This window comes from Bufo gargarizans, chromosome 7 (genome assembly GCF_014858855.1).
Source record: "Bufo gargarizans isolate SCDJY-AF-19 chromosome 7, ASM1485885v1, whole genome shotgun sequence".
Lineage (NCBI taxonomy): Eukaryota > Metazoa > Chordata > Amphibia > Anura > Bufonidae > Bufo > Bufo gargarizans.
Window position 1 is genome coordinate 22537995 of NC_058086.1, and position 60948 is coordinate 22598942.

Here is a 60948-nt window from a genome sequence, read left to right on the forward strand (position 1 = left end):
CCTTGTCCGAACTTTGGGTCAGACTGCCACTGCTTTCTACAGGTTCATATTCTGACCCGCTGGATTCGTCAGATGGGGGTTCCCATTCCTCATCCGACTGGGTCAGAAGCCTGTAGGCCTCTTCAGAAGAATACCCCTTGTTTGACATTTGGACTACTAAATTTAGGGGTATTCCCTGAGACTACCCAAGAAAAAAAGCAAGCCTGTCTTACAAATGGGAGGCTAGCGAAGTACCGGAGGCCGCTGCGGTTGATAAAAAATATCAAAACTGATTTTTTTATCGCCGCAGCGCTTGTAAAGTGATTGTGCAGTGATCAAAAAAATAAATATTTTTGTCACTGCGGTGGGGCGGGCGTGGGCGAACGCACGTGTGGGCGACCGATCAGGCCTGAACGAGCAAACACTGCGATTTGGGTGGAGGGCGAGCTAAGGTGACACTAATACTATTATAGATGTGACTGTGATCAGCTCTGATCACTTACAGATACTATAAAAGTACCAATGCTAATAAGCGATACGCTAATCAGCAAATCAGTGACTGCGGTGCGGTGGGCTGGGCGCTAAACGATCGCTAGCTACCTAACCAAGGGGCCTAAACTATCCTAAAACCTAACAGTCGATACCAGTGAAAAAAAAAATACTTTTTTTCCTTTCACTAGGTGATTGACAGGGGTGATCAAGGGGTTAATTGGGGTGATGGGGGTGGGGGGTGATCTGGGGCTAAGTGTAGTGTTTTGTGTGTACTCACTGTGATGTCTGAGGAGCAGAGAAGCCATTTAACACCTTATATTTATAAATTTATAAGGTGTTATATAGCTTGTGATTCGTTTTTTGAAAATCATCAGCCTGCCAGCAACGATCATTGGCTGGCAGGCTGATCATGTAATACCCCTCTAACTTTTGCCGGACCGCGATGCGCATGCGCGGGCCGGCTTTGAGCGTCATCTCGCGTCTCGCGAGATGACGCGCCAATGCGTGACTCTGCCTGAGACTGCCGGCTCCGGACCGCGATCCTGCGTTAGGCGGTCCGGAGGCGGTTAAAGAAGGACTTTTGTGCCCTCAACTGTGGGACCCAGGAGGAAGACTTCCAGCCTCTAGTGATGGACTAACATCTGCCGGGACGGTTCGCCGACGCTATCAAATGTTCGTGAACCGCAAGTTCGCGGCGGGTCCCATTCATTTTAATGGCGGGCGAAACTGAAAAACTTTAAGGCTCATATTTGCAGCCAAGAAATAATTGCTAGAAGTGCACAAATAGTCCCACAACATGGACAGTGACATATCAGTTGTATTATTCGATGCAAAATATCGGCAATATCATTTTCGTGTACGCGCATGTGCAAATGCACTATACAGTACCCAAATGCACTATGAAGAAAGTATATTGGTTTCTAACACCCCGCTTCAATCCATTTTTTTGGGGGGCGACTGGTATATTACACCAGTAGAAATGATTTGTTCCAATAACGCTTATCCCTCTATATACCTGCAGTATCGCAGCAGAACCGCACACAACTGCCGCACAATACAAATGCACTATAATATGCTTTCTAACATATAAAGTATATTATAACATTGTACAAGCAAGACAATCCATTAGAATATACATAAAGATAAAACGTAACCTTTAATAATGTTACTATGAGGATCCATTCACACGTCCGTAAGTGTTTTGCAGATCCTCAAAACACGGACACCGGTGAATGTGTATTCCGCAATTTGCGGACCGCACATCGCTGGAACTATAATAGAAAATGCCTAATCTTGTCTGCAATTGCGACAGAATAGGACATGTTCTATTTTTTTTAGGAAACGGAAGCACGGATGCGGAAGTGCGGATCCGAAATGTGGATGCGGACAGCACATTCCGGCCCGATTGGAAATGAATGGGTCTGCACCCGTTCTGCAAAATTGCGGAACGGATGCAGACCCATTTTGCGGACGTGTGAATGGAAACGATATCCCTCAAAATGAAAATAAATTTAATTATTAAAGTTAAGCAAAAAGCATAGATGTGGTCGGCAATAACAAGTGCTCGGCGGCACCAAATCAGAAACCATATTTCCTATCACAATCCGGGGGGTTCCAGTGCACATCCATGAACCCCGGAGGGAAAGCAAAAAACATCTATCCCTGGGATAAATGATGATGTGGTATTGAAGGACAGGGTGGGCAAAGAACTGTCCCTGATATTGCCCTACAGGGGGGTGCTATTCTGGCCCTGATAGCCTAACCACAGACCACCGCCCTAATAAGAGCGACCCTGTCCGGAACCTTACCCTATATAAAAATGTCCCTAGTAAGCCCCTAGCCCCTAGGCCCCCTGACTTCCAGGTGATGACTATATAGATCTATGTGTTTTTGACTCATTATAAAAGTATATTATAAGTATATCGCACCCCTCTGTGTATCACACCTATCGATAGCACACCTATACCAGTCCTTAAAAGGACTTTTGTGCCCCTATTAGCTAGCGTTTGGTGTCCCTAACAGCCTGTCCCTGCCCCACACAGCAACCTCTCCCTACACTGGCAAAACACTGAATGTAAAATGGCGGCCAGATCAGGTCTATTTATAAGGTAGGGGATATGTCCATGTGCTGAAACGTCTCAATTGGCTGTGCTGTACCACCTGATTGATGTATCATGGGTCTAAGTTCTTCACAATGTAAAAGAATATGGCGGGCGCGAATATCTCCATATGTTCGCATGTTCGATGAATCCCGGACACGCAAAGTTTGCCGAGAAACGACGGCAGGGCGAACTGCAAGGCCATCTCTACCAGCCTCATCTTAAAAAGAACTGCTCTCGTCTGGTCCTGCAATCTCATCATGTGGTTTTGCACCAGAATTTCGTTGCATGCAGATTTTATAATCCTGTCCCTCTTCTGGAGAGAAGTGCACTGCGCATGTGCCGAAATGTATTGTGTGCACTTTATTACAACCAGTGCCGACATATTACTGAAGAGGATGATAGGGATTGTGTCAGGAGGAAAACCCTCTTTACATGGAGCCGCAGCAGTCAGATGTGAAGACAACATGTCATCGGTGCAGCGGAGTAAACTGAGAAAGGTGAAGACCAGGGAACCATCAGAGTGGATATAGTAGAGCTGCAAACCTTATGTGCGCTGCAGAGCCTTTGTGTTCCTCTATAATTCCTATTATCACTGCCACTCAGCATAATAATGAATAAGATGAAATGTGCCCATATAAATTACTGCAAATTAAACCAGTCACCTATACACCTGACAGTATCTTGTATAGAAACCCTCATTATTCCATAATGGAAACTGTACACCCCCAACAATCACACAAACCATGGCCGGCTACTAAAACTAGGACCAATCCAAAATTGTCCAAATTAAGCCTTTCTAACATTTCCCACCTTAGAATAAATCGTCATTGTGATGAATCCCTATGCAATCTCCACAGAAGACTCCTTCACCCAATTCCTCTTGTCCACAATGTCTTCTCCTCCCTGTACACCCAGAATTACCCCAACAAGGCTTTATTATTCCTGACATTAGCAGCAAGTGCAATTTATGGTTTATTTCTCCACCTGGTTCCTGTGAATTTCCACACAAGTGCAGAGTTTCTGAAGAACTACGGGCACCACTGCCACCCCAGATATAAAGGTCCCATCCCCTGCCACCATCTCCTAATAATATAGCACTAGAAAGTACCGCCATGAATGTCTCCATTCCTCTAGACACTGGACCACCACCCCTGATGCCCATATCACAGTGTAGATGGCAGAGCAGGTCCATGCACCACTGGCAGGCAGGTGCCACCTGAGGCTTCCATGACCTCTGACCTCATGCCACCTGCACACGACCAACTGCCGTTCATTTTCAACTGTCATCGGCAGCGACTGGACTGAACCCGACAGAACAAGAGAGAATGGCGTCCACTGGACACAGAGAAGACGACGAAGAGAGAGAAGATAAGAAGAGGAAGAGGGAGAAGAACAGCAAGAACTCCAAGGAGATGAAGAGGAAGAAGAGAGAAAAGAAGAGAGAAGATGAGAAGAGAAAGAGAGACGAGGACAACGAGAGCGGATCCAAGGAGATGAAGAAGAGGAGAGGAGAGAAGGCCAGAGTATTGGAGGATGAGGAGCCAAGAGCCGGCAGCAGCCAGGACCCTGGAGCACCCAGCCCCTACCCCAAATTAGACATCACTCGCTTCACCATCCATCAGGTGCTGGGTAGCGGCGGCTTTGGTGTAGTAAGTTTTATTACTTCTTATTTCCTGCTATAGAGACAGAGATCCTAATTCTACATGATTTCCATCTCCTGTGCAGCTAGATGCAGTCTATTGTCTTCTGTTATCAGCCATTTCAGACTCCTAAGAGGCCAACTGTACATTTCTACACCGGGATGAGTTACAGGCCTTCCAGAAAGTTCTCTGCTCCTATGTTCAGTCCTTTCTATCTCTAGTGCTGAGACCTCCAGTAACATTACCGCCCCTATCTACACTGTCCTTAGTTATTCCTATGTGATATGGTAAAAGAAAAATCCCCAGAACCTTCCCAAGAACAGACACCACAATATGTCCGCTCACTCATTTCTTCCACAGATGAAAGGCATAGGGATCATTCACTGTGTGACCGACTATTAGGGAATTGCAGGGTCTCCTAGTACAATACAAGGGCCGTGGTCTGGAAGGGGTCGCCCTTGTCAGGGTGGGAGCTCCATGGTTCAGATACTTAGGGCAGGATATCCAGTGCAGAGAGTAAAGCCTGTATTACACTGACCGATATTTCTGCCGATAATCGCTAATGAGCGTTTACATGAACGCTCGTTACCAATCATCTTGCAGTGTAATACTGACGCTGATTGCCTGATGAACGAGTAAAAGCTTTTCATCGGGACATTCTGTTCTTTAAAGGGCTTCTGTCAGCCCACTAAACCATTTTTTTGTTTAATAATAATCCCTATACTGCGAGCTCTGCATACAAAAGCTAAATAATCATTTTGGTTCAGTAGAATTTGATAATAAGCTATTTTTATAATATGTAAATTAACTTGCTTCCAGCAAGTAGGGCGGCTACTTGCTGGTAGCAGCCGCATCCTCTGATCCTAATGACGACCCCTCCGCATTGTGATTGACAGGGCCAGGGAATGGAATCGTTCTCTGCTGGCCCTGTTTGAATTCCAAATCTCGCGCCTGCGCCGTACCTGTCTTAAATCGGCGCAGGCACACTGAGAGGCGGCCGCTCTCTCGGCCGCTCCATCCTCAATGCGCCTGCGCCGGGTGTAGATGTGACGTGCGCCTGCGCCAATTAAAGACAGGTACGGCGCAGGCGCGAGATTTGGAATTCAAACAGGGCCAGCAGAGAACGATTACGTTCCCTGGCCCTGTCAATCACAATGCGGAGGGGTCGTCATTAGGATCAGAGGATGCGGCTGCTACCAGCAAGTAGCCGCCCTACTTGCTGGTAGCAAGGTAATTTACATATTATAAAAATAGCTTATTATCAAATTCTACTGAACCAAAATGATTATTTAGCTTTTGTATGCAGAGCTCGCAGTATAGGGATTATTATTAAACAAAAAAAACGGTTTAGTGGGCTGACAGAAGCCCTTTAAGCATGCTTAAAAATCAGCGCTTGCCGACAGCAGATCATGTTGTCCAATAGCGATCTACCGCTATGTGTTGTCGCTATACAGTATGAGGATGAGCAATGGCACAGCGACTACTCCTCCCCATGCTGCAGAAATCGCTGCATGTAATAGCAGTGGTCTCCTCCACTAGCTACCAAGCGATTGCTGGAACACTGCTTGCTGATGAGCCTGTCTACTACAGTCTTAACAGGGTAAGGATACCCCCAATGTTTGGTGCTGTGAGGGTCTTCCATAAGACCCTTTCATTCTGTGTGTTCCACAACTGAACAGGCGTTCTTACTGAAGGGCCTGCTATATGGAAATCCATGATCTTATAGTTTGGTTCCTATCACATCATAGTCCTTTTAATCACTGGTAATGGGGATTAATGCTCAATGTTCTGTTTTCACCTCTTATGTGGTTATTGTGAAGATATTTCTTAAACAAATTGGATTAAATGTGAAAATGTAGATAATAATGGTCCCCCTTGTACCTCTCTTGATGTGGTGTAACAGTAGGGTCCCATGACTGGTGACCCATATCTGTATGGACCTTATCAGGATTATATTTTGTGATCCTTACTTTTGTGCAGCTGTAGGGTCTGGATGTTACCTGACTGACGACCACTTCCCTCATCCCTCTTTCTCAGGCTACTTTCACACTAGCGTTTTAGCTTTCTGTTTCTGAGATCCGTTCAGGGCTCTCAGAAGCGGTCCAAAAACGGATCAGTTTTGCCCTAATGTATTCTGAATGGAAAAGGATCCGCTCAGAATGCATCAGATTGCCTCCGTTCAGTCACCATTCTGCTCTGGAGGCGGACACCAAAACGCAGCTTGAAGCGTTTTTCTATTCGCCATGTGGTGCGGAGCAAGACGGATCCGTCCTGACACACAATGTAAGTCAATGGGAACGGATCCGCTTTCTCTGACACAATAGAAAATGGATTTGTCCTTCATTGACTTTCAATGGTGTTCATGACGGATCTGTCATGGCTATAGAAGACATAATACAACCGGATCCGTTCATGACGGATGCATGCGGTTGTATTATTGTAACGGAAACGTTTTTGCAGATCCATGATGGATCTGCAAAAAACACTAATGTGAAAGTAGCTTTAGCTAAATAGCCAGAAACCCCTGGAGATAAATCCCCCATGTAATAAATGTAGAATTCCCCTGTGACCACCTCCATTTGTCCTCTTCAGGTGGTCCTGGCATCAGTCCCCCGCCGAAACACCTACACGGCCATTAAGATTATCAACAAAAGAGGGGACAATGCAGCAATTTTAATGAGAGAGCGGCGGATACTCATGGTGGCCCGAGACTGCCCGTTCCTGTGCCACCTCTATGCCGCATATCAGACACAGGAGCGAGCTTATTTGGTCACCGAGTATCTGTCCGGCGGCAGCCTGGAGGATTTAATCGATCTGTGCGGCTACTTGAACATCAACAACGTAAGGTGAGTAAAGGACCGATCAGGAGACAGAAAGGAAAATACTGAAAAGAAAGTGACTGAAGGGTGGAAAATAAAAGGAGACATGACAGGTCAGACTGAGACGAAGGCAGAGAATGGAGGGAAAACAGGCTGTCATAAACAGCGCCTCCGCTCTGCTGGTGGTGACAGATAATATGGTAGTAACATAATGTTAGGGAATTGCTAGAGAAGGATTTCATGTCATTGACACTACACCCTGTCCTCTCCATCAGATTCTACACAGCAGAGATTGTGTGCGGCCTCCAGTTCCTCCATGGACACAACATCGTCCACCGGTAAGAAGTCCTTCCCCACATCTCCCTATAATGGTGGAAGTAATGCACCCAGCTTTCCTAGAGTCCTGATGTCCCATGTATTCTGTGTCACTGCCTCACTGGACAGATTCACCATTCTCTGTTCTTTATCTGTCACCTTATTTCAGAGACATAAAGCCAGATAACATCATGCTGGACAAGGATGGACACATCCGCATCATTGACCTGGGTTTGGCCCAAGATGGCGTCACCTCATCCAGTAAGACCAGTGGAGTGACGGGCACAGATGTGTATATGGCCCCTGAGGTGATTGCCGGATTGGAGTATGACGCAGCAGTTGACTGGTGGAGCCTGGGTATTGTAGTGTCCAGGATGTCATCAGGATGCTCCCCATTTTACTATGGCTCCATCAGTGACGAGGTGTACAAATCCATCACCACAGCCAAGGCAGACATCCCTTTTTGGCTGGACACCGATGTACAACATCTTTTGAAAAAACTGCTGCGTAAAAACCCAGAGAGGCGGCTGGGTGTGTATAACAACATCAGAGACCATCCATTCTTTAACACCATTGTCTGGGAGGACCTGGAGGAGAGGAGAGCACAGCCGCCATGTGTACCATTCAGGGCAGCTCTGGAGAACAAACATCTGCAGTGGCCGGAGGATACCACACCCCTTCACCCCGTGGCCGGATTCTCCTACATGTCACCAAGCTTGGCCCGGTAAGATCCCCCTCCTCTACTGATGATGTTTTCAGTCTCACCTCTGTGGTCATCATCATTGTTCCTCTGGACCTGGTATCAAGCAGAACATAAGGTCCTATAATAATTCTGCTCCATGTCACCTACACTAATGACATAGTGGAGACGTTACTTATTAATCTGTTACTCCCTGTACTGGCATATATATATAACAGAGGTGACGTTGTAGTAATCCAGCTGGTGGAAGACCAGGTCCAGACCAGTATTAGTGCTTCCATGTAATGATGGTGATTCCTCTGCTGTCCTCTTCTAGTCCATCCTGTATGACATTTACTCTAATTGCTTCTGACAATCACTGTGTCTCTACTTCTTCTTAGGATGGTGAAAAGGTCCAAACTGTGAGGGGATCCACGACCATCTGGTGAGCTCCTCCTGCACATATCTGTACATACCTATATACACTGGGCACCTACCATTATAGCCATGCATTTCACATACCTTGGAGAGGTTATAAAGAACAGTTCTTCAAAAATAATATTAGTCTCCGAGTCATCCTCTCCTGAGTTATAGCTGTTTTTAGAAAATCTGCTGGAGATTTGCAAAAGTCCTAGTATGGACTCATACTAAGGGCTCATTCAGACGGCGATAGTGTTTTGCAGGCCCCATATTGCAGATCTGCAAAACACTGAAACCGGCTTTGGGCGTTCCGCAGTTTGCGATCCGCACATGGCCGGCACTATCATAGAAATTTCTATTCTTGTCCGTGATTGCAGACAAGAATAGAATTTGTTCTATCTTTTTCTGCGGGGCGCGGAACGGAACTACGGATGCTGAGAGCACGCGGTATGCTGTCCGTATCTTTTGTGGCCCTATTGAAATAAATGGGTCCGCACCTGTTCATCAAAATTGCGGAACGGATGTGGACCCATTCACACAGTCGTTTCAATGATCCCTAAAGATGTATTTTGGGAGATCTGCAGAATTTTACATTTTAATATATCAGGTAGAAATCTGATCAGGATAAGTCATCATGTTACTGTAGGTCACTTGTCTACATCCACAATAGGTAAAACTAACAGCGCTCTGTTATGTCTTGCAGGATCGGCCCGCGCCTCCTGCCCAGAGCTTTGTGCCTCCTGCCCCACGTCTCTGCTGCTGTAGAAGACCTCGGCTTGCCTACAACATCCTCTCTCTACCATCTTTATGCTGCTCATTTTCCATCATGTTGTTGCCCTGGACCTTGACTCGGCATCCTCCAATATCTCGCCGGCATCAGACATCACCACCTCCTCCTGAAGACCCTCTACACCCCAGGAGCGGCCTGTGCTTCATCCCATCTGGCATCCAGTGAGTTCAGGAGAAATAGCCGCATATTGTACCCTGGGGCAGATAGCAGAGATCTTACCAGAGCGGCTGTTATCCCTGAACTCACCGACTTCTAATAACATCTATGTACAGTCCTGGTAAGTAATGCCTCATTCCCATGTCAGTGTTTTGGTCAGTGATTTCCATCAGTGATTGTGAGCCAAAACCAGGTGTGAAGCCTCCACAGACATAAGGTGTAATGGAAAGATCTGCACCTGTTCTGTGTTTAGAGTCACACCTGGTTTTGGCTCAAAATCACTAATGGAAATCACAGATCGAACACTGACATGTGAAAATGAGGCTTAACATGCATCACACACATCACACTACACACATATAGATAGATGTAAGTATATAGACATAGATACACATATAGACACACTGACATACAGACACATAGGACTAATAGATATAGATATCGGCTCCGATCCTGGGACTTGTTCTGATCGCCATATTTGGGGTCGGGAAGGAATTTTTCCCCCTTGAGGACAATTGGCTCATTCCTCAAGGAGGTTTTTGCCTTCCTCCGGATCATCTCAGCCTTAAATAGGTTTAGTATTATAGATCTTCACTACACATAATTAGCTTAATTTAAAAATAAAAAAAAAATCAAATAAAATAGGTATATTAGATTAGAAAAATATAAATTAAAAACAAAAAATTATTTATACTAAGCAGGTTAGGTAGTGACTTTTGATCCTGGGACTTGTTCTGATCGCCATATTTGGGGTCGGGAAGGAATTTTCCCCCCTTAAAAAGAGGATAATTGGCTCATTCCTCAAGGGGGTTTTCGCCTTCCTCTGGATCAATAGTCTACACATAGGTTTAGCTTAATACACTTTACATTTCACACGTAAATTTATAGTAAAAATATATATTAAATAGACATAAAAAAAAATAAAAAAAATAAGATAGATTTAGCTTTAGTTTCATACAATGTAGGACATACAAATATTAGATCATTAAAAATATAAAAAATATAAAAAAAATGATTTCTTTATACTAGGCAGGTTAGGTACTGATTTTTGATCCTGGGACTTGCTCTGATCGCCATATTTGGGGTCGGGAAGGAATTTTTCCCTCTTAAAAAGAGGATAATTGGCTCATTCCTCAAGGGGGTTTTCGCCTTCCTCTGGATCAACAGTCTACACATAGGTTTAGTTTCATACATTTTCCATTTTACACATAAATATATAGTTAATAGAATTAAAAAAACATTTATAAAAAAAAAAATTATATTAATATCATATCTATAGGAATCAGATAGGATAGATAATGGCTTTGATCCTGGGATTCATTCTGATCGCCATATTTGGGGTCGGGAAGGAATTTTTCCCCCTTGAGGACAATTTGCTCTTTCCTCTTATGGGGTTTTCGCCTTCCTCAGGATCAACTCAGCCCTAAAATCCCCCCAATAAAAATTCCCCCCCCCCCTCCTATAAGTAGAAATAAATTGTTATTTTCGCCCCCTCCCTTACATCTTGTGTCCGTGTCTTTATTTCCATTGTGTTCTGATAAATGTGGTAATCTGTCAGCAGAATACAGGCTGCTGTTTGCCGCAGGATATAGTCTGCATTTTCTGAAGCACAGGCTCCCAGAACGTATCCTGTGTCTGCGGATGTGCTGACGAGTAATCCTCTGGAAATCTGACCGTTCCATCTCTTTCCAGACACTAAAGGGAGAAATTACTATTAGGAATGATATGGCGGCAGTATAGGGTCACCTGAGGATTTCTAAATTCTTAACGTGTTTTCCTGGATATTGATGGTCTATCCTTCTGGTAGGTTATTAATATCAGACTGGTTTGGGGTCTGACACTCCGCACCCCCACCAATCAGCTGTTGGGGAGTAGCTGAGAGAACGGGAGCAGCACTGCAGTAACCAGGTCCATACACTACACAGTGGACGGAGATGTGTAGTTCCTCCGCCGAAGCTACTCCCCAACAGCTGGTAAGCAGGGGTGTGGGGTATCGGACCCCCGCCAATCTGATATTGATGATATATCCTAAAGGGCTCTTTACATGGGCCGAGAGTCTTAAATATAACCGCGTTATATGAGCGGTAGGATTGTTCCTTCCCGATAATCTGCTGCTCTGTCGTTCCATGTAAAGGGGTCTTAAGGATTGTCTATAAATATCAAAATCGTGGAGAATCCCTTTAAGTTTCAAATTGGGTCAGAGGGGTAAAAGTGGATGAAAAACATGAATAAAGCGGTTCTCTCCTCCATTGATCCCCCTGGCGCAGTCCAGGTCCCTGCTGCTCTCTACTTCCAGCTCCCATCTTTATATGCAAGAAATGCCTGCACTCAATCAATCACCGGCTGAGGCGGGACATGGATTTCGGAACATTTCCTGCATGTCGAGACAGGAGCTGGAAGTAGAAAGCAGGGCGGACCCAAGCAGCATTAAGATGGCAGCTGCGGGGGCTCGGTGGAGGTATATATTGTTGTTTTTATGTTTTTAAGCCACTCTGACCCCACTGCCAACTATTTTAGTTTAGCTGGAAAACCCCTTTAATGGTGCCAGCTTCACAATAGAGCCCATAATGCAAGAAAAGAAGAGCCGATAATGCCACCTTCAAACCAGAGGATCAGCCTCTTCTCAGTTCTCCAGTGCAAGCGGCCAGCGTTAGACATGTAAGCAGGCGGTCAGCGACATTAGAGATCGGCCCAGGAGGAAAGGTCTGAGCAACAGGACAGCAATGAGCAGAAGACGTCACACTAAATGCTGCTGGACCTGCTCACCTGTCACCTGCCACCCGCCCACCATCCACCAGTCATGGCATTGTAGCTACAAAGCCTCATTTGTAAGTGAAGGCTTCATATAATAGGACATGATATGGACATCTGGTTCTGGTATCTGTAATGTCACATCATTTTATATACACAGTCCCAGTTAGTTTTCTCTTCCCCCTCTCTTATGATCTCAGTAAATATATAATATGGGCCTGGGAACCTGTATAAGGCCCCTTTCACACGAGCGTAGCGTGAACACATAGCACCCGCACCGAATCCTGACACATTCATTTCAATAGGTCTGTGTACATGAGCGTTTTATTTTCACACATCAGTTCTGCGTTGCGTGGAAAATGCAGCATGTTCTATATTCTGTGTTTTTCACGCAGCCCTGGCCCCATAGAAGTGAATGAGGCTTGCGGATGCAATGCGTTTTTCACTGATGGAGATGTTGTTTGCAAACCTTCAGATTTTTATCACGCTCATGAAAAATGCATCTAAACGCATTGCACCCGTAAGGAAAAAACTGAACAACTGAACGCAATCACAGCCAAAACTGACTGAACTTGCTTGCAAAATGGTGCCAATCCGTCACGCTCGTGTGAAAGAGGCCTAAATCATATTATTCCTCTTCATTTCCACCTTGGCCGGACACTGGAGAAGAAGTATAAGAGCCTTCTGTATGTGCCACCAAATATATGCAGAAAGATACAAGATGGGGGTTGATGGAGGTCAAGGCCTGGCTCATTAGTCTGTATGGGGCACAGACGCTGCTTATAGCGGCCCTGTCTGTTATAATACCGCCCCCTGCAGGCACAACTCTCACCTCGCCCCATGCACACCGCTCTCCTGCTTCCAGATCCTTCACATGAGAGGGCAGCAGCCTGAGAATCCTCTGGAGAGAGGCGTCCACTCATCAGATCTAGTAGTGATGTAGCAGTGCTGAGTCTGTCAGATGTAGCGCTATCCACTACACCCCATGCACTCAGAAGCACTACAGATATCGGCTGGTGACGGCTCATGGGGCTTTATATCTACGCAGCTATTCTGTTGAAGGTGCCCATCTCACACATTGGTAATATATGGCTAGGATATGCCCCCAATGTCTTATAGGTGCTGATCCCACCTCTGGGATGTGAGCCCTGGACATGCCAACCATACCATGCTATACTGGGTATAATACAGTAAACAACAATACATCATGCAGCATACGGGTAGGCTACCCGACACTGCTAGATTTGAATGTGTAGTTCCCTTTAAGCCAGTCAGGCCGGTTACCGGCAATCCTTATCACAGCCAGCAGAGGGAGCCCCCAGTTCAGTATAAATAGGCTAGGGCCTAGCTCAGGAGGAGAGAAGTTTCCAGACTCAGTGCAGAGAGGGTTCCCCTCCTGAGTCCGTATGCATAGAAGTCAGAAGGGCATAGCTAATCAGCCTGAAGACACAGAATACCACAGAGGCCGATCAGATAAAGCAAGAGGTACTCAAGATAACAGAGGTGGTACTAGATAAGGACAGCTTCAAGGGTACGCCAGATAAAGGGCATTAGACCTTGGAGAGAAAGTCACATGTTTCAGGACCAGTCAGGAATAGTGTGCAAGCCGCCTGTACTGCATCTCCTGTAATCAACACTCTGTATAATACATTGCTAAGACCGGCCATTCTGTACTCCCAAGAACCAGCTGTATTCCAATAGTCACCAACTGTCTTTCATGGAACTGCGCTTCCACCTGCGTCCATGTATTATACTCACTGATATTCAGTAAAGTTCCAGTTTTTGTTGGCTATCCTATGCTTGCTTCATTCTTCTACAATACCATACACGGCGTGTCACCGTTTAATTGACACTGGCGTCACGAACTTTTAAATACCTGCCTGTTCCAGCATTTGCCCCAATTGAAGACGACAGTGGATCCCAGGTTAGTGAGTCAATCTGCACTACAAAGCCCAGCATACACTACTGACCCCCTGGGACACTGCATCGCTCTTTTTGGCGTCACGAACAGGATCCGCATACTTCTGAAGTGCAGAGAAGTGTGAACTGTGTGCTTTAACTATTCCACCACCGTATTGCAAAGACTGTAACCTTTATTCCTAAATCTGTGGATTACAATTGTGCCTGGGAGGAATCAGAGACGCTGTACTGTGTTGCGCTACCCCCAGAGAGAAAATCGTATTTGTGGACTGTGATTTATTGGACTTTGCAACACCCTGCTTGCTGTCAGGGAATCGTGATCAAGATGGCCACCGGCCGCCTGGAGTAAAGTTTCCCGCGCTGCTGAGGACCTCCGTGGGCGGATCTCTTCAAAGACACAGAGAATCCCGCCCCTCTTCATCATCGCACCGCCGCGGCCCTGCTTTTCCTGCGTCAGCAACGTCACCGCGTACACAGGACGTCCGGAGTCTCACGAGATTTGGCCTGCGCGAACCCGGCGATACCGGTAAGAACTTGTATCCGGAGGGAAGGGGATTGTTCCGGCCCCTTTAGTCACCAGCGGCCACCTCGTAATAAGTTAACATGTCAGATCCGGGAGTTGCCGAGCGGCCGGACCCGGGAGAGCTTGCGGCTCCTAATCATCCTATAGCCCCCAGCATGATGCCCTTTACCATGCCTTACTATTTTGGGGCCCCATGGTTTCCCCGCTATAACGGAGAGGTCCATACCCTAAGAGACTTTAAAGAAAAGTTGCTGGCCTTATTCAAACTATACCCCATAAATGCCGATCAGCAAATGGAAATCTTGCTAGCGCAACTGGAGGGGGCTGCCCGCAGAGAGGTATTATCCTGGCCTGCTGCGGAACGGAGTACTCTGGAGCAGATATTCACCCGCCTCAGGGCCACTTTTGAAACGAGGACTGCCTCAGAGATAAAGATGCACTTCTTTGGCAAGAAACAGAAGTCCGGTGAGTCCCTCCGTGACTATGCCCTATCACTTCAGGAGGCTTTGGGGGCTGTAATTCAGATAGATCCCAAGGAAGCTGATAACCAGGATCAGACCCTGAGGGAACAATTTATTACCGGAGTGTCTAGTGAGCAAATAAGGACCCAATTAAAGATGCTGTCCGCCCAACACCCTAACAGTACCTTTCTGGACTTTAAAGAACTGGCTATAAAAATTCTGGGGTCAGCAGTATCTACAGAGTTGAGCACCCCACCTGAGTTATCAGCCTGCAGGTCAAAACCGTTTATCATTAACCGAGCTGAGGCCGGTCAAGCTGTTCAAGCTACAGCTACCGATACTATCGCCATGCTGACAGAGCAAGTAAATCACCTCACTAAAAGCCTAGAGAGAGTGTGCAGAAAAATGGAGGAATGGGAAAAACCTATGATGTCAGAAGAGGAGTTCCTGTCACCCTCTAAGTCGTTCCCACCTCCATACCAAGAGACTCACCCCAGGGATCCTGGGAGGCGCAATAAGAATCGCAAGCGGCCCGTGTGTACATACTGCAAAAAGATGGGACACACAGAATCCACTTGCTGGCAGTTAAACGGGCAACCCCTGAGGCTGAGGACCACCCCTCGGGAGGTAGAACACTAGGTCCAAAAGATCCAAATTGGATGCCACGGTATGTAGGATCCCATCCTAAAATCAATGTAGAGATTAACGGGGTCCCCTTTGAAGCCCTATTAGATACTGGGTCTCAGGTCACTACTATTCAGCTGCCCGCCTTTGAAAGATTCTGGGACACCAACCAATTGACCCAGCCGCCTGAATCCTGGGTAGAGATTATCGCCAGCAATGGCAAACCGGTAAAGATCCATGGATACTGGGAACCCACCCTGCAGGTGGGAGAAGTAACCTTGCCTCAACAGGGGGTGATAGTAGTACAGGCCGGCGACAGAGGAGGACATCCTGTCATTCTAGGCACCAATGTCTTCAAAAACTGTTATGCAGAAATCCTTGCCGTATTACACCAGACTCTGCCCACCGCTTCCTCTGCATCCAAGAGGGTGATTCAAAAGACTATCACTGTGTTAAGTGCCCAGCAGAGGTTTGCTAACGGGAAAGGAGAAATTTGTACTGCCAAGATTCGTGATAATAAGCCTGTGACTTTGCCTCCTAATTCCCAAACTCTCTTATGGTGTCGTGCTGTCCTGGGAGTCCAAGGCCAAGATTATCCAGCCCTGGTGGAACCAATCCAGATGGAGAACTACCCTTATGTGAGAGCTGCCAAGTGCCTGGTGAACGTCTCCCAAGGTAAAGTACCTGTCCGTCTGATTAACCTGAGTGATCATCCTGTTGCGCTTACTAAGCATTACCCTGTTGCCCAGCTTTCTCAGGTGTTCTTCCAAGACATCATCCGTCTTCCAGTGACAGAAAAGCCGCCAGCTGCAGTCAGCGGATGTCCGCCGGTGCCCCAGTCACAAGTACCCTGGTGGGAAGAGCTACATGTCGGGGACGAGACTACCCCCCAACATCAACAAGAAGGGATACTAAGGCTTGTCAAAGAGCACCACCAGGCCTTCAGTAAACATGCTGCTGATTATGGAGAGGTTAGTGCCATACAACACACCATACCTACTGGCTCTCATCCTCCTATCAAGGAGAGATACCGACCCTTACCGCCTACTTCATATCAGACTGTAAAAGAAATGATCCAAGAGATGAAAGACTCTAATGTAATCCGGGACAGTCGTAGCCCGTGGGCGGCACCCCTGGTCCTTGTAAAGAAGAAGGATGGTGGTATCCGTTTCTGCGTGGACTATAGAAGAATTAACCAAATAACCCACAAAGACGCATACCCACTGCCCCGCATTGAAGAGTCACTAACTGCTCTGGGCTCCGCTGCCTATTTCTCCACATTGGACTTGACCAGTGGCTACTGGCAAGTACCCATGGCCCCGGCAGATAGGGAAAAGACTGCTTTCACCACTCCCATGGGCCTGTTTGAATTTAATTGTATGCCGTTCGGGTTATGTAATGCCCCAGGAACTTTCCAGAGACTAATGGAGCGGTGTTTGGGTCACAAAAACTTCGAAACAGTGCTGCTGTATCTAGATGACGTCATTGTGTACTCAAAAACATATGAAGACCACCTGAAACACTTAGCAGAGGTCTTTGAAATCCTTGTCAAATATGGCCTGAAGGTAAAGCCATCTAAATGCCACTTGCTCAAACCTGCGGTAAAATACCTGGGGCATGTGGTAAGCGGAGAGGGCGTACAACCTGACCCTGATAAGTTAGCGGCTGTCCGTAACTGGCCGGTACCCACTACCGTCAAAGAGGTGAGGGGTTTCCTGGGTTTTGCCGGCTACTATAGACGTTTCATCCCCCATTTTGCTCAAATAGCCGATCCTATCCAGGAACTCTTGAGGGGGCAGCCCAAGAAAAGTCCTAGAACTCCAGTGCTCATTGAGTGGAATGAAGAGAGAGAGATAGCGTTCCAGTTGTTAAAAAAGAAACTGACCGAGCCTCCCGTGTTAGGTTATCCCGACTACAGCAAGCCCTTCCATCTGTATACAGATGCTAGCAAGCGAGGCCTGGGGGCTGTGTTAGCCCAGATTCAAGAGGGAAAAGAAAGAGTGATAGCTTATGCAAGCCGCTCCCTGAAAGGAGCTGAGAAAAATGACCAGAATTATAGTTCCTTCAAACTAGAATTCCTGGCACTAGTGTGGGCAGTGACGGAAAAATTCAAAGATTATCTAGCCGCTACCCCATTCATTGCATTCACTGATAATAACCCTCTGGCACACCTAAATACAGCTAAATTGGGGGCTTTGGAGCAAAGATGGGCCTCTCGTCTCGCCAACTATGATTTCTCTGTAAAATATCGCGCTGGACGTACTAATGACAATGCTGATGCTTTATCCAGACTTCCCACAGAGACAGCTCCTGATGATGTGCGAGATGCTTGGGAAGATGTAGAAATGCCGGCCTTCTACCATAAATTTGCTCAACAGGATCAGGCTCGGGCTACCAGTAACAGAGCTGCAGTTCCTTCACCCTCCAGTAGGCCGGAACTCAAAGAAGAAAGGTGGGTGAAACTACAGTCTGAAAGTAGAGTGCTGGGTGAATTGTTGGACTTCATTACGAGTGGCAGAACCCCTGAGAGGATTCGGCGTAAGAGTACAGATCCTGAGCTCATCAAACTGTGGAGACAGCGCCATCAACTCTTCATACAAAAGGGCCTGTTGCTACGGAGAAGCCTAGACCCAGTGTCCAACGAAAGAGTGCATCAAATTCTCATACCCCGACGAGATGCAGGTATGGTGTTGGAGATGTACCACAATCAATCCGGTCACTTTGGGGTCCAAAAGACTGAGGCAAATATCCGCCAGCGGTTTTACTGGGTGGGCATGAGAGAAGACATGGAGAAGTGGTGTCGGGAGTGCGTAGCCTGTGCCTTGAAACGAGGTGAACACCATGATCAGAGGGCACCACTGAGACCCATTGTAAGTACTCGTCCTCTTGAACTTGTCGCCATCGACCATGTGAAACTGGAGCCTAGTCGCTCAGGGTATGTGTACGCTATGACTATTATTGACCATTTCACTAAGTTTGTTGTAGCGGTGCCTGTGAGAGACCAGACGGCCAAGACTACAGCCGAACTGTTCTGGAAACACTTCCTCCTGCCCTACGGTTGTCCAGAAAAGATCCTCACCGATCAAGGTCCTGCTTTTGAGTCCCACCTGTTCCATGAACTGTGCCGCCTGCACAACTGTAAGAAGATCCGGACGACGGCCTACCATCCGCAAGGTAATGGATTATGTGAAAAAATGAATCAGACCTTGATAGAGATGCTGAGGACCGTGCCTCCTGAAACCAGGGGAGATTGGCCTAATCTGTTGCCACAGCTCATGTTCACATACAATCATACCATACACTGTTCCACCGGGTATACCCCCTTTTATTTGATGTTTGGGCGCCAAGGATTATTGCCTGCTGACCACTCCTTGGAGGTACTCGTACCTGATTGCATCAACCCATTCCCTAATACCGACTGGGTTGCTGAACACCAAAGGCGATTGAATACGGCCCAAGCTATTGTTCAGGAACGTATGGACTATGCTAGAGACCGGCAGCAGAGAGACTATGACCAAGCAGCCCATGCAGAACCCTTGACAATAGGGGCTGTGGTATGGTTAAAAAATAACCGCCGTACCAGTAAACTGGACAGTAAATGGGAGCAAAGTCCCTATGTTGTCACTGCAATCCCAAATGTTGGAACTCACACTTATGAGATCACCCGGGAAGGCAGGGGATCCCAAATTGTACACCGAAACCGGTTAAAGCTCTGCCTGACACCAGAACCCAGTGCCGAGAGTTCTATATCTGAATCCCCTGTGTCAGAGTCATCAATACAGCCCGAGGATCCTATGCAGGCTGTCCGTAATCTAAGGTATGACGCTGATCCCATGCATTGGCTTCTGACACCATGGTTGAACTTGTTGGTGCCCGCTCCGGCACCTACAGTACCTTTACTTCCAGAAGAGCCGGTTCAAGATGCCCCGGATCCAGTTCCCCCTCTAGTGGATCCTGTTGTTCCTGTGGTTTCTGTTGTCCCTGTTGTTCCTGACCAAGGTCTCACGGATGGAGATCCTCCTGTTGCTACTCCCTCTTCTACCTCGGTGCTAAGGGAAGAGGAAACCCCTGTGTTGAGAAGGTCCACCCGGATGACCAGGGGACGTCCGCCAGTCCATTTAAGAGACTTTGACTATGCTGGTGGTGTCTCCTCCCGAACAGTTGTTACTAGAAATAGCCTGCTTGACGTGTGTGCGCAAGAATGGACTCCTCCACGTGAGCCCTTGCCTGTTCTACACCCACGGGGAAACCCTGTGTAGTTCCTTATTATACTTCAGTCAAGAAAAATAGACTAACCTGGTTCACCTTAAGTCCGCTGTGCCAGGTCAGCGGCCGTGCCTAAGAAGAAAGAAGACGCCCCTTTTTCTTGCGTCATTTATTGCAAATGTTATATTTTTGTGTGAAATAGTTGTTTATTATATTTATAATGTAATGGTTAAATTATGCATCAGCTTATGTTGGTTCAGGCATGTGTGTGAGCACGAGGCCTTACTCACGTTAAAGTCTGGGGGTGTGCAGCATACGGGTAGCCTACCCGACACTGCTAGATTTGAATGTGTAGTTCCCTTTAAGCCAGTCAGGCCGGTTACCGGCAATCCTTATCACAGCCAGCAGAGGGAGCCCCCAGTTCAGTATAAATAGGCTAGGGCCTAGCTCAGGAGGAGAGAAGTTTCCAGACTCAGTGCAGAGAGGGTTCCCCTCCTGAGTCCGTATGCATAGAAGTCAGAAGGGCATAGCTAATCAGCCTGAAGACACAGAATACCACAGAGGCCGATCAGATAAAGCAAGAGGTACTCAAGATAACAGAGGAGGTACTAGATAAGGACAGCTTCAAGGGTACGCCAGATAAAGGGCATTAGACCTTGGAGAGAAAGTCACATGTTTCAGGACCAGTCAGGAATAGTGTGCAAGCCGCCTGTACTGCATCTCCTGTAATCAACACTCTGTATAATACATTGCTAAGACCGGCCATTCTGTACTCCCAAGAACCAGCTGTATTCCAATAGTCACCAACTGTCTTTCATGGAACTGCGCTTCCACCTGCGTCCATGTATTATACTCACTGATATTCAGTAAAAGTTCCAGTTTTTGTTGGCTATCCTATGCTTGCTTCATTCTTCTACAATACCATACACGGCGTGTAACCGTTTAATTGACACTGGCGTCACGAACTTTTAAATACCTGCCTGTTCCAGCATTTGCCCCAATTGAAGACGACAGTGGATCCCAGGTTAGTGATAATACTAGTACCACACAGATAGTGCCCTTCAACAATTATTGCGCCCAGCAAATATTGCCCCTGACACTAATAGTGCAAACATAATGTCCTCCTAAAATAACTGTGCTAAGCAGATACTGTGCCAGGGTGCGCCCCACTAGTAATAGTTCTCCCAATTCTCTGCTAGATCATACTAGGTAGTAATAGTGCTCCTACAGTGCCCCCAACATGTCCCCACTGTTCCCCAGAAGTAATAATGCTCTCATAGTGCCCATACTAGTAATCATGTTCCCCATAGTCCCCCAGTAGTAATAAAGCTCACCATAGTGCCTCTCAGTAGTAATAATTCTCCTTATAACGTGACAGTAGAAAAATGCCCCCTAATGTGTGCCACTATAAGAAAATGCCCCCCTATAATGTGTGCCAGTGCAAAAAATGCCCCCTTTAATGTCCCAGTTAAGCTAATGCCCCCATAGTGCCCCCAGAATGTGTGCCAGTATAAAATACCCCAAAATAATGCCCCCAAGTCAATGCCCCTATAGTGCTCCTCTCCCCCCTTTCCCATAATGTGCCAATATAAAATACCCCTATATAGTACCCCCAGTAAATGCCCCCATAGTGCTCATCTCCCCCTTCCTCATAGTGCCCCCCATAATGTACCAGTATAAAATACCCCTATTTAGTGCCCCCAGTAAATGTTCCCATAGTGCTTGTCTCCCCCTTCCTCATAATGCCCCCCATAATGTACCAGTATAAAATGCCTCTATATAGTGCCCCTGAGGGCCGCCGGTCTCCCCAAGACAAGCACCACCTAAGGACCTGCATGGCGACTGGTTCCTTTTGAAAAATTAAAAGCAAGCCGACCCCTCTCGCCCATGTGGGACGCCACACAACGGGCAGGTAGAGCCCGGCCGGCAAGCATTTCATCATCCTGTCAGGACAGGTAATGTAACAAACGTCTTTCAACTTGCACAAGGCACCTGTTCTGATCAGTGGCGGATCCAGGGGGGGGGGGCAACAGGGCAATTGCCCCCCCCGAGCTGGCAGCGGCGGCGGGGCACAGGGAGATGAACGCTTCCATTGTGGAAGTGCTCATCTCCATAGTCATCTGTATCGCCATCCTCAGGACAGCGATACAGATGGCTGTGCTGAGGCAGGGGAGGGAGAGGCGTGTCCCTTTCCCTTCCTCTGATAGGCTGCAGGCACTAGGCTGGCAGCCTTTCAGAGGCCGGCGCAGGCGGCGTGATGACGTAATCGTGCCGCCTGAGCCGTACAGCGAGGGACACTGGCCGGAAGAGGCCTGCATCGCATCGCTGACATGGAGGTAAGTATGTGTTTTTTTTTGTGTCTAAAAAAAATAATATATACAATACTTTTACTGGCATGGGGGGCTGTTATTGCTGGCACATGGGGGCTGTTATTACTGGCACGGCGGGGGCTGTTATTATTGGCACGGGGGGGGCTGTTATTGCTGGCACATGGGGGCCTGTTATTTTGCTCTCTGCTCTGTGGTAACTGCAGGTTTCTTCCCAGGAGGCAAACTCTTTTCTTGGGGCAAATCTTCTGAGCTAACTGAGGCTCAAGTACTTCAGGAAGGCTAGACTCCTTCCACTAGCCTCCTGGTGGCAACTAGAAGCCTGGGCTGTCTAGCTGCATGTTAGAAGGAGGCCCTCAGCTTGGCTCTGGCTGGTGCCCACTCACTTCTGTCTCTCCACAGACTCCTGACTACAGACTTCCCTCCTCCCTGTCTGGGCCTGAATATATATACTAAGGGCTCTCTATCTCCCTCTAGTGTCTAGGATGATGAACTACACCCCTAATAGGCCTGCTGCACATATCACAGGGAAAATACGCATAAATACATATTAAAATGCATTAACATGTTCTGTGAAATACACTGCCACTGTCCCTCAGGAGTAGGAGTACCACGTGGCCCAATTGACCCTTGTGTAGTGCCCACCTTTACCTAGTGGGACACTACATATGACTGTCCCGGATTATATTAGAGTCCTTCATTTCCTGTATAATCTCTTTTACGGACTGATAGATAGTAGGTGGTATGGGTCTGTATCTCTCCTTGATAGGAGGATGAGAGCCAGTGGGTATGGTGTGTTTGATTACACTGACCTCTCCGTAGTCCGTGGAGTGCTTGCTAAAGGCCTTGTGGTGCTCTTTCACCAGATTCAGGACTCCCTCTATTTGCTCCTTCGGGGTGGATTCGTTCCCCACATGAACTTCCTCCCACCAGGATACTGAAGAGGCGCTTGCAGGGGCGCTGCTGCTCTGTGCGGTCTGGAATGTCTCCGTGGCAGGCAGGCGGATAACATCCTGGAAGGATACCTGGAAAAGCTGAGCAACGGGGCAGTGCTTAAAAAGAGTAATGGGATGATCACCAAAATTAATCAAACTGACAGGCACTTTACCTTGGGATACGGTCACTAGACTCTTGGCTGTTCGCACGAAGGGATGATTCTCAATTTGGATAGGTTCCACTAGGGCTTGATAGTCCTGGCCTTGGATCCCTAGCACAGCACGGCACCACAGGATGATCTGTGAATTCGGAGGCAGAATTACCGGTCGGATATCCCGGATCCGGACAGTACAGATTTCTCCTTTTCCATTTGCGAACCATTGCTGAGCACACAGCACGCTGATAGTCTTTTGAATGCACTATTTTAGAAGCAGGTGAAGCGGAGGGTATGGATTGATTCAATGCCTCAAGCACCTCGGAGTAACAATTTTTAAAGACATTAGTCCCTAGGATCACGGGGTGTCCCCCTTTATCTCTGGCTTGTACCACAATTACACCTTGCTGTGGTAAGGTGGCTTCTCCCACCTGAAGGGTAGGTTCCCAGTACCCATGAACTTTCACCGGCTTGCCGTTGCTGGCAATGATATCTAGCCAGGATTCTGGTGGCTGGGTGAAAAGACTTGAATCCCAGAATTTGGGCTAGGAGGATCTCCATTTGTTGTTCAGCAGAGATAGGGTAGAGCCGGAACAGGGCCAGGATCTGGTCCCTAAAGTCCTTCAGTTTATGGGCTTCACCGGAATATCGGGAACCAGGGGGCCCCAAAATAATATGGCATGGTCAGTGGCATCAGGCTTGATGCTGCCGCAGTGGCAGGTGCCCTATTATCAGCTGCGTGCACTTCAGAAGGCACATTTAGGGCCGTCTGCCCCGCTTCTTCAGGTGCTGTCATAGCGTTGCTAAGGGGGCTATGGAGTGAGTATGGCCCTTTAAGAAACGACGGAGCAGACCGGATCTAAGGTGGACGTATTTCCCCCCCGGGTCAAGTCTCTTATTACTAGTGGGGAACCTTCCCCAGTCTCCTTGCAAGGATCGGAACCTGCCCGGTGCGGATATATGAAGAGGCCGGTGAATACGAAAGTTTGTACTCACTCCGGCGATGCTCAATCCAAATCTCGCAAGGTACGTGGTTACGTCGTGCGGGAGTCCCACGCGCAGCGTCAGAATATAGGCGCGGCCTCTTGGAGCTCCGAGATTCAAGGTAGGCGGTATCTTCTTTACAGACAGGGCGGCGTCTTTCCTTCTTGCAGGCTGGGCGGTACCTTCTCTTTGTCTTTTTCGCGCCAAACAGACACAAGGAGGCGCACAAATAATCCAGTCCACTTAGGCAGCCATCTTTGAGTATAACGCTGTCTATTCACTGACAGCAAGCGGTGACCCCTGACACTAATAGTGTAAACCTAATGTCCTCCTAAAATAACTGTGCTAAGCAGATACTCTGCCAGGGTGCGCCCCACATTAAGGCCTCTTTCACACGGGCGTCATGTTTTGGCTCAGGATGCGTCCCGGGTGCATTGCGGCAAACCCATGCGAGTAGGTATACAATTGTGGGTGCAATGCGTTAAACATGGTTATAAGGGAAAATCTTAATACAGAATGCTTAGTAAAATAAGGCTGAAGGGGTTAAAAAAATAATAATAATTTAACTCACCTTAATCCACTTGTTCACGCAGCCGGCATCTCTTCTGTCTTCTTTACTCAGGACCTGGGTAAAGGACCTGTGGTGACGTCACTGCGCTCATCACATGGTTCATCACATGATCCATCACCATGGTGATGGATCATGTGACAGACCATGTGATTAGCTCAGTGACATCACCACAGGTCCTTTTTCTCCTGCACAGCAATGAAGAAGACAGAATAGAAGCCGGGCTGCGCAAACAAGTGGATTAAGGTGAGTTAGTTAAAATTTTATTTTATTTTTTTAACCCCTCCAGCCCTATTTTACTATGCATTCTGTATTAAGAATGCAATTATTTTCCCTTATAACCATGTTATAAGGGAAAATAATAAAGATCGGGTTTTCATCCCGAGCATCTCCTAGCAACCATGCGTGAAAATTGCACCAGCATCCGCACTTGCTTGCGGATGCTTGTGATTTTCATGCAACCCCATTCACTTCTATGGGGCCTGCGTTGCGTGAAAAAACGCACAAAATAGATAGTGATGCGTGAAAATCACTGCTCATGTGCACAGCCCCATAGAAATTAATGGGTCCGGATTCAGTGCGGGTGCAATGCGTTCACCTCACGCATTGCACCGCGCGGAAATCTCACCCATGTGAAAGAGGCCTAATAGTTCTCCCCAAGTCTCATGAATAGTAATAATTCTCTGCTAGATCACACTCGGTAGTAATAATGCTCCTACAGTGCCCCCAACATTCCCCACTGTTCCCCAGAAGTAATAATGCTCTCATACTAGTAATCATGTTCCCCATAGTCCCCCAGTAGTAATAAAGCCCACCACAATGCCCCTCAGTAGTAATAATTCTCCTAATAATGTGACAGTAGAAAAATGCCCCCTAATGTTTGCCACTATAAAAAAAATGCCCCCTTATAATATGTGCCATTGCAAAAAATACCCTCTTTAATGCCCCAGTTAAGCTAATGTCCCCATAGTGCCCCCAGAATGTGTGCCAGTATAAAATACCCCAATATATTGCCCCCAAGTCAATGCCCCTATAGTGCTCCTCTCCCCCCTTTCCCATAATGTGCCAGTATAAAATACCCCTATATAGTACCCCCAGTAAATGCCCTCATAGTGCTCGTCTCCCCCCTTCCTAATAGTGCCCCCCATAATGTGTCCCAGTATAAAATACCCCTATATAGTGCCCCAGTAGATGCCCTCAGTGTCCCCCATAATTTACCAGTATAAAAAAAAACTTCTTAGTGCCCCCTGTAGATGCCCCCATAGTACTCCTCTCCCTCCTTCCCAATAGTACCCCCATAATGTGTTCCAGTATACAATGCCCCTATATAGAGCTCCCCATATAAAATACCCCTTCTTAGTGCCCCCTGTAGATGCCCCCATAGTACTCCTCTCCCTCCTTCCCCATAGTACCCCCCCATAATGTGTTTCAGTATAAAATGCCCCTATATAGAGCCCCCCATATAAAATTCCCCTTCTTAGTGCCCTCAGTAGATGCCCCCATAGTGTTCCTCTTCCCCCTTCCCCATAGTGCCTGCCGCCTATCAGAGGAACGGGGAAGGGAGAGGCGTCCAATTCATCGGGAGAGGCCGCACCATTCATCTGTATCACTGTCCTAAGGACATCTATATCGATGAATATAGAGATGAGCGCTTCTACAATGGAGGCACTCATCCCCACTACTGATGCCCTGCCGCCCCCCACTTGCCACCTGCACTAATAAGCTCCCTGGAGTTAGGTGCACCTTATTTATTAGGAGGCGTACACCTCTTTATAAATTGTACATGGAGGCTAGCTTCTGTCTATTACAGTCAGATTAGCCAATCTCTCCTATTTCCAGCATAAAGGGATCCACATTCTATCATGATATATATATACAGTGGCGTAGCGTGGGTTGCCAGCACCTGGGGCGAGCCATGTATTGCGCCCCCCCCCCCCCTCCCAACCTGTGGACACGCCCCATTTACAGATATCATAGTAGTCCTATGTAACACCACAGATAACAAGTACAGATGATGTAGCAGATGGGTATAAGGCCCCAGAATTCAGAACATGCACAGTGTGACCTGAAGTCTGGCGCCAGGAACAAATATGTGTTTGGACATTACATACATCACTACAAAATATACAGGAGTGTGAACCGAGAACAAGGCAGGTGATTTGACTCCGCCACCAGAAAAGAGTGCGTACGCAGAAGTCAAGATTAAGAAAATTGCATTTACTATAAATTAATAGAAGCAGGTTAACAGTGAAGTTACAGAGGTAAAGACAAGCAAAATATTCAAAACAGTATAAACAATACAAGTTAAACACCGCAACATTTTTTACCTTTGCTGTGTCCGTATTCGCAGTGCGGAGACTAAGAAATAATAGTTCCAGAAACTGTCCCTAACTGACCCTAACTTTCTAGCGGGTGCGCACCCCCCTTATCACAGTGGTCCAAGTGGACCGCTTACAGTTTGTGGAAGTGCACGGTGGGGCCCGATGTCGTCCTTTTCCTTTAACCAGCGCAGGATCCGCAACAAAGAAGTCCTCTTCAGCAGACCGGAAAACCAGTTGACTATAATCCAGAATTTTACAGTTACTGTCCGGTACCTCGACAGCACTGTGAGTCTCTTTACTGTTTGGGGAAATCCACTCAGCCCAATGTCGGCTCCACAGGTTAGTTGCTGCACACAGTCCTTTTTAACTTTGCTTCACTGAAAGCATGGTTCCTTTGTACTCCATCCGTCTCTAGACCGAAGTTCACACAGCTTGGCTGTACAGGGAAGTCCTTTAGTATCTCCACACGTCTTACACAGCACAGAACTTGTTTTCTATCTTGCCAATATGGCGGCAGCTGCAGTTCAAGTCTCTCTTCCTCCTTCTTTCTGCTCACACTGAGGCAGGCTGACATCATAAGGGGCGTATCACTTCAACACTTATATGTATAGTGGCAATGTACCGTTGTATGGCATGCCAAATAAACTCATCTTGCGCATACCGAACAGGGGGAGTGCCAGCATTTTGTTTAGTGGTGCATCTGAGAACCACTGGTATACTCTGGGGTGCTGTAGCGATAGGCTGAGAAGGACCAGCAGGCTCCACACCAGAGGGGGCACAGTAGTCACAGGTGGAACATCCTCAGGAGTGGGGATTGGACCACAATCATCTTCATCATCGTAAGCCCATTCCACACCACCAGTTTCTGACTGTGGGAGCTTGTTGACATAATCAGTTCCATCACAATTTGCTTCTTCAGATTGACACAGGCGCAACATATTTCTGTGAAGTCCTTCTGGACTTCGTACACTGGTCCATTTGCATACTTGCGGGCAACTACACGATAAGGCACAGCCTCCCACCTGCTTTCCAATTTCCCTTGAGGCTTCTTAACACGTACCAGCACCAGGTCACCTGGCTGCAATGGTGCTCTTTGCACCGGGGTCTTATCAGAATGTAACTGTAACTCTCCGACACTTCGCCCAGACCGTCCAAAGAGGAGAGTATAAAGAGAATACCCGGTTGTAGAATGGACCTGATTGTTATAGGCCCACACCATCTCATACAAGAACTGAGGCCATTGTAACTTCTTGTCCTCCTCCAAAGTCTGCACCATCTGTAGCAGGGTTCTATTGAATCGTTTGCAGGCTCCGTTTCCTTGGGGATGGTATAGAGTTTGGAGTGTGCGGCTTCTTTATCCCGTAGATACGTTGTACCTTTTTCATTACATGTCCCTCAAAGCAAGCCCCTTGGTCAGAGTGGATGCGTTGTGGACACCCGTACACTCGGATGAAATCTTGGCATAGGGCTCGAGCTGCCGACTCAGCGGTCTGGTCCTTGGTGGAGGTCACCACCGCAAATTTAGTGAAGTGGTCCACCATTACGAGGCAGTACTGGTGCCCACTGTTGGATGGGCCCACCATTAGGTAGTCTATCATGACGATCTCCAAAGGTTCCTGGGTCACTATGGTTTGCAGGGGAGCTCTTTGTTCTATCGCCTTATGGATCTCACAAGTTCGACATCTATGACATACGGTACTTCTTCGACCATTTGACGGAGGCCTGAGCAGTAAATCAGTCGCAGTAGCCAACAAAAGGTCTTCTCATGACCAAAGTGTCCATTCTTATTATGAGCCTCAAGAGCCAATGATTGAGCCAGTTTACTAGGCACTACGATTTGGTAACGAATGTCGATTTCAGAAGGTAGCTATACCTTTCAGCATAGCACTCCATTTTTCATCTCTAACTTTTCCCACTGACTCAGGACTGATAGCATTTCACGTGTCAGTCATTCTCTTTCCTCTTTACAGGGCTTCTTGCCTTTCTCAACATACTTGATCATTTTCGCCAGCCCCTCATGGGCCTGCTGTATTTGCACCCATTCCTGTCTCAAGGGGCCAAAGAAAGGAGCCGTTTCGGTCCCTTCCACTGCACACTGCATAGCAATGACCAAGGTTTGTGAAAATCTGCTGAAGTCAGGCACCTCCACATGCTCTAACTCTTGATCCACGTCTCCGCTGGGGGCCTGGGTAATTACCCTAGAAAGTCCATCTGCATTTTGGTTCTCTGTCTTGGACCGATACTTAAAGGGATTCTGTCACCTCCCCTAAGGCAAAAAACGATTTAAAACCAGCCATGCAGCACAGCTTACCTGGATTAGGCTGTGCTGTTCAATCTTGAAATCCGTCCAGCAGTTAGTTCAAAAAACGACTTTGATCAATCAGGAAATGCGTCCTGAAGGTGCCCAGAGGGGCATTTTTTTCTTCTGAGAGAGCCCAGTCCCGCCCCTTTTTCAGTGCCCAGCCCGCCTTCGTTTTACTTCCTAACCGCCGCCCCCAGCCTGCCACAGCCTCCCCTTCCTCTCCTCCCCCTCCCTCTTGCCGAACGAAGTCTCGCACAGGCGCAGTACCCACTGAGGGCTGCGCCTGTGCGATCATCAGGAGACTGAGGGCGGCAGCTTCATCTTCGTCACTGGGCATGCGCCGAGCCCAGTGACGTCCGATGCTCGCTCTTCCCTGCTGACTGAGGGAAGAGCGAGCATCGGACGTCACTGGGCTCGGCGCATGCCCAGTGACGAAGATGAAGCTGCCGCCCTCAGTCTCCTGATGATCGCACAGGCGCAGCCCTCAGTGGGTACTGCGCCTGTGCGAGACTTCGTTCGGCAAGAGGGAGGGGGAGGAGAGGAAGGGGAGGCTGTGGCAGGCTGGGGGCGGCGGTTAGGAAGTAAAAGGAAGGCGGGCTGGGCACTGAAAAAGGGGCGGGACTGGGCTCTCTCAGAAGAAAAAAACGCCCCTCTGGGCACCTTCAGGACGCATTTCCTGATTGATCAAAGTCGTTTTTTGAACTAACTGCTGGACGGATTTCAAGATTGAACAGCACAGCCTAATCCAGGTAAGCTGTGCTGCATGGCTGGTTTTAAATCGTTTTTTGCCTTAGGGGAGGTGACAGAATCCCTTTAATACTGTAATTAAACTTAGACATTCGGGCTATCCACCTCTGCTCCGAAGCCCCGAGCTTGGCATTTTTCAGGTGAGCTAATGGGTTGTTGTCAGTCAGTACTAAGACTTCAGCTCCGGTCAAATACTCAGAGAATTTCTCAGTCATGGCCCATACCAATGCCAACAGATGTAACTTAAATGAACTATAATTGTCAGGGTTTCTCTCAGAATCTCGCAAGGATCGGCTGGCATACGCTATGACACGCTCTTGGCCATCCTGGAACTGAGAGAGCACCGCTCCAGGCTTGCATCCGTATATAGCTGGAAGGGCAAGTGGTAATCAGCATACGCCAAGATTGGGGCCGTTGTAAGAGCATCTGGAAGGCGTGTTCCTGTTCAGGGCCCCATTTCATGGACCGGTTCTTCGGACCCCCGGAGGTGCCTCGTAGGAGAGCATTAAGTGGTGCTGCTACTCTATCAAAGTCCTTAATAAACCGTCAATAGTAGCCGGCTACTCCCAGGAACGCTCTCACCTCTCGCAGGGTAGTCGTGTCGGCCAATCTTGAACAGCCGCTATCCTGTCCCTCGACTGCCTTACCCCTTCTCCTGATACACAATGACCCAAGTAATCAATTTCAGATTGGAACAACCAACATTTACTGGGTTTCAGTTTGAGCCCATGTTCCTGCAATCGTTGAAATACTTGTCCCAACTGGTGGAGATGGTCCTCAAAGGTTGCAGAGTACACTGTAATGTCGTCCAAGTACAGGGAGTGCAGAATTATTAGGCAAATGAGTATTTTGACCACATCATCCTCTTTATGCATGTTGTCTTACTCCAAGCTGTATAGGCTCGAAAGCTGATGTGCATCTCTGTAATGAGAAGGGGTGTGGTCTAATGACATCAACACCCTATATCAGGTGTGCATAATTATTAGGCAACTTCCTTTCCTTTGGCAAAATGGGTCAAAAGAAGGACTTGACAGGCTCAGAAAAGTCAAAAATAGTGAGATATCTTGCAGAGGGATGCAGCACTCTTAAAATTGCAAAGCTTTTGAAGCGTGATCATCGAACAATCAAGCGTTTCATTCAAAATAGTCAACAGGGTCGCAAGAAGCATGTGGAAAAACCAAGGCGCAAAATAACTGCCCATGAACTGAGAAAAGTCAAGCGTGTGCAATACTCAGAGACATGGCCAAGGTAAGAAAGGCTGAAAGACGACCACCACTGAACAAGACACACAAGCTGAAACGTCAAGACTGGGCCACCTGATCTGAACCCCATTGAGAACCTGTGGTCCATCATCAAATGTGAGATTTACAAGGAGGGAAAACAGTACACCTCTCTGAACAGTGTCTGGGAGGCTGTGGTTGCTGCTGCACGCAATGTTGATGGTAAACAGATCAAAACACTGACAGAATCCATGGATGGCAGGCTTTTGAGTGTCCTTGCAAAGAAAGGTGGCTATATTGGTCACTGATTTGTTTTTGTTTTGTTTTTGAATGTCAGAAATGTATATTTGTGAATGTTGAGATGTTATATTGGTTTCACTGGTAAAAATAAATAATTGAAATGGGTATATATTTGTTTTTTGTTAAGTTGCCTAATAATTATGCACAGTAATAGTCACCTGCACACACAGATATCCCCCTAAAATAGCTAAAACTAAAAACAAACTAAAAACTACTTCCAAAAATATTCAGCTTTGATATTAATGAGTTTTTTGGGTTCATTGAGAACATGGTTGTTGTTCAATAATAAAATTAATCCTCAAAAATACAACTTGCCTAATAATTCTGCACTCCCTGTAGATGAGAGTGAACTTATAGATGAAGTCACCAAGACATTTCTCCATCAATCGTTGAAACGTTCCAGGTGCATTTGTCAACCCAAAGGGCATCCGGTTAAATTTGTATAGTCCCATGGGCAAGATAAAGGCTGTCTTTTCCTTATCTTTCTCGGCCATTGGCACCTGCCAATACCCATTAGTCAGGTCTAGCAAGGAGAAGTACCGGGCTCTTCCTAGTGCCGAAAGGGACTCCTTAATGCAGGTAAGGGGTAGGAATCTCGTACGGTGCAGGTATTCAACTCTCAGCCTATTCAGCCTATCAGAGGAAGGGAAAGGGACACGCCTCTCCCTCCCCTGCCTCAGCACAGCCATCTGTATCGCTGTCCTGAGGATGGCGATACAGATGACTATGGAGATGAGAGCTTCCACAATGGAAGCGTTCATCTCCCTGTGCCCCGCCGCCGCCGCCAGCTCGGGAGGGGCAATTGCCCCAGCCCCCCCCCCCCCCTGGATCCGCCACTGATCAGAACAGGTGCCTTGTGCAAGTTGAAGGCCGTTCGTTACATTACCTGTCCTGACGGGATGATGAAATGCTTGCCGGCCGGGCTCTACCTGCCCGTTGTGTGGCGTCCCACATGGGCGAGAGGGGTCTGCTTGCTTTTAGTTTTTCAAAAGTAACCAGTCGCCATGCAGGTCCTTAGGTGCTGCTTGTCTTGGGGAGACTGACGGCCCTCAGGGGCACTATATAGAGGCATTTTATACTGGTACATTATGGGGGGCACTATGAGGAAGGGGGAGACGAGCACTATGGGAGCATTTACTGGGGGCACTAAATAGGGGCATTTTATACTGGTACATTATGGGGGGCACCATGAGGAAGGGGGAGACGAGCACTATGGGGTATTTACTGGGGGTACTATATAGGGGTATTTTATATTGGCACATTATGGGAAAGGGGGGAGAGGAGTGTAACATCCCAGAGTATGTTACTAAACTCTGTGTCCCTGCTACAACATGTCAGGTGTAAATGTATTGTCATCTTGTGTAATCTAACTTTGTGTAATTTTTTATGCCTGTTTTATATATCATGCTGTAATTTCCCTGTACACCAGCAGGTGGCGGCAATGTGTGATCAGGTATATAGCCAGTTCAGCATATCTAGACTGGAATAGTTCATTCCAATCTAGCTCCCCCCCTCTTTGAGGAGGTGTGGAATGTTCCCACTTTCTGCGTCATGGGGAGGAAAGAAAGTTCTAGTCAGTGTACCAGCCACCCCGGCTAGGGGAAGGCTGTGTTAGTAGGAGCTCCCAGAAACAGGGATCCCAAGACAGGATCGAGACTCGGCTGAGGTTCAGGATCACTCTTCCCAGCCTGAGTCACCTATCTCAGCTGGTTGACCAGAAAGCAGCCGCCTCCAGGAAGAAGCATTCCCTGTGAGCCAAGCTGTGAGTACTTATCCAGAGACCAGGAGAAGCCAAATTCATCCTCAGCTAGTCAGGCCCATTACTAAGCAGAAGACAGACAGAGCAAAAGATAAATACCTGCCAGACTCTCCAGGCACATAGTATAGAAGCAGAAGAGGCATTAACCCCTGCCATACATTGCCAATACCTGCTGGGACTAAAGACTATTGCTGTACTCATATGGATTTATGCTGCACCCATTCAGTAAAGACAAGTTGGATCATATTACCTGCTTAGATCTCATTCATTCCTCAATTACTCCTATTAACAACACTCAATTTATTGCAAGTGAGCCAGGAGTCCAGCCGTACCGAGGTAGGAGACACCGTTGACACTACACAGAGACATTATCCCCCTCTGGCATTCCTCACCTGGTACGTGAGTTATAACATCTTAAAGGGCCCTGCTACAGTACCTGCGCAAGCTGCAATTGGCGTCACAAACTACTACACATACATCCTGACCCACTGCATAGCTGACCCACTGTACCAGTGTCCTGCTCATTGCAGGAGCACTATAGGGGCATTGACTTGGGGGCATTATATTGGGGTATTTTATACTGGCACACATTCTGGGGGCACTATGGGGGCATGAGCTTAACTGGGGCATTAAAGGGGCATTTTTTGCACTGGCACACATTATAGGGGGGCATTTTTTTATAGTGGCACACATTAGGGGGCATTTTTCTACTGTCACATTATAAGGAGAATTATTACTACTGAGGGGCATTGTGGTGGGCTTTATTACTACTGGGGGACTATAGGGAACATGATTACTAGTATGGGCACTATGAGAGAATTATTACTTCTGGGGAACAGTGGGGCCATGTTGGGGGCACTGTAGGAGCACTATTACTACCGAGTATGATCTAGCAGAGAATTATTACTATTGGTGGGACATTGTGGAGAACTATTACTGTGGGGCGCACCCTGGCACAGTATCCGCTTAGCACAGTTATTTTAGGAGGACATTATGTTACACTATTAGTGTCAGGGGTAATATTTGCTGGGCGCAATAATTGTTAAAAGGCACTATCTGTGTGGTACTAGTATTATCAGGGGGTTTATCTGTTTCTGCAGTATAATATTGGGGAGCACAGCGGCACAGTTTTGGGGGTGGTAGGATGATTTGTCCAGAAGATGGGAGGATGATGGAAAAGTAGTAAACTGATATTATTTTTTTTCATACCGCAGAGACGAGAGATGGCTGAAAAATCATCATGGTGGTCTGGTCTGAGAGGAGAAGATGAGGAAAGAGAACATCTACATAAGAAGAGACGTCACTGGAGGTAAGAGGTATGGGGCGCTGTATTACCCTGTATGTTTTGTAGTGATAGACGTAATGTTAGGAGGGAAGAGGTTAGGTTGAGAATTTGGTATGGGGGGGGGGGGGCTGTTTAAATTTTCGCCTCAGGCAGCAGAAAGGCTAGGAGCACCCCCGAGTGCAGTACCCCAGAGCAGGAGGTATCTGTAAATGGTTTGTTGTTAATGTTATGTAATGTGATGTATTGTTGTGTACTGTATTATACCCAGTATAGCATGGTATGGTTGGCATGTCCAGGGCTCACATCCCAGAGGTGGGACCAGCACCTATAAGACATTGGGGGCATATCCTAGCCATATATTACCAATGTGTGAGATGGGCACCTTCAACAGAATAACTGCGTAGATATAAAGCCCCATGAGCCGTCACCAGCCGATATCTGTAGTGCTTCTGAGTGCATGGGGTGTAGTGGATAGCGCTACATCTGACAGACTCAGCACTGCTACATCACTACTAGATCTGATGAGTGGACGCCTCTCTCCAGAGGATTCTCAGGCTGCTGTCCTCTCATGTGAAGGATCTGGAAGCAGGAGAGCGGTGTGCATGGGGCGAGGTGAGAGTTGTGCCTGCAGGGGGCGGTATTATAACAGACAGGGCCGCTATAAGCAGCGTCTGTGCCCCATACAGACTAATGATCCAGGCCTTGACCTCCATCAACCCCCATCTTGTATCTTTCTGCATATATTTGGTGGCACATACTTCTTCTCCAGTGTCCGGCCAAGGTGGAAATGAAGAGGAATAATATGATTTATACAGGTTCCCAGGCCCATATTATATATTTACTGAGATCATAAGAGAGGGGGGAGAGAAAACTAACTGGGACTGTGTATATAAAATGATGTGACATTACAGATACCAGAACCAGATGTCCATATCATGTCCTATTATATGAAGCCTTCACTTACAAATGAGGCTTTGTAGCTACAATGCCATGACTGGTGGATGGTGGGCGGGTGGCAGGTGACAGGTGAGCAGGTCCAGCAGCATTTAGTGTGACGTCTTCTGCTCATTGCTGTCCTGTTGCTCAGACCTTTCCTCCTGGGCCGATCTCTAATGTCGCTGACCGCCTGCTTACATGTCTAACGCTGGCCGCTTGCACTGAAGAACTGAGAAGAGGCTGATCCTCTGGTTTGAAGCTGGCATTATCGGCTCTTCTTTTCTTGCATTATGGGCTCTATTGTGAAGCTGGCACCATTAAAGGGGTTTTCCAGCTAAACCAAAATAGTTGGCAGTGGGGTCAGAGTGGCTTAAAAACATAAAAACAACGATATATACCTCCACCGAGCCCCCGCAGCTGCCATCTTAATGCTGCTGGGGTCCGCCCTGCTTTCTACTTCCAGCTCCTGTCTCGACATGCAGGAAATGTTCCGAAATCCATGTCCCGCCTCAGCCGGTGATTGATTGAGTGCAGGCATTTCTTGCATATAAAGATGGGAGCTGGAAGTAGAGAGCAGCAGGGACCTGGACAGCGCCAGGGGGATCAATGGAGGAGAGAACCGCTTTATTTATGTTTTTCATCCACTTTTACCCCTCTGACCCAATTTGAAACTTAAAGGGATTCACCAAGATTTTGATATTTATAGACAATCCTTAAGACCCCTTTACATGGAACGACAGAGCAGCAGATTATCGGGAAGGAACAATCCTACCGTTCCCATAACGCGTTTATCTTTAAGACTCTCGGCCCATGTAAAGAGCCCTTTAGGATATATCATCAATATCAGATTGGCGGGGGTCCGACACCCCACACCCCTGCTTACCAGCTGTTGGGGAGTAGCTTCGGCGGAGGAACTACACATCTCCGTCCACTGTGTAGTGTATGGACCTGGTTACTGCAGTGCTGCTCCCGCTCACTCAGCTACTCCCCAACAGCTGATTGGTGGGGTGCGGAGTGTCAGACCCCAAACCAGTCTGATATTAATAACCTACCAGAAGGATAGACCATCAATATCAATATCCAGGAAAACACGTTAAGAATTTAGAAATCCTCAGGTGACCCTATACTGCCGCCATATCATTCCTAATAGTAATTTCTCCCTTTAGCGTCTGGAAAGAGATGGAACGGTCAGATTTCCAGAGGATTACTCGTCAGCACATCCGCAGACACAGGATACGTTCTGGGAGCCTGTGCTTCAGAAAATGCAGACTATATCCTGCGGCAAACAGCAGCCTGTATTCTGCTGACAGATTACCACATTTATCAGAACACCACACAATGGAAATAAAGACACGGACACAAAGATGTAAGGGAGGGGGCGAAAATAACAATTTATTTCTACTTATAGGAGGGGGGATTTTTATGAGGGGAATTTTAGGGCTGAGTTGATCCTGAGGAAGGCGAAAACCCCATAAGAGGAAAGAGACAATTGTCCTCAAGGGGGAAAAATTCCTTCCCGACCCCAAATATGGCGATCAGAATGAATCCCAGGATCAAAGCCATTATCTATCCTATCTGATTCCTATAGATATGATATTAATATATTTTTTTTTTATAAATGTATTTTTAATTCTATTAACTATATATTTATGTGTGAAATGGAAAATGTATGAAACTAAACCTATATGTAGACTGTTGATCCAGAGGAAGCCGAAAACCCCCTTGAGGAATGAGCCAATTATCCTCTTTTTAAGGGGGAAAAATTCCTTCCCGACCCCAAATATGGCGATCAGATCAAGTCCCAGGATCAAAAGTCACTACCTAACCTGCCTAGTATAAAGAAATCATTTTTTTATATTTTTTATATTTTTAATGATCTAATATTTGTATGTCCTACATTGTATGAAACTAAAGCTAAATCTATCTTATTTTTTTATTTTTTATGTCTATTTAATATATATTTTTACTATAAATTTACGTGTGAAATGTAAAGTGTATTAAGCTAAACCTATGTGTAGACTGTTGATCCAGAGGAAGGCGAAAACCCCCTTGAGGAATGAGCCAATTATCCTCTTGTTAAGGGGGGAAAATTCCTTCCCGACCCCAAATATGGCGATCAGAGCAAGTCCCAGGATCAAAAGTCACTACCTAACCTGCTTAGTATAAATAATTTTTTGTTTTTAATTTATATTTTTCTAATCTAATATACCTACTTTATTTGATATATTTTTTATTTTTAAATTAAGCTAATTATGTGTAGTGAAGATCTATAATACTAAACCTATTTACGGCTGAGATGATCCTGAGGAAGGCAAAAACCTCCTTGAGGATGAGCCAATTGTCCTCAAGGGGGAAAAATTCCTTCCCGACCCCAAATATGGCGATCAGAACAAGTCCCAGGATCGGAGACGATATCTATATCTATTAGTCCTATGTGTCTGTATGTCAGTGTGTCTATATGTGTATCTATGTCTATATACTTATATCTATCTATATGTGTGTAGTGTGATGTGTGTGATGCATGTTAAGCCTCATTTTCACACGTCAGTGTTCGGTCAGTGATTTCCATCAGTGATTTTGAGCCAAAACCAGGTGCGACTCTAAACACAGAACAGGTGCAGATCTTTCCCTTATACCTTATGTCTGTGGAGGCTTCACACCTGGTTTTGGCTCACAATCACTGATGGAAATCACTGACCAAAACACTGACATGGGAATGAGGCATTACTTACCAGGACTGTACATAGATGTTATTAGAAGTCGGTGAGTTCAGGGATAACAGCCGCTCTGGTAAGATCTCTGCTATCTGCCCCAGGGTACAATATGCGGCTATTTCTCCTGAACTCACCGGATGCCAGATGGGATGAAGCACAGGCCGCTCCTGGGGTGTAGAGGGTCTTCAGGAGGAGGTGGTGATGTCTGATGCCGGTGAGATATTGGAGGATGCCGAGTCAAGGTCCAGGGCAACAACATGATGGAAAATGAGCAGCATAAAGATGGTAGAGAGAGGATGTTGTAGGCAAGCCGAGGTCTTCTACAGCAGCAGAGACGTGGGGCAGGAGGCACAAAGCTCTGGGCAGGAGGCGCGGGCCGATCCTGCAAGACATAACAGAGCGCTGTTAGTTTTACCTATTGTGGATGTAGACAAGTGACCTACAGTAACATGATGACTTATCCTGATCAGATTTCTACCTGATATATTAAAATGTAAAATTCTGCAGATCTCCCAAAATACAGCTTTAGGGATCATTCAAACGACTGTGTGAATGGGTCCACATCCGTTCCGCAAATTTGATGAACAGGTGCGGACCCATTCATTTCAATAGGGCCACAAAAGATATGGACAGCACACCGTGTGCTCTCAGCATCCGTAGTTCCGTTCCGCAGCCCCGCAGAAAAAAAAGATAGAGCAAATTCTATTCTTGTCTGCAATCACGGACAATAATAGTAATTTCTATGATAGTGCCGGCCATGTGCGGATCGCAAACTGCGGAACGCCCAAAGCCGGTATCAGTGTTTTGCAGATCTGCAATATGGGGCCTGCAAATCACTATCGCCTGAATGAGCTCTTAGTATGAGTCCATACTAGGACTTTTGCAAATGTCCAGCAGATTTTCTAAAACCAGCTATAACTCAGGAGAGGATGACTCGGAGACTAATATTATTTTTGAAGAACTGTTCTTTATAACCTCTCCAATGTATGTGAAATGCATGGCTATAATGGTAGGTGTCCAGTGTATATAGGTATGTACAGATATGTGCAGGAGGAGCTCACCAGATGGTCGTGGATCCCCTCACAGTTTGGACCTTTTCACCATCCTAAGAAGAAGCAGAGACACAGTGATTGTCAGAAGCAATTAGAGTAAATGTCATACAGGATGGACTAGAAGAGGACAGCAGAGGAATCACCATCATTACATGGAAGCACTAATACTGGTCTGGACCTGGTCTTCCACCAGCTGGATTACTAAAACGTCACCTCTGTTTTATATATATATATATGCAGTGTCCCAGGGGGTCAGTAGTGTATGCTGGGCTTTGTAGTGCAGATTGACCACTAACCTGGGATCCACTGTCGTCTTCAATTGGGGCAAATACTGGAACAGGCAGGTATTTAACAGTTCGTGACGCCAGTGTCAATTAAACGGTGACACGCCGTGTATGGTATTGTAGAAGAATGAAGCAAGCATAGGATAGCCAACAAAAACTGGAACTTTTACTGAATATCAGTGAATACAGCTGGTTCTTGGGAGTACAGAATGGCCGGTCTTAGCAAGGCATTATACAGAGTGTTGATTACAGGAGATGCAGTACAGGCGGCTTGCACACTATTCCTGACCGGTCCTGCTACATGTGACTTTCTCTCCAAGGTCTAATGCCCTTTATCTGGCGTACCCTTGAAGCTGTCCTTATCTAGTACCTCCTCTGCTGTCTTGAGTACCTCTTGCTTTGTCTGATCGGCCTCTGTGGTATTCTGTGTCTTCAGGCTGATTAGCTATGCCCTTCTGACTTCTATGCATACGGACTCAGGAGGGAACCCTCTCTGCACTGAGTCTGGAAACTTCTCCCTTCCTGAGCTAGGCCCTAGCCTATTTATACTGAACTGGGGGCTCCCTCTGCTGGCTGTGATAAGGATTGCTGGTAACCGGCCTGACTGGCTTAAAGGGAACTACGCACTCAAATCTTAGCAGTGTCGGGTAGCCTACCCGTATGCTGCACACCCCCAGACTTTAACGTGAGTAAGGCCTCGTACTCACACACATGCCTGAACCAACATAAGCTGATGCGTAATTTAAACATGACATTATAAATATGATAAACAATTATTTCACACAAAAAATATAACATTTGCAACAAATGACGCAAGAAAAAGGGGCGTCTTCTTTCTTCTTAGGCACGGCCGCTGACCTGGCACAGCGGACTTAAGGTGAACCAGGTTAGTCTATTTTTCTTGACTGAAGTATAATAGGGAACTACACAGGGTTTCCCCGTGGGTGTAGAACAGGCAAGGGCTCACGTGGAGGAGTCCATTCTTGCGCACAAACATCAAGCAGGCTATTTCCGATAGTAACTGTTCGGGAGGAGACACCACCAGCATAGTCAAAGTCTCTTAAATGGACTGGCGGACGTCCCCTGGTCATCCGGGTGGACCTTCTCAACACAGGGGTTTCCTCTTCCCTTAGCACCGAGGTAGAAGAGAGAGGAGCAACAGGAGGATCTCCATCCGTGAGACCTTGGTCAGGAACAACGGGAACAACAGGAACAACAGGAACAACAGGATCCACTAGAGGGGGAACTGGATCCGGGGCATCTTGAACCGGCTCTTCTGGAAGTAAAGGTACAGTAGGTGCCGGAGCGGGCACCAACAAGTTCAACCATGGTGTCAGAAGCCAATGCATGGGATCAGCGTCATACCTTAGATTTCGGACAGCCTGCATAGGATCCTCGGGCTGTATCGATGACTCTGACACAGGGGTTTCAGATATAGAACTCTCGGCACTGGGTCCTGGTGTCAGGCAGAGCTTTAACCGGTTTCGGTGTACAATTTGGGATCCCCTGCCCTCCCGGGTGATCTCATAAGTGTGAGTTCCAACATTTGGGATTGCAGTGACAACATAAGGGCTTTGCTCCCATTTACTGTCCAGTTTACTGGTACGGCGGTTATTTTTTAACCATACCACAGCCCCTATTGTCAAGGGTTCTGCATGGGCTGCTTGGTCATAGTCTCTCTGCTGCCGGTCTCTAGCATAGTCCATACGTTCCTGAACAATAGCTTGGGCCGTATTCAATCGCCTTTGGTGTTCAGCAACCCAATCGGTATTAGGGAATGGGTTGATGCAATCAGGTACGAGTACATCCAAGGAGTGGTCAGCAGGCAATAACCCTTGGCGCCCAAACATCAAATAAAAGGGGGTATACCCGGTGGAACAGTGTATGGTATGATTGTATGTGAACATGAGCTGTGGCAACAGATTAGGCCAATCTCCCCTGGTTTCAGGAGGCACGGTCCTCAGCATCTCTATCAAGGTCTGATTCATTTTTTCACATAATCCATTACCTTGCGGATGGTAGGCCGTCGTCCGGATCTTCTTACAGTTGTGCAGGCGGCACAGTTCATGGAACAGGTGGGACTCAAAAGCAGGACCTTGATCGGTGAGGATCTTTTCTGGACAACCGTAGGGCAGGAGGAAGTGTTTCCAGAACAGTTCGGCTGTAGTCTTGGCCGTCTGGTCTCTCACAGGCACCGCTACAACAAACTTAGTGAAATGGTCAATAATAGTCATAGCGTACACATACCCTGAGCGACTAGGCTCCAGTTTCACATGGTCGATGGCGACAAGTTCAAGAGGACGAGTACTTACAATGGGTCTCAGTGGTGCCCTCTGATCATGGTGTTCACCTCGTTTCAAGGCACAGGCTACACACTCCCGACACCACTTCTCCATGTCTTCTCTCATGCCCACCCAGTAAAACCGCTGGCGGATATTTGCCTCAGTCTTTTGGACCCCAAAGTGACCGGATTGATTGTGGTACATCTCCAACACCATACCTGCATCTCGTCGGGGTATGAGAATTTGATGCACTCTTTCGTTGGACACTGGGTCTAGGCTTCTCCGTAGCAACAGGCCCTTTTGTATGAAGAGTTGATGGCGCTGTCTCCACAGTTTGATGAGCTCAGGATCTGTACTCTTACGCCGAATCCTCTCAGGGGTTCTGCCACTGGTAATGAAGTCCAACAATTCACCCAGCACTCTACTTTCAGACTGTAGTTTCACCCACCTTTCTTCTTTGAGTTCCGGCCTACTGGGGGGTGAAGGAACTGCAGCTCTGTTACTGGTAGCCCGAGCCTGATCCTGTTGAGCAAATTTATGGTAGAAGGCCGGCATTTCTACATCTTCCCAAGCATCTCGCACATCATCAGGAGCTGTCTCTGTGGGAAGTCTGGATAAAGCATCAGCATTGTCGTTAGTACGTCCAGCGCGATATTTTACAGAGAAATCATAGTTGGCGAGACGAGAGGCCCATCTTTGCTCCAAAGCCCCCAATTTAGCTGTATTTAGATGTGCCAGAGGGTTATTATCAGTGAATGCAATGAATGGGGTAGCGGCTAGATAATCTTTGAATTTTTCCGTCACTGCCCACACTAATGCCAGGAACTCTAGTTTGAAGGAACTATAATTCTGGTCATTTTTCTCAGCTCCTTTCAGGGAGCGGCTTGCATAAGCTATCACTCTTTCTTTTCCCTCTTGAATCTGGGCTAACACAGCCCCCAGGCCTCGCTTGCTAGCATCAGTATACAGATGGAAGGGCTTGCTGTAGTCGGGATAACCTAACACGGGAGGCTCGGTCAGTTTCTTTTTTAACAACTGGAACGCTATCTCTCTCTCTTCATTCCACTCAATGAGCACTGGAGTTCTAGGACTTTTCTTGGGCTGCCCCCTCAAGAGTTCCTGGATAGGATCGGCTATTTGAGCAAAATGGGGGATGAAACGTCTATAGTAGCCGGCAAAACCCAGGAAACCCCTCACCTCTTTGACGGTAGTGGGTACCGGCCAGTTACGGACAGCCGCTAACTTATCAGGGTCAGGCTGTACGCCCTCTCCGCTTACCACATGCCCCAGGTATTTTACCGCAGGTTTGAGCAAGTGGCATTTAGATGGCTTTACCTTCAGGCCATATTTGACAAGGATTTCAAAGACCTCTGCTAAGTGTTTCAGGTGGTCTTCATATGTTTTTGAGTACACAATGACGTCATCTAGATACAGCAGCACTGTTTCGAAGTTTTTGTGACCCAAACACCGCTCCATTAGTCTCTGGAAAGTTCCTGGGGCATTACATAACCCGAACGGCATACAATTAAATTCAAACAGGCCCATGGGAGTGGTGAAAGCAGTCTTTTCCCTATCTGCCGGGGCCATGGGTACTTGCCAGTAGCCACTGGTCAAGTCCAATGTGGAGAAATAGGCAGCGGAGCCCAGAGCAGTTAGTGACTCTTCAATGCGGGGCAGTGGGTACGCGTCTTTGTGGGTTATTTGGTTAATCTTCCTATAGTCCACGCAGAAACGGATACCACCATCCTTCTTCTTTACAAGGACCAGGGGTGCCGCCCACGGGCTACGACTGTCCCGGATTACATTAGAGTCTTTCATCTCTTGGATCATTTCTTTTACAGTCTGATATGAAGTAGGCGGTAAGGGTCGGTATCTCTCCTTGATAGGAGGATGAGAGCCAGTAGGTATGGTGTGTTGTATGGCACTAACCTCTCCATAATCAGCAGCATGTTTACTGAAGGCCTGGTGGTGCTCTTTGACAAGCCGTAGTATCCCTTCTTGTTGATGTTGGGGGGTAGTCTCGTCCCCGACATGTAGCTCTTCCCACCAGGGTACTTGTGACTGAGGCACCGGCGGACATCCGCTGACTGCAGCTGGCGGCTTTTCTGTCACTGGAAGACGGATGATGTCTTGGAAGAACACCTGAGAAAGCTGGGCAACAGGGTAATGCTTAGTAAGCGCAACAGGATGGTCACTCAGGTTAATCAGACGGACAGGTACTTTACCTTGGGAGACATTCACCAGGCACTTGGCAGCTCTCACATAAGGGTAGTTCTCCATCTGGATAGGTTCCACCAGGGCTGGATAATCTTGGCCTTGGACTCCCAGGACAGCACGACACCATAAGAGAGTTTGGGAATTAGGAGGCAAAGTCACAGGCTTATTATCACGAATCTTGGCAGTACAAATTTCTCCTTTCCCGTTAGCAAACCTCTGCTGGGCACTTAACACAGTGATAGTCTTTTGAATCACCCTCTTGGACGCAGAGGAAGCGGTGGGCAGAGTCTGGTGTAATACGGCAAGTATTTCAGCATAACAGTTTTTGAAGACATTGGTGCCTAGAATGACAGGATGTCCTCCTCTGTCGCCGGCCTGTACTACTATCACCCCCTGTTGAGGCAAGGTTACTTCTCCCACCTGCAGGGTGGGTTCCCAGTATCCATGGATCTTTACCGGTTTGCCATTGCTGGCGATAATCTCTACCCAGGATTCAGGCGGCTGGGTCAATTGATTGGTGTCCCAGAATCTTTCAAAGGCGGGCAGCTGAATAGTAGTGACCTGAGACCCAGTATCTAATAGGGCTTCAAAGGGGACCCCGTTAATCTCCACATTGATTTTAGGATGGGATCCTACATACCGTGGCATCCAATTTGGATCTTTTGGACCTAGTGTTCTACCTCCCGAGGGGTGGTCCTCAGCCTCAGGGGTTGCCCGTTTAACTGCCAGCAAGTGGATTCTGTGTGTCCCATCTTTTTGCAGTATGTACACACGGGCCGCTGGCGACCCCTATTGCGCCTCCCAGGATCCCTGGGGTGAGTCTCTTGGTATGGAGGTGGGAACGGCTTAGAGGGTGACAGGAACTCTTCTTCTGACATCATAGGTTTTTCCCATTCCTCCATTTTTCTGCACACTCTCTCTAGGCTTTTAGTGAGGTGATTTACTTGCTCTGTCAGCATGGCGATAGTATCGGTAGCTGTAGCTTGAACAGCTTGACCGGCCTCAGCTCGGTTAATAATAAACGGTTTTGACCTGCAGGCTGATAACTCAGGTGGGGTGCTCAACTCTGTAGATACTGCTGACCCCAGAATTTTTATAGCCAGTTCTTTAAAGTCCAGAAAGGTACTGTTAGGGTGTTGGGCGGACAGCATCTTTAATTGGGTCCTTATTTGCTCACTAGACACTCCGGTAATAAATTGTTCCCTCAGGGTCTGATCCTGGTTATCAGCTTCCTTGGGATCTATCTGGATTACAGCCCCCAAAGCCTCCTGAAGTGATAGGGCATAGTCACGGAGGGACTCACCGGACTTCTGTTTCTTGCCAAAGAAGTGCATCTTTATCTCTGAGGCAGTCCTCGTTTCAAAAGTGGCCCTGAGGCGGGTGAATATCTGCTCCAGAGTACTCCTTTCAGCAGCAGGCCAGGATAATACCTCTCTGCGGGCAGCCCCCTCCAGTTGCGCTAGCAGGATTTCCATTTGCTGATCGGCATTTATGGGGTATAGTTTGAATAATGCCAGCAACTTTTCTTTAAAGTCTCTTAGGGTATGGACCTCTCCGTTATAGCGGGGAAACCATGGGGCCCCAAAGTAGTAAGGCATGGTAAAGGGCATCATGCTGGGGGCTATAGGATGATTAGGAGCCGCAAGCTCTCCCGGGTCCGGCCGCTCGGCAACTCCCGGATCTGACATGTTAACTTATTACAAGGTGGCCGCTGGTGACTAAAGGGGCCGGAACAATCCCCTTCCCTCCGGATACAAGTTCTTACCGGTTTCGCCGGGTGTGCGCAGGCCAAATCTCGTGAGACTCCGGACGTCCTGTGTACACGGTGACGTTGCTGACGCAGGAAAAGCAGGGCCGCGGCGGTGTAATGATGAAGAGGGGCGGGATTCTCTGTGTCTTTGAAGGGATCCGCCCACGGAGGTCCTCAGCAGCGCGGGAAACCTTACTCCAGGCGGCCGGTGGCCATCTTGATCACGATTCCCTGACAGCAAGCAGGGTGTTGCAAAGTCCAATAAATCACAGTCCACAAATACGATTTTCTCTCTGGGGGTAGCGCAACACAGTACAGCGTCTCTGATTCCTCCCAGGCACAATTTCAATCCACCGGCTTGGAAATAAAGGGTACAGTCCTCGCAATACGGTGGTGGAATAGTTAAAGCACACAGTTCACACTTCTCTGCACTGTAGAAGTATGCGGATCCTGTTCGTGACGCCAAAAAGAGCGATGCAGTGTCCCAGGGGGTCAGTAGTGTATGCTGGGCTTTGTAGTGCAGATTGACCACTAACCTGGGATCCACTGTCGTCTTCAATTGGGGCAAATACTGGAACAGGCAGGTATTTAACAGTTCGTGACGCCAGTGTCAATTAAACGGTGACACGCCGTGTATGGTATTGTAGAAGAATGAAGCAAGCATAGGATAGCCAACAAAAACTGGAACTTTTACTGAATATCAGTGAATACAGCTGGTTCTTGGGAGTACAGAATGGCCGGTCTTAGCAAGGCATTATACAGAGTGTTGATTACAGGAGATGCAGTACAGGCGGCTTGCACACTATTCCTGACCGGTCCTGCTACATGTGACTTTCTCTCCAAGGTCTAATGCCCTTTATCTGGCGTACCCTTGAAGCTGTCCTTATCTAGTACCTCCTCTGCTGTCTTGAGTACCTCTTGCTTTGTCTGATCGGCCTCTGTGGTATTCTGTGTCTTCAGGCTGATTAGCTATGCCCTTCTGACTTCTATGCATACGGACTCAGGAGGGAACCCTCTCTGCACTGAGTCTGGAAACTTCTCCCTTCCTGAGCTAGGCCCTAGCCTATTTATACTGAACTGGGGGCTCCCTCTGCTGGCTGTGATAAGGATTGCCGGTAACCGGCCTGACTGGCTTAAAGGGAACTACGCACTCAAATCTTAGCAGTGTCGGGTAGCCTACCCGTATGCTGCATATATATATATATATATATATGCCAGTACAGGGAGTAACATATTAACGAGTAACGTCTCCACTATGTCATTAGTGTAGGTGACATGGAGCAGAATTATTATAGGACCTTATGTTCTGCTTGATACCAGGTCCAGAGGAACAATGATGATGACTACAGAGGTGAGACTGAAGACATCATCAGTAGAGGAGGGGGATCTTACCGGGCCAAGCTTGGTGACATGTAGGAGAATCCGGCCACGGGGTGAAGGGGTGTGGTATCCTCCGGCCACTGCAGATGTTTGTTCTCCAGAGCTGCCCTGAATGGTACACATGGCGGCTGTGCTCTCCTCTCCTCCAGGTCCTCCCAGACAATGGTGTTAAAGAATGGATGGTCTCTGATGTTGTTATACACACCCAGCCGCCTCTCTGGGTTTTTACGCAGCAGTTTTTTCAAAAGATGTTGTATATCGGTGTCCAGCCAAGATGGGATGTCTGCCTTGGCTGTGGTGATGGATTTGTACACCTCGTCACTGATGGAGCCATAGTAAAATGGGGAGCATCCTGATGACATCCTGGACACTACAATACCCAGGCTCCACCAGTCAACTGCTGCGTCATACTCCAATCCGGCAATCACCTCAGGGGCCATATACACATCTGTGCCCGTCACTCCACTGGTCTTACTGGATGAGGTGACGCCATCTTGGGCCAGACCCAGGTCAATGATCCGGATGTGTCCATCCTTGTCCAGCATGATGTTATCTGGCTTTATGTCTCTGAAATAAGGTGACAGATAAAGAAAAGAGAATGGTGAATCTGTCCAGTGAGGCACTGACACAGGAGACATGGGACATCAGGACTCTAGGAAAGCTGGGTGCATTACTTCCACCATTATAGGGAGATGTGGGGAAGTACTTCTTACCGGTGGACGATGTTGTGTCCATGGAGGAACTGGAGGCCGCACACAATCTCTGCTGTGTAGAATCTGATGGAGAGGACAGGGTGTAGTGTCAATGACATGAAATCCTTCTCTAGCAATTCCCTAACATTATGTTACTACCATATTATCTGTCACCACCAGCAGAGCGGAGGCGCTGTTTATGACAGCCTGTTTTCCCTTCATTCTCTGCCTTCGTCTCAGTCTGACCTGTCATGTCTCCTTTTATTTTCCACCCTTCAGTCACTTTCTTTTCAGTATTTTCCTCTCTGTCTCCTGATCGGTCATTTACTCACCTTACGTTGTTGATGTTCAAGTAGCCGCACAGATCGATTAAATCCTCCAGGCTGCCGCCGGACAGATACTCGGTGACCAAATAGGCTCGCTCCTGTGTCTGATGTGCGGCATAGAGGTGGCACAGGAACGGGCAGTCTCGGGCCACCATGAGTATCCGCCGCTCTCTCATTAAAATTGCTGCATTGTCCCCTCTTTTGTTGATAATCTTGATGGCCGTGTAGGTGTTTCGGCGGGGGACTGATGCCAGGACCACCTGAAGAGGACAAATGGAAGTGGTCACAGGGGAATTCTTCTACATTTATTACATGGGGGATTTATCTCCAGGGGTTTCTGGCTATTTAGCTAAGGCTACTTTCACATTAGCGTTTTTTGCAGATCCGTCATGGATCTGCAAAAACGCATCCGTTACAATAATACAACCTCATGAACGGATCCGGTTGTATTATGTCTTCTATAGCCATGACAGATCCCTCATGAACACAATGGAAAGTCAATGAAGGACGGATTTGTTTTCTATTGTGTCAGAGAAAGCGGATCCGTCCCCATTGACTTACATTGAGTGTCAGGACGGATCCGTCTTGCTCCGCACCACATGGCGGACAGAAAAACGCTGAAGGCAGTGTTTTGGTGTCCGCCTCCAGAGCAGAATTGTGTCTGAACGGAGACAATCTGATGCATTCTGAGCGGATCCTTTTCCATTCAGAATACATTAGGGCAAAACTGATCCGTTTTTGGACCGCTTCTGAGAGCCCATGACGGATCTCAGAAACAGAAAGCTAAAACGCTAGTGTGAAAGTAGCCTAAGAAAGAGGGATGAGGGAAGTGGTCGTCAGTCAGGTAACATCCAGACCCTACAGCTGCACATAAGTAAGGATCACAAAATATAATCCTGATAAGGTCCATACAGATATGGGTCACCAGTCATGGGACCCTACTGTTACACCACATCAAGAGAGGTACAAGGGGGACCATTATTATCTACATTTTAATATTTAATCCAATTTGTTTAAGAAATATCTTTACAATAACCACATAAGAGGTGAAAACAGAACATTGAGCATTAATCCCCATTACCAGTGATTAAAAGGACTATGATGTGATAGGAACCAAACTATAAGATCATGGATTTCCATATAGCAGGCCCTTCAGTAAGAACGCCTGTTCAGTTGTGGAACACACAGAATGAAAGGGTCTTATGGAAGACCCTCACTGCACCAAACATTGGGGTATCCTTACCCTGTTAAGACTGCAAAAGCTGTAAAAACGCCCTTTAACCACTTCAGCCCCGCTAGGTGAAACCCCCTTCATGACCAGGCCACTTTTTACACTTCGGCACTACACTACTTTCACCGTTTATCGCTCGGTCATGCAACTTACCACCCAAATGAATTTTACCTCGTTTTCTTCTCACTAATGGAGCTTTCATTTAGTGGTATTTTATTGCTGCTGACATTTTTACTTTTTTTGTTATTAATCAAAATGTAACGATTTTTTTGCAAAAAAATGAAATTTTTCACTTTCAGCTGTGAAATTTAGCAAAAGAAACGACATCCATATATAAATTTTTCGCTAAATTTATAGTTCTACATGTCTTTGATAAAAAAAAAATGTTTGGGCAAAAAAAAATGGTTTGGGTAAAAGTTATAGCATTTACAAACTATGGTACAAAAATGTGAATTTCCGCTTTTTGAAACGGCTCTGACTTTCTGAGCACCTGTCATGTTTCCTGAGGTTCTACAATGCCCAAACAGTAGAAAAACCCCACAAATGACCCCATTTCGGAAAGTAGACACCCTAAGGTATTCGCTGATGGGCATAGTGAGTTCATAGAACTTTTTATTTTTTGTCACAAGTTAGCGGAAAATGATGATGATTTTTATTTTTATTTTTTTTCTTACAAAGTCTCATATTCCACTAACTTGCGACAAAAAATAAAAAATTCTAGGAACTCACCATGCCCCTCACAGAATACCTTGGGGTGTCTTCTTTCCAAAATGGGGTCACTTGTGGGGTAGTTATACTGCCCTGGCAATTTAGGGGCCCAAATGTGTGAGAAGAACTTTGCAATCAAAATCTGTAAGAAATGACCAGTGAAATCCGAAAGGTGCACTTTGGAATATGCGCCCCTTTGCCCACCTTGGCAGCAAAAAAGTGTCACACATGTGGTATCGCCGTACTCAGGAGAAGTTGGGGAATGTGTTTTGGGGTGTCATTTTACATATACACATGCTGGGTGAGAGAAATACCTTGGCAAAAGACAACTTTTCCCATTTTTTTATACAAAGTTGGCATTTGACCAAGATATTTTTCTCACCCAGCATGGGTATATGTAAAATGACACCCCAAAACACATTCCCCAACTTCTCCTGAGTACGGCGATACCAGATGTGTCACACTTTTTTGCTGCCAAGGTGGGAAAAAGGGGCACATATTCCAAAGTGCACCTTTCGGATTTTGCAGGACATTTTTTACACATTTTGATTGCAAAGTTCTTCTCACACATTTGGGCCCCTAAATTGCCAGGGCAGTATAACTACGCCACAAGTGACCCCATTTTGGAAAGAAGACACCCTAAGGTATTCCGTGAGGGGCACTGCGAGTTCCTAGAATTTTTTATTTTTTGTCACAAGTTAGCGGAAAATGATGATTTTTTTTTTTCTCTTTTTTCCTTACAAAGTCTCATATTCCACTAACTTGCGACAAAAAATAAAAAATTCTAGGAACTCGCCATGCCCCTCACGGAATACCTTGGGGTGTCTTCTTTCCAAAATGGGGTCACTTGTGGCGTAGTTATACTGCCCTGGCAATTTAGGGGCCCAAATGTGTGAGAAGTACTTTGCAATCAAAATCTGTAAAAAATGACCGGTGAAATCCGAAAGGTGCACTTTGGAATATGCGCCCCTTTGCCCACCTTGGCATCAAAAAAGTGTCACACATCTGGTATCGCCGTACTCAGGAGAAGTTGGGGAATGTGTTTTGGGGTGTCATTTTACATATACCCATGCTGGGTGAGAGAAATATCTTGGCAAACGACAACTTTTCCCATTTTTTTATACAAAGTTGGCATTTGACCAAGATATTTTTCTCACCCAGCATGGGTATATGTAAAATGACACCCAAAAACACATTCCCCAACTTCTCCTGAGTACGGCGATACCAGATGTGTCACACTTTTTTGCTGCCAAGGTGGGCAAAGGGGCACATATTCCAAAGTGCACCTTTCGGATTTTGCAGGGCATTTTTTACACATTTTGATTGCAAGGTACTTCTCACACATTTGGGCCCCTAAATTGCCAGGGCAGTATAACTACGCCACAAGTGACCCCATTTTGGAAAGAAGACACCCTAAGGTATTCCGTGAGGGGCACTGCGAGTTCCTAGAATTTTTTTTTTTTTGTCACAAGTTAGCGGAAAATGATGATGTTTTTTTTTTTTTTTTTTTTCTTACAAAGTCTCATATTCCACTAACTTGCGACAAAAAAAAAAAAATTCTAGGAACTCACCATGCCCCTCACAGAACACCTTGGGGTGTCTTCTTTCCAAAATGGGGTCACTTGTGGGGTAGTTATACTGCCCTGGCAATTTAGGGGCCCATATGTGTGAGAAGTACTTTGCAATCAAAATGTGTAAAAAATGGCCTGCAAAATCCGAAAGGTGCACTTTGGAATATGTGCCCCTTTGCCCACCTTGGCATCAAAAAAGTGTCACACATCTGGTATCGCCGTACTCAGGAGAAGTTGGGGAATGTGTTTTGGGGTGCCATTTTACATATACCCATGCTGGGTGAGAGAAATATCTTGGCAAAAGACAACTTTTCCCATTTTTTTATACAAAGTTGGCATTTGACCAAGATATTTTTCTCACCCAGCATGGGTATATGTAAAATGACACCCCAAAACACATTCCCCAACTTCTCCTGAGTACGGCGATACCAGATGTGTCACACTTTTTTGCAGCCTAGATGCGCAAAGGTGCCCAAATTCCTTTTAGGAGGGCATTTTTAGACATTTGGATCCCAGACTTCTTCTCACGCTTTAGGGCCCCTAAAAAGCCAGGGCAGTATAAATACCCCACATGTGACCCCACTTTGGAAAGAAGACACCCCAAGGTATCCAATGAGGGGCCTGGCAAGTTCATAGAATTTTTTTTTTTTTCGCATAAGTTAGCGGAAATTGATTTTTTTTTGTTTTTTCTCACAAAGTCTCACTTTCCGCTAACTTAGGACAAAAATTTCAATCTTTCATGGACTCAATATGCCCCTCAGCAAATACCTTGGGGTGTCTTCTTTCCAAAATGGGGTCAGTTGTGGGGTGTTTGTACTGCCCTGGCATTTGAGGGTCTCCGCAATCATTACATGTATGGCCAGCATTAGGAGTTTCTGCTATTCTCCTTATATTGAGCATACAGGTAATGAGATTTTTTTTTTCCGTTCAGCCTCTGGGCTGAAAGAAAAAAATGAACGGCACAGATTTCTTCATTCGCATCGATCAATGTGGATGAAAAAATCTCTGCCAAAAAAAAAAATGGAGGGGAAAGGCGTCTGCCAGGACATAGGAGCTCCGCCCTACATCCATACCCACTTAGCTCGTATGCCCTGGCAAACCAGATTTCTCCATTCGCATCAATCGATGTGGATGAATAAATCATTGCCGGGATTTTTTTTTTATATATATATATATATATATGCAAAGTGCTTGCCAAAGCATAGGAACGCCGCCTCCTCCTCAGCTCGTATGCCTCGGCAAACATATCTGTCACTGCAGAGTAGAAAATCCGGTCTTGCAGCGCCGCATACACCGACTTGCGTGTAATCTGACAGCAGCGCAATGCTTCTGTCAGAATGCACATCGGTGCTGCAGCTGGTCGATCGGTTGGTCCACCTGGAAGGTAAAAAAACAAAAGAAAAAAAAAAGAAAAAAACAGGCCACAACGCAATAATTTTATTAACTTTGGAACAGAACATGTAACTTTAACTTTTGGAACTAAACATTAACCTGTTTGCTTACCTGTTTTTTTTTTTTTGTTTTTTTACCTTTATAGAACAAACCTCTCCTTCCCCATGGGTCAATGTGCAAAGCGCAAATCGCCCAAAGATGTGGCGAAGTGCGTTATGCACTTTGTCCCATGTGAAAGGAGACGTTTGCAGCAGCAGTGAGTGAATGGGCCCTAATAGCCCTGTGTGCCTGTCCTGTGAGATGTGGTCCCTATGCTAAGTGTACCTGTGTGTGGTACTTCCGGAAACACTCTCCAAAGCATAGGGCAGGGTGGTCCGGACAGTCAGGACAGAAATAGCGGGTGTCACGCCTTATTCCACTCCTGCTACAGACACGACATCTTTTTCGGGGTGACGGTTGGGTTGAGGTACCAGGAACGACATTGGGGAAATGTCGCTCGTGTAGACGGCTAACTACACTGGTGGTTGGGGCCACGGAACCTCCTGGATACAGGAGGTTCTCGATGATCTCTTCCTGAAATTTGAGGAAGGATCCAGTTCTCCCAGCCTTACTGTAGAGAACAAAACTATTGTACAGAGCCAATTGAATTAAATATACAGACACCTTCTTATACCAGCGTCTGGTGCGTCGGGAAACTAAATACGGAGACAACATCTGGTCATTGAAGTCGACCCCTCCCATGTGGAGGTTATAGTCGTGGACTGAGAGGGGCTTTTCAATGACACGGGTTGCTCGCTCAATTTGTATTGTCGTGTCTGCGTGAATGGAGGAGAGCATGTAAACGTCACGCTTGTCTCTCCATTTCACCGCGAGCAGTTCTTCGTTACACAGTGCGGCCCTCTGCCCCCTTGCAAGACGGGTGGTAACGAGCCGTTGGGGGAAGCCCGCGCGACTAGTTCGCGCGGTACCACAGGCGCCAATCCGTTCTAGAAACAAATGCCTAAAGAGGGCCACACTTGTGTAAAAATTGTCCACATAAAGATGGTACCCCTTGCCGAATAAGGGTGACACCAAGTCCCAAACTGTCTTCCCACTGCTCCCCAGGTAGTCAGGGCAACCGACCGGCTCCAGGGTCTGATCTTTTCCCTCATAGACCCGAAATTTGTGGGTATAGCCTGTGGCCCTTTCACAGAGCTTATACAATTTGACCCCATACCGGGCGCGCTTGCTTGGGATGTATTGTTTGAAGCCAAGGCGCCCGGTAAAATGTATCAGGGACTCGTCTATGCAGATGTTTTGCTCTGGGGTATAAATATCTGCAAATTTCTGGTTGAAATGGTCTATGAGGGGCCGAATTTTGTGGAGCCGGTCAAAAGCAGGGTGGCCCCTGGGACGGGAGGCGGTGTTGTCACTAAAGTGCAGGAACCGCAGGATGGCCTCAAAACGTGCCCTGGACATGGCAGCAGAGAACATGGGCATGTGATGAATCGGGTTCGTGGACCAATATGACCGCAATTCATGCTTTTTTGTCAGGCCCATGTTGAGGAGGAGGCCCAGAAAAGTTTTAAGTTCGGAAACTTGGACTGGTTTCCACCGGAAAGGCTGGGCATAAAAGCTTCCCGGGTTAGCGGTGATAAATTGTGTGGCATACCTGTTTGTTTCGGCCACAACTATGTCTAAAAGCTCCGCAGTCAAGAACAGCTCAAAAAATCCCAGGGCCGAACCGATCTGAGCCGTCTCAACCCGAACTCCAGACTGGGCAGTGAAAGGGAAAACTACAGGTGCGGCTGAAGTTGGGGACTGCCAATCAGGGTTTGCCAGCACCTCTGGGATTCTAGGGGCTCTACGGGCACGTCTTTGCGGTGGCTGCGACGGGGTCACTACTGCACGTGCCACCGTACCAGCTTCAACTGCCCTTCTGGTGCTCGCTACTTCACCAGGTTGTACGGCAGTGCTGGTACTAGGTCCAGGGAGGGCTGGGCTGCTGGTGTATGCCTCACCACGTAATCCGACAGCACCAGCCCCACTCTGCTGCTCTTGAAGCGGATCCTGCGCAACCTGCGGTCTAGCGACACAGGGCCGGGTACGCCTGGTGGTATCAGGGACCTCAGCCTCCTCGTCCGAACTTTGGGTCAGAGAGCCACTGCTTTCTACAGGTTCGTATTCTGACCCGCTGGATTCATCAGATGAGGGTTCCCACTCCTCATCCGACTGGGTCAGAAGCCTGTAGGCCTCTTCAGAGGAATACCCCCTGTTTGACATGTGGGCAACTAAATTTAGGGGTATTCCCTGAGACTACCCAAGAAAAAAAAAGCAAGCCTGTCTTACAAAGGGGAGGCTAGCGAAGTACCGGAGGCCGCTGCGGTTGATAAAAAATATCAAAACTTTTTTATCGCCGCAGTGCGTGTAAAGTGAATGTGCAGTGATCAAAAAAAATATATTTTTTTGTCACTGCGGTGGGGCGGGTGTGGGCGAACGCACGTGTGGGCGACCGATCAGGCCTGATCGGGCAAACACTGCGTTTTGGGTGGAGGGCAAACTAAAGTGACACTAGTACTATTATAGATCTGACCGTGATCAGTTTTGATCACTTCCAGATACTATAAAAGTACAAATGCTGATTAGCGATACGCTAATCAGCGAATAACGGACTGCGGTGCGGTGGGCTGGGCGCTAACTGATCGCTAACTACCTAACCAAGGGACCTAAACTATACCTAAAACCTAACGGTCAATAACAGTGAAAAAAAAAAGTGACAGTTTGCACTGATCACTTTTTTCTTTTCACTTGTGATTGACAGGGGTGATCAAAGAGGTGATCAAAGGGTTAATTGGGGTTCAGGGGGGTGATCAGGGGCTATAGTGTAGTGTTTGGTGTACTCACTGTGAAGCCTGCTCCTCTGCTGGATCCAACCGACGAAAAGAACCAGCAGAGGAGCAGGCAGCCATATAACAGATCATATTTACAAATATGATCTGCTATCTGGCACTTTGATTGGATTTTTTAAAAATCAGCAACCTGCCAGCCACGATCATTGGCTGGCAGGTTGCTGACGAAATACTGCTGTGCGAAATGCCGGCGCGAACTGCGCATGCGCGCGCGCATATTCGCGTCATCTCGCGTCTCGCGAGATGACGCGTATATGCGTGACTGTGCGCCAGCCTGCCACCTCCGGAACGCACATGTGCGTTAGGCGGTCCGGAGGTGGTTAATCCCCTGCCGGCGCGCTTCTGTAGTCAGGCTTGAAGTCACGGGGGCAGCGGCCTTCTTGCTTGTAGTCACGGTAACCGCGCCCCCTTCCCTGCCTCTTCGCTGAGAGTGACAGCAAAGCCAGCCGAACTGTGGTGCATAAGCGCTGTCAATCACAGCGAAGGGGCAGGGAAGGGGGCGTGGTTACCGTGACGTGAAGCAAGGAGGCCGCTTGTATTATTACACTGCAAGATGATTGGTAACAAGCGTTCATGTAAACGCTCATTAGCGATTATCGGCAGAAATATCGGTCAGTGTAATACAGGCTTTACTCTCTGCACTGGATATCCTGCCCTAAGTATCTGAACCATGGAGCTCCCACCCTGACAAGGGCGACCCCTTCCAGACCACGGCCCTTGTATTGTACTAGGAGACCCTGCAATTCCCTAATAGTCGGTCACACAGTGAATGATCCCTATGCTTTTCATCTGTGCAGGAAATGAGTGAGCGGACATATTGTGGTGTCTGTTCTTGGGAAGGTTCTGGGGATTTTTCTTTTACCATATCACATAGGAATAACTAAGGACAGTGTAGATAGGGGCGGTAATGTTACTGGAGGTCTCAGCACTAGAGATAGAAAGGACTGAACATAGGAGCAGAGAACTTTCTGGAAGGCCTGTAACTCATCCCAATGTAGAAATGTACAGTTGGCCTCTTAGGAGTCTGAAATGGCTGATAACAGAAGACAATAGACTGCATCTAGCTGCACAGGAGATGGAAATCATGTAGAATTAGGATCTCTGTCTCTATAGCAGGAAATAAGAAGTAATAAAACTTACTACACCAAAGCCGCCCCTACCCAGCACCTGATGGATGGTGAAGCGAGTGATGTCTAATTTGGGGTAGGGGCTGGGTGCTCCAGGGTCCTGGCTGCTGCCGGCTCTTGGCTCCTCATCCTCCAATACTCTGGCCTTCTCTCCTCTCCTCTTCTTCATCTCCTTGGATCCGCTCTCGTTGTCCTCTTCTCTCTTTCTCTTCTCATCTTCTCTCTTCTTTTCTCTCTTCTTCCTCTTCATCTCCTTGGAGTTCTTGCTGTTCTTCTCCCTCTTCCTCTTCTTATCTTCTCTCTCTTCGTCGTCTTCTCTGTGTCCAGTGGACGCCATTCTCTCTTCTTCTGTCGGGTTCAGTCCAGTCGCTGCCGATGACAGTTGAAAATGAACGGCAGTTGGTCGTGTGCAGGTGGCATGAGGTCAGAGGTCATGGAAGCCTCAGGTGGCACCTGCCTGCCAGTGGTGCATGGACCTGCTCTGCCATCTACACTGTGATATGGGCATCAGGAGTGGTGGTCCAGTGTCTAGAGGAATGGAGACATTCATGGCGGTGTCTTCTAGTGCTGTATTATTAGGAGATTGGGGCAGGGGATGGGACCTTTATATCTGGGGGTGGCAGTGGTGCCCGTAGTTCTTCAGAAACTCTGCACTTGTGTGGAAATTCACAGGAACCAGGTGGAGAACTAAACCATAAATTGTACTTGCTGCTAATGTCAGGAATAATAAAGCCTTGTGGGGGTAATTCTGGGTGTACAGGGAGGAGAAGACATTGTGGGAAAGTGGAATTGGGTGAAGGAGTCTTCTGTGGAGATTGCATAGGGATTCATCACAATGACGATTTATTCTAAGGTGGGAAATGTTAGAAAGGCTTAATTTGGATCATTTTGGATTGGTCTGAGTTTTAGTAGCCGGCCATGGTTTGTGTGATTGTTGGGGGTGTACATTTTCCATTATGGAATAATGAGGGTTTCTATACAAGATACTGTCAGGTGTATAGGTGACTTGTTTAACTAATTTGCAGTAAATTATTTGGGCAAATTTCATCTTATTCATTATTATGCTGATTGGCAGTGATAATAGGAATTATAGAGGAACACAAAGGCTCTGCAGCTCACATAAGGTTTGTAGCTCTACTATATCCACTCTGATGGGTCCCTGGTCTCCACCTTTCTCAGTTTACTCCGCTGCACTGATGACATGTTGTCTTCACATCTGACTGCTGCAGCTCCATGTAAAGAGGGTTTTCCTCCTGAGACAATCCCTATCATCCTCTTCAGTAATATTTCAGAGATGAGATTACAGGACCAGACGAGAGCAGTTCCCAGAAGCCTGACCCTGTCAATTACAAATGGTGGGAGGGGCTTAGTCACCAGAGGGAAGGAACAAAGGTGCACCAAGGAATATGCCCCACCCTTAGTGCTCCGAACACCCAATCTGCATACAGTACACTATGTGTTCACTCTACTCTTTCTACTAATTGAAGCAGCGGTTTACTCTGAGAAAGTTGACAAGTTCAATGTCTCCGCTAGCATTGCCTGACACTACGCTTAGTGTAATAAGCAAAATAAGGTGACAGAGAGAGCGGCACACATCCACAGCCACCTCTCATTGATTCTCCATCTGAATTGGGCGTCCAGTGGCCCCCTGACCAGTAAGGTCTGAGACCCTCAATCTACACCTAGAGGTGGGTTCCACATTAATCAGACATTTTTAGCAGATATGTCATTAATGTCTAAACTGGTAATAAATCTTTTTTAACTATAAGGGGAGCACAAGGGGAGTGTCTTTTCTGCTGCAGCTCAGGGGGCGTGTCCATCATCTCCCTATCACAGCTCAAGGGGCGTGTCCATGATCTCCCTATCACAGCTCAGGGGGCGTGTCCATGATCTCCCTATCACGGCCCAGGGGGCGTCTCCATGATCTCCCTATCACAACTCAGGGGGCGTGTCCATGATCTCCCTATCACAGCTCAGCAAAACTAAAGTCTAATTAAGCTAATAACCTCACTTGTCCCAGATAAAAAAAATATATAATAATAATATCTGGGACAAGTGAGGTTATTACCCTCAGGGTACTTTCACACTAGCGTTTTTCTTTTCCGGCATAGAGTTTCGTCCTAGGGGATCTGTACCGGAAAATAACTGATCAGGTATATCCCCATGCATTCTGAATGGAGAGTAATCCGTTCAGGATGCATCAGGATGTCTTCAGTTCTGTCGTTTTGACTGATCAGGCAAAAGATAAAACCGTAGCATGCTACGGTTTTATCTCCGGCGAAAAAAACTGAAGACTTGCCTGAATGATGGATCCGGCATTTTTCCCCATTGGAATGTATTAGTGCCGGATCCAGCATACAAAATACCGGAATGCCGGATCCGTCCTTCAGGCCTGCGCATGCGCAGAAAGGTAAAAATGTGGAAAAATATATACAAGACAAGCGGAGAGACGGATCCGTTCTTGCAATGCATTTGTGAGACGGATCCGCATCCGGATCCGTCTCACAAATGCTTTCAGTCACATCCAAATTGGCAGATCCGGCGGGCAGTTCCGACGACGGAACTGCCCGCCGGATCACACTGCCGCAAGTGTGAAAGTAAGCCTAATTAGGCTTTAGTTTTGGTGATTTCTCTAAACCCTTCCCAGATAGGGTCGTGTTTGTTTATCACAGCTCAGGAGGCGGATTGTAGGATTAAATTTAAGCATGTGCGGCCATCTCAGTGAGCCGGACAAAGAAATAAGAAAACAAACAGCAGGTGGCGCTATACAGGTACATTTTAGTGAATAACTCAGTGGCTATGCTAAATATTTAACAACAAGCAATTACAAAAGTATTCAGATCCAGGTGCTGGTTTAAAACCTGTAGAATATTTTTCGTAGGACAACCCCTTTAAATATACCTATCAAAGTCCATGTGTCACATGTCATAGCTCTGTAGTGTCCAATTATTTTTGTATCTTTTTTATTCTCCATGATTATTACATTATACAAATACACATGTAGCTGTGCTGTACATATACTATATACAAGCATGTTCAGCAGTGTGCCCGTGCTGTACCTCCATTATGCACACACAGCTCTGCAGCACAGACATAATAGATACAAATGCATTATACACACACAGCACTCCTGCATGCAAAGCTCACACATACACACACAGCTCTGCTGCATGCATAGCTGACGCACACTATTATACTTAAAGCAGATAGCCCATCACAGACATTGGTGACATATCGCTAGAACAACAGCTACCTCCAGAAGGGAGCCTGCAAAGTGAAGGAGAGCAGACCATACATGTGTGGCCGCCCTCCATTCATTTCTATGGGAGTGCCAAAAATAGTCAATTTCGGAAGTCCCATAGGAATGAATGGAAAATGCATCGCACAAGCACAGCCACCGCTTAATTTCACTTTTATGGGGCTGACAGAAATAGGCGTACGCTGCTGGCTCGGCTATTTTGGGCAGTTCCATAGAACTCCAAGCATGCGCTGTCCACACTCCTTCACTTTGCAGGCTCTTTTCCAAAGATAGGTGCAGGTCCCAGAGGTGGCATATGCCACCAATATCTGACATGGGTAAACTGCAAATCACACTGAAATCCATTGTACGCTCCTCCT

General features: G+C 47.1%; 1 protein-coding gene across 1 annotated transcript; it reads right to left on the reverse strand.

Moving 5' to 3' along the window:
- Positions 1-38692: 38692 nt before the first annotated feature.
- On the reverse strand, positions 38693-57667 carry LOC122944118 (protein kinase C theta type-like). The gene is made up of 6 exons (XM_044302350.1): positions 57344-57667; positions 48420-48673; positions 48109-48171; positions 47408-47962; positions 39492-39535; positions 38693-38812 (listed from the first exon to the last, which is right to left on the reverse strand). Exons 1-5 carry the CDS (start codon positions 57665-57667, stop codon positions 39511-39513), a joined length of 1221 nt encoding a protein of 406 aa, XP_044158285.1. The 3' UTR covers positions 38693-38812; positions 39492-39510.
- Between the last annotated feature and the right edge of the window lie 3281 nt (positions 57668-60948).

What these genes read in the sequence shown, in the direction of transcription:
- LOC122944118 (XM_044302350.1), bottom strand. Translation starts at nt 57,667, where the DNA reads ATGGCGTCCACTGGACACAGAGAAGACGACGAAGAGAGAGAAGATAAG. An exon ending in GGACACAACATCGTCCACCG is followed by an intron (nt 47,963 to 48,108) that starts GTAAGAAGTACT and finishes ACCTTATTTCAG; the next exon opens with AGACATAAAGCCAGATAACA. An exon ending in ATGTCACCAAGCTTGGCCCG is followed by an intron (nt 39,536 to 47,407) that starts GTAAGATCCCCC and finishes GCTTCTTCTTAG; the next exon opens with GATGGTGAAAAGGTCCAAAC.